The sequence below is a fragment of the Gambusia affinis genome, linkage group LG23, assembly GCF_019740435.1.
Source record: "Gambusia affinis linkage group LG23, SWU_Gaff_1.0, whole genome shotgun sequence".
NCBI classification, from domain to species: Eukaryota; Metazoa; Chordata; class Actinopteri; order Cyprinodontiformes; family Poeciliidae; genus Gambusia; species Gambusia affinis.
In genome coordinates this window covers 1933650-2004009 of record NC_057890.1, presented here as the reverse complement: position 1 = coordinate 2004009, position 70360 = coordinate 1933650, and the positions used below count along the sequence as shown (strand labels likewise).

Genomic DNA, 70360 nt, shown 5'->3' with positions numbered 1-70360 from the left:
AACAAGTGGGTTTTTAGTCGAGATTTAAAGGAAGTCAGTGTTTCAGTTGTTTTACAGTTTTCTGGAAGTTTGTTCCAGATTTTTGGTGCATAGATGCTAAATGCTGCTTCTCCTCGTTTGGTTCTGGTTCTGGGGATGCAGAGCAGAACCAGAACCAGAAGACCTGAGAGTTCTGGACGGTTGATACAACAGCAGCAAATCTTTAATGTATTGTGGTGCTAAACCATTCAGTTATTTATAAACTAACAACAGTATTTTAAACTCTATTCTTTGAGCGACAGGGAGCCAGTGTAGGGACTTTAAAACTGGTGTTATGTCCTCTATCTTCCTGGTTTTAGTGAGAACGCAAGCAGCAGCATTCTGGATCAGCTGCAGCTGTTTGATTGATTTGTTGGACAGACTTGTGAAGACGCCGTTACAATAATCAACACGACTGAAGATAAACGCATGGATGAGTTTCTCTAGATCTGGCAGAGACATTAGTCCTTTAATGGAAGTATTACCGTTAAAAAAGTTGTGTTTTTTTCCCTCATTGCACAAATATTTAAAGCAAAGTTCACTGCGAAGAAACTTTCACCAATATTATTGTTCAACCCCTGAGACCTTCTCTGCTAGGTCACAGCGTTTGCAGTGGGAAAAAGGCAACCTTTGTCATCTAAGACAAAGTAGTGGAGCATTCATCGCACTTAACTGACTCTGTGACTTCTCATAAACAATGAGGGTGGAAGGGAGGTCCTTTGTTGACCCTCATCCACTCTCACACAATGCAGAGGGGCCCAGCAGAGCCAGCTGTGGCCAGAAAGTGACCAAAACTGCAGCTTGACTGGGACATAACAATAAATCTTACCATAAGACTCAAAGAATCAGGATAACAGAAAAAATACAAATCAATTTCTTGTTCACTACTTCTGGGTGAAATACAAATGGTGTAAATTAGTATTACTTTCAGTTTAAATGGCAAGTATTTCTTTCACTTTTCACTTTTTTTAAAAGTAAAATTAGAAAAAAAAATAGTTTAAAAGGGGAAAAAAAGATGGCCGCAAACTTTTAAGAATTAACGACATATTGCAAATGGTTATTTTTTATTCTGAAAGCTCCTTCCTTTCTGAACTCACCACACGGTTCCGTAGGCTCCGGTGCCGACCTGCTTTAAGTCCCGGTACCTCTCCGGCACCTCCCACACGGTTCTGTTCACCTCCTGCCGGTAAAACCCCGTCCGGGACCGCGCAGCTATGGCCATACTGCTGAGGTGAGGATGTGGACCGAATCCCGGAATCTCATGAGCGCAAATACAGGTTTGTTTGCGCAGAAGTTCAGGAGCGCAGTCCGAAACCGAAGCAGAGAGTTAGCGAAATATTCCTCCAGATGGACCAGCTGACAACTGGAGCGCACACACCCCTCCCCCCGGAGCGGGTGGACCCCAACACGGCCACTCGGTCACATTGTCTGCCCGGCTCCTGGTCGCCCTGGGCAGTCTATGGGTGTGTCTACACGGTGGGGGGGAATATATGCCCCTGCGAGGGCAAACAAAACCCCAGAGATCACATAGCCTCTGTCAATAATAACAGTCTGATCTGGCTCAAGAAAATCTAGATTTTTTTTCTGCAGTAGCAGTCAGTATCACAGTGTCTGAAGAAGCCTCTGAAGCGTTCTCCTCCTGGAGGAGCCTCTGTGCTGTTTAGCAGAGAGTGTTGTGGGATTGACTACGCGTTTGTGGTCTTGTGTTTTGCTGAAATGCGCTCTGGCAGCGATGTTGATATTTTACTTCAACTAATCCACAATTTTTACTTTTTCAGTATGCTTATCGCACGCAGTGAGGAATTACAAACATTTGTTTGATTCTTCACCAAACGCCAACGAAGATGATTAAATTCATCTGTACTTGACTGAACTATATGCTTTACCATATTAAACTACAGTCTATTATGCTAAGTTGTGCTATACTAGGTGATTATGCTGTAGTGTTTGAAGCATTTCTGTACTTCAATGGTCATATTTTCTATTTTATGAAATTTAGGAATCTGCCAAGTTTTTGAAAATTCCTTTGCAGCATAATACACTTTATTTTTTTATAAATGCTGTTTTATGGAAGGTTCCCCGCTGTAACAAACTTTCCTGAACCTTTAACTTACATTGACCAACAAGAAATTTAAATCAGGACTTTTAAGAACACATTTTCTTTAATTATACAGCCAGAATACATAAAAATCACTGAAAATATTTGGTGCAAAAAACCCCAACAAAAAACAAGAAAACATTAGTATTTATTCTGTTGAAGCTTAAACTTCCATAACTACCTGTTGATAAAAGAACTGACATTCCTTGCAGTGATCTGAAACCCAAACAACTGAATCACATGCCAACATTATTCAAAAGCCAACACTAACTTTTAACAAACATACATACATACAGTAAACATATACATTCAGTATGCAGCTGTTATTCAAGTCCACCACAGATACATTAACATAAACACATCATGTCTAAACGTTCAGACTTTTAGTATACTCAGACGGAGACCGTTTCGCTTTTCTAGGACAATAGTCTCAATATTTTTCATCCAGCGTTAATGGATGCTGAAAATGCTACATGAAAGCAAAAGAAATAATAATAATAATAAAAAAAAAAAACATTTTTGGACTGTACTTGTAAACATTTGCTCTTTGTGCTGCTGATTTAGCAATATGTAAATGACACCTGGTACATTAAACTTGAGTGAATTTAGCCAAAAGCACAGTTTGATTTTGTGCATTTGAATAAAAAACAAAATGATAAGTTACAGATTACCCTAGATTACAGAAATGCCTGAAAATCTGAAATTGTAATGCTTCTGGTTACATTACAACAGATTCTAACCCAATAAGCTAACAAAGCTAACACTAGAAAAATATTAGCACTTTAGCTAGCCTGTTAAGCTATGTGTTCAGGGCCATTTAAGCAAACTCATTAGCATTAGCTTCCATAAAAATCTTGGGCAAACTTGATCTAAATTAAAAAATGCAATTAACTTTTTACAACAAAAATTTTAATTATTATAGAACTGTTCTAGGCATGGGCCAGTTATTGGCATCAAGGTACATCAAATATTTCATTTCCAAGTTTCTCCCATTCTGATTTAAAGTTCTTTATAAAGTTATGAAGAGTTGGTGTCACTATAAAGTCACTAGTTTTATTCAGATGTGGCGTTATTTCAATCAGCTTATTTCAGCTGGCTGAAATAAAAATACTATATTTTTCATCTAACTCACAAGAAAAACACATTTGGCAATTTGGAAATACTTACGGTTGTGGATAGTTGGGGTAGAGTGGAAAGTAAGGCAGCACCAGCCATCACTCTTTTTAAGACTATTTTAAACAATAGTCATACATTTACAAGCAGGATGTCCGGCTGGTCATCTGATTAATTTACCACATATTTGTTCTACATTTTGAAAATAGTCTGTTTATCAAAAATAAGCATATGCTCTAGTTAACATCATACAAGTGTAATTCTCAATATGCCGTGTTATTTTGTTTGTAGTATTTCGATTGCACTTTGATAGCTGAGATGTAACAACTAGATAATGATATGAATTTTATTTCTAGTGACTACATTTTAGGAATCCACGATATACAGTACAGACCAAAAGTTTGGACACACCTTCTAATTGATTTCAATTAGAAGGTGTGTCCAAACCTTTGGTCTGTACTGTATATCGATAAATATGCTGATGTTGGTCTTTTTTTAACATGTTGGTTTTGGTCTGATAAGTAAAACTGGGTCGATATTAACGACTGATCTTTATTTCCGTCTTGTTTGTGTTTCAGAAGCAGGAGGTTGGTCATGTGGGTTCGGTTTGGTCATGTGACAGTGAATGTGATGCATTGCACGATTAGAGGACGTTTCCATGTCGTTACATCCGTACTAAATATCATTGTTTTTATATGGAAAATTTCAAACAGAGAGACACTGTGGTATTTTTATGATGTTTATGATGTAGAACTGGGTGAATATCATACTAGCCCATGCCTAGCACACTCTAGAAGGACCCTAAAATATTGTTATTGTTATCTGCAACATGAGAAACCTCTCATGTTGCAGTGTAGCCATTTGTTTTTTAGGGAATGGTCCGAACAAAACTCCAGTTTGCAGCAAGACACGGACGACGCGCTGTGACAATGTTCACATGCACCGACTACACGCCTCATGCATTTGCATCAGATGATGTCGGGCAAAAACGTTGCGCTTAGGATGAAAGACAGAAACGGAGCTAAACAAAGTTGACCCTGGTTAGACTCTATCTTCTTTTAATCGCCATCATTAGACCTGGAGAGCACAAACAGAGCTTTATGGTGGCCATAAACAGCCAGAATGTTGCGTTGTTTGATTGACCTCCACATTATATATATGAGACTCCCGTACTTTATTGGATAGATACCGTCTGAGGCTGTCTGCAGAATTGAACGTTAATCAGTGTAAACTCACATACGGGAAAGCAAACGAAGGAGCCTGAAGCAGAGCAGCCAAAGCTAACAGGTGACCAACAATCAGCCGCCAGCAGGATGTGGATGAGAGCGAGGTTCCAGAGTAAACACACACCTGCAGCGCCGTCACACTCTTCCAGCTTTGGCATATATTCATTACCTTGCTAATAACAGCACAGTTGGTGTTCAGGTGTAAATAGGCAGGAGAGACGAAGCAGCAGTTTGTTTGACTGAACAAGTTGAAAATTCTGCTATTGTGCATTATAAACAGAGAGAGATTACAATACAGTTCCAGTTATAAGACACGACTGTAAAATGAGAATAAATCATGCTTCAGTGTAACGCCGGCGACCTTTAACCTTTAGCCTCCTGGGTCCCTCAACTTGTTTTTGTGCTGGCGCTTTTTAAAAATCATTTTGTTTTGGAAAACGCGATTGTTAATGCAGCCTGTGTTAAACATGGCCAGATGAAATCTTTACCATCTTACCTTTAAAGTTTTTAATAAATTAAATATCACAAACTGTGTTCCTTCCAATAGTTGTGTTGCCATTTACTACCATTCGAACGCCATGTTTAGAACACACTACCAATGAAATCTGAGTTTAGTTTTTTCCCCCTGATGTTGAAATTCCTTCATAGTTTTTGCTTGTTGCGTAAATCCATAAATTTCATAAACAGATTGGGGGGAAAAAAAACAACTTTTTATGTTTCTTTGTTTTTCTTAAAAAATTGGGATATTTAATCACTAAAATAGACATTTAAGGAGTTAAAATTGCAAAACATTTGTAACTTTTATTACATGATGAGAGCTGAAGTTATAAATGGCAATAATATTTTTAAAAAACAGTTGATTCATGACATTTCTCTGTCATTTAAACGTAGTCGGTGGCGAACCAAAACAAAGGGACTCCAGAAGGTTAAAGATGAATCCCATAAATGAAAGCACTAGGTTCATGGAACTGATGGGTGATATGTCCCTGACGTTGCTTTGGAAATCCTAGTTTGCGTATTTATACCTTTGTCTTTATCTTTTCTCAGCCTGTAAGGACAGATTTGCCACTGAAAGCCCCCCCCCCCCCTCCCCACCAATCCTTTCGACACCCAAACGGTTCCTCATTTCACCGTCCGTCAGCGGAAATGCAACAGGAAGTGACTTTCTGCTGCAGAGATGTCCTTTTTAACACCGTCCCAAACATGATCCCTGCGCCCGGAATGTTTGTGCATTTGGTCCCCATGGAAACCGCCGTTGCCCTTTTCACGTCAAAAACAATCAAACACAATTAATGTTGCTTTTCTCCACGGTCTGTTTTGCATCCAGTGGGTGTGTGGTTGTTGGTCTGGGTGGCGGTGGAGCAGAGGGGTCCTTACTGCTCCGCCTGGAGGCTGTCCGTCTTACTGCCCGACGCCTTAAAGCTGCTCACCTCTTCGAACACCAGCTCTACAGACAGACAGGAGCCGCGGGGGGGGAGAGAACATGTTAGGAAACAATGGTGAGGGTTTTAGGTACAGACATGTGCGTTTATTTAGTTTGAATGCCAAACATTTTGTCACATTACAGCCACAAACTGCACATGAGACGTCTAACAACTTTCTTTTAGCCATGACTTTCTCCTCGGCCCTCCTCCAGAAATGCCAGAGTGCGACGAACTGCCCACTGACTACTGCTACTCTCATTTAAAGGGGGGCGCCAAAGTCACGTCAGACGACGATCAGATCACAAAGAGAAGAAGAAAATCAAACAGAAACGCTTGTTTGTATGAAACACAGCCTGGATCATTTTCACTGTGTTTTCTTCTGTGACACATAATCGCAATAAAACACGATGGAGGTTGTGGTCTTAACATGACAAAATGTGAAAAACAAGGTGTGTGAAAATATTTGCAAAGAAGTTGCAAAGCTACAGGAGGGATATTATGTATTTTCAAGGCCTGTGAAGCAATTTTAGAGCACAATCACGTTACTGTTACCTTCATCTGTTCTGAAAAGTCAGAAAATATCAAAAACAACTTCAAACACATTTGTCAGAAGTGATGGCTGGAAATTGGTGTCTGTCTCTTTAAGAAGCTCCTAACCTTTCCAACACTCGTCACTACAATGCCTCTCAATAATGCAGTTTATAGCCGTTTGTAGGAGCTCAGCAGCTCAACAGTTCCACCAGCTGTTTGCTAATTGCTGCTGCTGCTAGTCTAGAGGATCTGTGTGGGGGAGGGGAAGGAGCTCGGCTGGGGACTGAGCTCCACGGTGGAGATTTGGGTAAAGAGGCGGTGCATTGCATGAACAGGCGTTAGGGCACACCTGAATGGTTGCCATGGGAGATTCAAGGATTCCTCAAATTGAATGAATGAATCACAGCAACACTCCACGTGTTTGATGATTATTCATAAAAAGCACAAAGCTTTCACCTTTCCACTCCTCCAGAGTCCGGTCCTTGCTCTCCAGTGTTTGGTCATAAGGCGGAGCCTCCGGCTCGTCGTCTGGGTCGTGGTACTGCGAGAAGTAAGGGTGGGCCAGGGCCTCACTGGCCGAGATCCGCTCATCACAGTCCAGAACCAGCATGCGCTTCAGCAGGTCGATGGCTGCCAGGGCGACAGGAACAGGAAGGTAAGTGGAGGCACACTGACGGTATGGACAGAGCAGCTGGCGTCACAGAAATCAGATCAGGCTCTCAATGGTTTTCTAATAAGCTGAGAATGTTGGATAATTGAATCTGAGGTGCATCACCAAGAGGGTTTGCTCCTCTGAAGATCTTTTCCATGTCTTGTTGGGGCATGAAGGGAAGAGACTGGATGTACTTCTGGGCCTGCAAACAGAGAGCAGCATTCAGCACTCCTGCATGCCGACTGGTCAATCAGCGAATCTGTGAACTGAATGTCTGATCACTCAGATCAGACTGCTGTGGATGAAAATAGCAGCACAGACTTTATATTTCCCCATCTGTTCCCAATTGGTTCATACTCACGTGTTCGGAGCAGATCTTCTTCAGCAGGTCCGGTGTCGGGGTGCCAACCACCTCCATGATTCTCTTCAGCTGGTCGATATCTAATGGCAGGAGGAGTTAAAGGGTTTCCTGTTCCTGCTTTCTGTCAACTTACAGGTTCCAGATCAAACAACTTTTATTTATAGACAGAAAAAAATGTTTTCAAATGATGATTCCACATATAAAGGTAAAACAAGGGTTTTAACCAACCTTTGAATAGAAAAATTGGTTCTTCAATCAAAGTCGTGACCCTAACATTCAGAATGGAATTGCTAAAGACTTGCGTCAATTCACTTACAGCACAAATGGCAGGAATATTTCTTAAGACTATCTCAAGAGTCATCCCAATGATCTGGGAATATTTACGATAGTTGAAGTGGAAAATCGGCACAGAAACAGACAAAAGTTCTGCTGTGTGAACTAGGCGCTGAATGTTCTGGGTTTTTGTTTGACCTCCTGTTCTAGAATGTCATCAGATTGGGGGATGATGTGTTGCATTTTCAGATTTTTTAGCCGACATCGGGTTCCCATCTGTTTAAGTGATTTTTTGTGGAAATAGTTTTACACGGCGCAGCCTGAGTCTTTATAGCATATTGACACAAACTCTGAAGACAGCTTTTTTTTTAGGCAATGCAAGTTACCAACACTCAAAGATCAGACAATATAATTAAATTTAGTTTGGTTCTTCGGCTCTGAATAGAAAACTCTAGATAATTCAGCCTTTTGTCATTGCTGCTATTCATTCCACGTAGTAGCAGAGCTTGTGTTTTGAAAGAGCAAGGATTGTAATGCAAATCCGTAAGAGATCTCCGCGCCTCAGAGAGGTGATGGGAGATTCCTGCGAAGTAGAAAGAGGTCTCATGCCAAGACGATAAAGGATACAGTCAGTGCCGGGGAACAAGACTTTTCCTTTCAGCAGTTCTCCCATGATACAGCCCACAGACCAAATATCAACTGGAACAGAAACCAAAGAGCTTCAGTCAAGCCGTCTTCAAAGAGTTCACTTCCTGAATATCCGCTGTGTCAGAGCAGCTCACCATTCTGGTTGTAGTGCATCCAGTTCAGCATGATCTCTGGTGCTCGGTACCAACGTGTCGCCACATACCCTGTCATCTCATCGTCTGTCTGCCTGGCCAATCCAAAGTCAAGTATCTGTTGGGAATGGAAGAAGGTTTCCTTTATGGTTTTCCTTGGAGGCTCCAGTAGAAGTTGTAGCGTTGACATGAATGTGGATCTTACCCTGAGCTCACAGTCTTCGTTCACGGCCACGTTACTTGGCTTGAGGTCCTTGAAGGGACATTAAAACAACAGTAAACATCAGCAAATTGAAAACAAATAAGGTCATAATGGGCTTAAGACGCTGATTTAGATTAAATATAGAGTGTACCCTTAATAACTAGCTTTAGAGAATAGCTAAAATCTAGGAATACGTGAGACCAAAACATGCATAGCTCTTTATTTTAACGATTCAAACACCAAATACACCTTAGCATGGATTATTACGCATATTAATGGATATTAGTATCCATTAATATGCATAATTTGTTAGCCGTCTTGGTGCTACGGCAGAAGCTAACATCTTCAGTTTCCTTGGCACCGCTTTAGGCGGTTCAGCCAATCAGCAGCAAGGAAAACACATGGCACTCTTGGACTGGCTGAATTGTTAACATCAGCCTACAGTGTGTAAGTAGCACTGTGCTCAGGTACTCCTGCTTCTAAAGTTGATGTGTCTTTCTACTGTTTAGGCAAATTTTCCAGGAATAATTTGGAGTTAGGTGTTAATCAGCGAATAGACAGAGGTCCAGTATATCTAACACTCATTCCTTATTATGACTCATAAACTGCTCAGGGTTGAGTTGCAAATTTCTCTTGTCATTTGGTTCCAACATCTCACAAATACCAACATGTATCTAGGCCTGTCACAATAATCAATAAACTAATTAATTGCATGATAAATTCAAACAAACTCAATTATTTCCATTGGCATGATTTATTGTTTATCTCTTTTTTTTCCTCAATCTACCAAAAACTGGAAGATATAAGTCTTCAGTTTGGTGCTTTTTGAAGGACAATTTTGTTTACTAAGACTTCAACATTTATTTTGTTATTTTTGCTTATTTATTTTGGCTATTTAAAATGTCTTCCAGTTCCAATGTTAAATGTTCATTAGAATTTAAAGTTTATTGATCTTTTAGGATGTACTCTAGCATTCTACCACTTAGAAATGGTCTCAAGACAACAATGTTATCGTTTATCGCAATAACGTCTGGAACAATTTATCATCCAGCAGAATTTATTGTGACTGACCTACATGTAGCAGTCTGTTAGTAAAGCACTTCTAATGAATTATGGATTCTATTTCACATCGACTTTAATTTACTTCTTTCTTTTTTGGGGGGGATTTCACCTTCTTTCCATTGATGGGCATTTTGGTTCCTGTTGGACTGATTGATTCTTATAGAAGCTTGACCTCCAGATCTAAAATACGTTCAGAAGCTCATTTTCTATGAAACACGAGGGGGAATAAATACAGACTAAAGTAACTGCATGTTTACACAACCAAACAGATGTGACAATAAAAACAACAGGAAATTTGACTCCTTGAGCTCATTTCTTGTGTCATAAATAGAGCAAATGCTACTGATTAGAAAAGAGGATATGATCATTAAAGTACAGATGAGCCAGGGCGGCATGTTGCCAGGAAACCACAACAAACTAAGTATCTAATTAGGCAGGTTCTCCCAATGCCAGGACAGTTTGGTCTGTGCATGCAGATGCAGGTATTCACTGAGCTTTGCTGAACTTCTTGCAGCCCTTCTTGAAAGTTGTAGATTTATTATTTTAATTGTGAGAATGAAGCAGAATAAAGACGCAACATTACCAGAAGGAAGCCTCAAAGTGAAGAGAGAGAAAAAAGTGCAACAAAAAATAAATCTTTTGGTAGAGTTAAACAGAATCTGATGTGACCAGCTGGTCTAGTCCAAGGCTCTTTCTTCAAACACATTCAGTGGTTTGAACAAAGTCCTGCTACTGATAACAATTTTATGCTGATGTGTTAAAAGATGAAATGTTTACTTTTCTGTAAAACCGATACTGAGGATAACTTTACATATTCAACATTCCTCATTTTAATTTGAAATTACTTTTTTATGGACGATTTCTCATAATATTACTACTTAATTCTTCTAATATCTTGACTTAAATAACGTTATGACTTTATTCTAGCTATATCATGACTACTCTTGTATAATTATGACTTTATTTTCCTATTATTATAACTTAGATCTTGCAATTAACTTTTCTTTAGCCTGGCCCTAATACTCCATCCGTGCATTAGCATTCAACCCCTTTTACTTGGACACCACCAAGGAAGGTTTTTGTGGCTCCTAATCGTTTTCACTCACTTCACTGATACGTTTCCATCACTTAAAATCCTGTCAGAGAAAATCCTGAGGTTTGTGGCTCCTGTGTTTTCAGTTTCCCACCAAACCAGGACAAGAAGCTGGAACTCACCCTGTGGATCAGTCCGGCTGAATGGATGTACTGTTGAGCCGGCGGCGGGGTGGGACAGGAGGGCACGGGAGAGAGGACATAAAGGAAGCAGAGGTCAGAGAGCAGCTCACCACATTAGTTTCTCCTTACAGGCAGACTGCTTTTGTCTTCGCCATGGTAACGGGCTGAGGCTGAATAGAGCGCCTCTCTACAGCTGCCTGTCCGAGCAGCTGGACTCGTTCGGATCCTCTAACCTGCACGTTACCTTCTGAACAGAACTATAACTTCCTTCAACACAGAAACATCAGTCTCTGCTTCACTGCTGATGGACAAGCAGTTAGCATCCTGATGATGTGTGGAGGAAATGTCTTGGTTCTCGGTTACCTTAAGGCCGCGGAGCAGCTGGTAAATTAGGAACTGCACATGCTCGTCCGACAGCCTCTGAAACTTGACGATGTTGTTGAGGTCTGCCCCCATCAAGTTGGTCACCAGGTAGCTGAAAAAGCAAAGATGGATAGGGGTGGGGGAACTGGCGATGCTGCCATAGCAACAGTCAGAGATCTCTGCAAGCCTTCAATCCCCCTCAGGTCAACCCCACGTCCATCCGCATGCATAAAAACTGCTACACCTCAACAGTTTGTCGGAAATACCAAGTCAAAACAGATTTACAGCTCATTGAAGTCTTCTAGTATCGCCGCCGGCGTGAAGACGTCCAGCAGCCCGATGACCTGCAGAGACACAAGCGGAGACGTGAGTCTGTCTATCTGGGTATTTTAATATCTTCTTCTTTTTGTTTTGTTGTTTTCACTAACGTTCTCGTGTTTCATGTGCTTGAGAAGCCGGAGTTCGCGGTACGAGCGGCGGCTGTGGATCAGAGACTGAAAGGGCCTGGAGAGTTTCTTCACCGCCACCTTCTGCCTGGAGACCACGTCATAAGCCGAGCTAGGAGGGAAGACAGACGCAAGAAGCTCTTTATTCAAATGATCGTTTCATTTATTATGGCAGAAAAAAACAGCGGCAGCACTGTTTGAATGGGTGTGCATGAGACGTGACATAAAGATAAACATGACACCTGTTATGAACATGAAGGAGTCTTCATGAATGTTTATGACTGTTGTCATGAAGTGTCGTTCAGTAAATAATGACACTTTAAATGCAAAAACAAAATACGTAATGGACTCTTAATGCAAGTTCTCATGTAATTTTTAAAGTCCCATTATTTAGTGAATAATTCAAACTTGACACTTTTAATGCAACCATTATTGAAACTTTGCATTAAAAATGTCATTACTTACAGAATTATACTTCATGACAACAGTCATAAGTACTCACGAAGACTCCTCCATTCTCATGACAGGAGTCGTGAAACCTGTCTGAACCAACTGGGCCCTGTGTGAAAAAATAATCACACCCCAAACATAATGACTGCTGGAGGAAAGTGGGACAACAAAGCAAAACAGATCTGTAAGGGGATGAAGACTTTTTCACTGGCACAGGATGGCAGAAAGAGCCGGAGCTGAGTGAGTGTGCGCTGGATCAGACGGATAATGGGAGACAGAGAGAGAGAAAGAGGGTGCGGCGCAACAGAGGAAACGAGGATGTAACGCATTATTCGAGTGCCGCTGGTTTATTTTCTTTTCCCCATCTCCCTCTTTTGAAATGAAGATGTCCTGCCATGTAACAACTGCTAAGCCCCGCTGCACCCGCCATTGCTGAGCCGATGTCTGTTCAAGCCTGCCAGCTTCGTTTTGACTCACAGTCAATACAGGCATCAGACGGGCAGGAAGGGAGGGCGAGGGTTGAGAAACGCCAGCGAGCACGGCAGAAACGGAGCGAGAAGAAGTGAAACTTGTAAAATGTGATTATCTAAACAAAACTAAACAGAGACAACAGGGGAAGACTGCTACGCCATTTCCCTTAAGAAACAAAACAAAGGAAACATAAAACAGCTCATATAATTTTCTATAATGTTTGAATAAACGGCTGACTGTGGTCCTGAATCACCTGCAGCCAGGCCTGATGTCCACACAGAGTCCAGCCGGGACGTCCAGCCTGCTCCATCTGACACAGACTCACTTTTTACTCTGCAAGCTTCCATACAAGGGCCTGAGCACTCCACTGTCAACACACACTCACGCACACGCCCACACACACACACACTCCACTAAGAGAAGCCATTGATTTCTGTTCTCCTCTTTTGTTTCAGCTTCATTTCAACATCCTCTGACTTCAAAATGGGACAGGAGGAGCAGGAGGAGCCACTTATGTCTGCTGGAAAGAGAACTATTTTTAACCAGGCCTCCTCATCTGTTAAAATGATTGATTTCAATACACAAGGAAGAAATTTACATTATTGTTTGCTCATTTGGTAAATGAACAAAACGCCGACCTGTTATCTAAAATCCATGACATCACCAAATTTTCCACCTTTAGACATCCGTAAAAAGTTTTAAATTCATGTAGCTGAAATTAAGACCTTAAAAGGTCTTAAATTCATTACGGACAATGTGAGTTGGCCTTAAACACATCATAAAATACGTACATTTACAAATCGTAAATAGTGTTGTGGGAGGAATAGTCTATGCAGGCTTTTTCTCACAGGACTTTTCAATCAGGCATAAGTCTGAGTCGCACGCAGACGTCTTCACTGCATTCTGCCAGGTTAAAAGCTGCCAGTACTAGTTTGCTAGCTAGTGTAACTAGTGCAAACTCATCAACGGTTTCCTGGACGTCTTGCCGCTGTTGCCAACCCCTACAAGGCTAGATGCATTCTGTGCAAAAAAGCTTGGCACTGCGAGGGTTAAGACTGCAGAGAGCCATATGTCGTATGAGAAGCACAAAGCTGCTGCCAAGAGCCACAAACAGCCACAAAAAGATCCCAGAAATCTCCTTGGTATATTTCTGTCATGATATTTGTCTTAACTTTTACTCATAACGGTATTAAAAAGTCTTCAATTTGAAACCTGCATTCATTCTGTTAGCTACCTTCTGTTGTTGGTGACTCCTCTAAATACCAGAAGTAAAGACAATCAAATAAACTGGAAAAAAAAAAAAAAAATATATAAATATATATATATATATATATATTTTTTTTTTTTCCAGTTTATTTGATTATATATATATATATATATATATATATATATATATATATATATATATATATATATATATATTAACACTGTAACAATATCAGGAAAATATGAATGTAATACTATTGCTAAAAATTCTGCTGACAATTTTAATTTCCTGACTTTTTTTTCCTTATCATTACAGATCATATCCTCCATTTATATGAGAATCTCCAGCTACTACAATCTACACCTGCTGTGGATATTAATGACAGCTGCACAATATTCTGTATATACACAGCACGGATGACTGACATATGTCCTATCAAATATTGGATTCTTTGCGATATTGCACACATAAATATATTGACGACTATCATTCAAGATGTCATGCAACTGTAATCATAAATGAGTGGATAGTATATGTGTTTGGAGGCACCAAAGCAGAGTTCTAGCAAAGGCTAAAAGGAAAATGTTTCAGCTAGCTAAAATGATTGAAAAATGTAGCTACTGCTTAAAGAGTTAAATATCATAACTGACTTTGAGACATTTAAAGATGGCTGAAAGAGTTTTTAAAATGCATTTTTGTGATAACACAGAGTACCTAGCTTACTTAAATAAATGGACAACAAGGCTTAAAAAGTACACTAATCAATAAATGAGGCGAGAAAGGGCCAAACTAATAAGGATGTAACTTTGTATTTTACATATTACTCTCTATATTAAAAATGAGGTTAAAATATTGATCTAGTTACAGCAGAGGGAGCAGTTGGAAATGCGCTACAGTGCTAAAGTGGTCGACAGAACTGTACCAAGCCCAGCCTTGCTACTGCTAGTTCAGTTAGCTTAGCATACATGTTAAAACTTAGGAACAACTTCATCTCTTCACCTCTAAACAGATACACAGCATTTCATGACAGCTGTCTAAAGCAGGATGTGACAGTTATTTAAGTAACAAGAGTAACTATTTGTTAGAAATTCAGGGTGAGACCTGGAGTTAGATGTCAAGTTAGAGGGAATAAATATTTTTCGTCCATCCTCCATTTGGTTATCTGAGATTAATAAAGTGGTTGATAAAATTGATAAATTATCCTCCTAAACAAAATTTTATATAAAAAAATATGGAAAGTGTATTGCCTTCTATCTAAACAACCCAGTAAAGGAATTACAAAGATTTCAACATAAAAATGTGAATAAAAAGTTACCTTACAATAGAGCTTCTATCAGCTTGACCTGAAACCCTTTTACTTAGGCTAAATTTGAGCACAAAGTATGTATGAAAAAAGTCACATTCTCTAAATATTCTTATGTGTTTTGCTCAAATATGTTTGCTCAAATGGATATCCATAGATAATTAATATTTGGACAGCTATCATATTGTCTGCATTCTCCAAACAACAGCTTAAAGCATTTATCTTTATGATTGCAACTTTTATGTCTTCTTCACGGCCCTGGTCCACCTGGCAATAAACCTTTACTGCAATTATATTATTAAAACTCCAAACAGGGTCAGAGAAAACTCATTTCTCAAACCAGTTTAGCATATGTTCAATCAATAATTGTGGCAAAACCTAATAAAAACGAAGCAATATATTTAATTAGTAGCTAGTCTGGTTCAAACTCAGTCTCTTTGTGTCTTAATGTCTTATGAGGAAAAGTAAATATTTAGTTTGTTTACAGCTTGATGATATGAAGCTGAAAAGACAAGAAGGCTGAATTAGAAACAGAACAGAACAGCCTGCAGCCCTTTAAAGTTTTTGTCTCGCAGCTAATCCAAATTCAAGAAATGGTGCATATTTAATTATTAAGTGTGCTTTGTATTTATAACTATATTTCCTGTGGCACCCAGGCTCTGTGCTTCTAGACTATCACTACAGCCAATTCTGCATTCTGTCCTTTTACTCCTCAGAGAACAGGGAACATATTCTTCAGCTTTCGTTTTGGCGAGTTTTATGAAATATCCACATCCTTGACCTGAGGTCAGCAGTTTTTAGTGGGTTTCAAGAACTACTTGTTACTTTATTTTGATAAGTAACAAGAGACGTTACTGTGCCCTTTAAGAAGCAGTATTTATGCTAACTCCCATCACTTCTACATTTTGCGCCACCACTCCCATCCCCCTTCCTGTGTCGGTCAGACCCTACCATGAGAAAATTGGTGACAAAGGCTAGAGATCAAAATTAGAAATGCAAAGAAGCTAGGGTATCCCTGACACAATAGTGCTTCCCCCATATTTACTTGGACATGTTGGAAAATTCCACAGCAAGAGCACCACAGCTTCTATCCACTGCAAAAGCATTTACTGAAATATTACTGAAATATTACAATAAATATTAAACAATAACATTATTTAATTTCATGTAAAACTATGCAAACTCTGATGAAGACTCATTTCCCCCTCTGGTTAACAGGCACTTAAAAATAAACGTGAAACTGACAGCATGACCAATTTTCTGATTTATTGGGTTAATCTTGTGACCCTTGAGGTCACTCACAGAGCATTAACATTTCCTTCCCATAGAGTCAGCTGGCCCTTCAAAATGACATGTTAGTCCAGAAACATATGATAGTGAATCTGAGAATAGCAACATTTATTTTAATAATTGAGAACCTTCTGAAGATTGTAATGCAGTCTATTACGTTACGTCATTTGTTCTGATGTCTGATAAAGACTAGAGTCTGTTTTCTTGTTTAACCTTTTGTCACAACCAAATGAGTTTTGCTGCTACATAAATACACAAATTGGTCATACTCTTAAGATAAAGCCATAAAAACAAATTACGTCTTCTATAATTCAAGTGTGTAAATAAAACTAATTACATCCAATTTGATACAGAAATATGCAAACATATCTAATATGGTCTGCTGGTTCCAGTACGGAGAGTCTGCAGTAAAACAAAAATGGTTGAAAATGCTGAACTGACCACTTGACTGTATTATTCTCAGTATTAGTTTCTATATTACTCCTACATTATATTTACGGCACTGTTGCTGGTAAATAAAACACTCTTTGCAACTATAATCGTCCAATTTTGTTACTAGAGAAGAAAAAAACGTTCTATCCCTTGCAATGGGCAGCAGTAGACGTCACATGGTCACATTTTTATCCAGTCTAAAAACATATTTTGGGATTGTGTTCCCTCAATGCTAAACACCCTTTGGCAGCATATTATTTTTGTCCAAGACGATCAGATCCACTTTGAGCAAACCACTTTCATTCTGCAACCTTGAGGACAAACAGTCATGCTTGATGAATTGGTGCTGTGAAAGATATACTTCCAGAGACGGATAAACTGCAGCAGAAGTCGTGACCCAGCTGTACATTTTTTATCTGCTGCACAACTCTGAAAAGCTGCGGGATGCAAAACACCGGAATTACGAAGCAAACAGAGAATTGTGCCAGCAATCAGATATGACAGACGGTACTTTTACTGAAGTCATGCTAGCAGTTTGTGAGCTGTTGGGATCAAAGCTGCTGTCTTAGCATGCAGCCACGGGATTCGTTAGGTGTGGCCAAACAGCCTGAGTTTGTGTGTAATCTGACCCAATCCATCATCCCACACTGCAGAATCGCAGGTCCTGTTACACTAATGAAACTACTCCATGTGCCTCTTTGACAAAAAGATCCCTTATATAGGGACTGACAGGGTGAACCTGAATCACTTCTTGAAAAGAAGAAAGGAGAATCAAGTGCTAATGCCCACATATTTCTTAAATGTTTTCACATTTCTCAAGTTACAAGCACAGATTTACATGTGTTTTATGGATACGTGTTTGCTTTAAAAATCAAAACCTGAAAAGTGTGGCACGCATTCATAGTCAATCTCCAAGACTCAATGCTGAACTTTGATTGGGCCATTCTGACACATTAAAGTAGCCCTAACCCCACCTGGGTTTCAAGACTGTTTTAGCCTCTAACATGTTTTTATCCAGGACAGCCTTGTTACATCCCTCCAAAATTTCTGGGTACACCACTGGCTTTATCACACCTTGGAGTTCTATCATTTTTATGTGTTCCTTCTAAAAAAATGTTTTTGTTGTTTATCTTAACACAAGAATACAAAATCCCCTTTTCTTCCTTTAGGCAGTCTGCTGGTGTAGCTTAATGAACACTGTTCAAGGAGTAACACCGTGACATATTGCCATGGCAACGACATACCACTAGCTAATGAAGTATTTGCCCAAATATGAAGCAGCTGCACGGTTTTACAGGGCAGGAAACAAAGAGTGTGTGCAGGTGGCAAAGCAAAGAAAGTGCTGGATGATGATGATAATGATGATGATGATGATGAAAGTAGCTGGATTCCAGGGTTTCAGCCTGGCTGAGATGCTCAGGCGGGGACCTGCAGGGATGCAGCTGAAAATAAGAGGCTCTATCAGGGCATGTATGGGACGAGGAGGGAACTCCGGTTTCATTCTTTAAATCCCCTTCGTGCACTAATAGCTATTTATCTTTGTTTGTGAGCAGTAATAGTTCACTCTTTCCTGAAATTAAAGGAATAAAAGCAGAAAGTCCAGATCAACGCTCATGTCTGCTGCATGACTTCCAGTAAACATTGTGGCGGCCTCGCCCCTCGCCCCTCCGCCGCCGCACCGCACACCAACACTCACCACACCGTGCCGTAGGCTCCAGAGCCCACCGGCGTCAGGTTCTGATACCGCTCCGGAACCTCCCATACGGTCTTGTTCAGCTCCTGCCGGTAGAATCCCGGTCTGGCTGACATTTTTTTTTTTCCTCAACCGGCTTCAGAAAAGGAAGAAAGGAAAGAAAAGAGAGGTGGAGGAGGAGAGCAGAGCCGAAAATAAGTGGATACGGACGGCCGTCTGCTGCGCGAGCCGAGCCGAACTGCTGCTGCTGCTCCCCGGCCAGTCAGTCAGTCTGTCAGCGCCTCTCTGTCTCACCCCTCCCTTACTTCCTCACTCCCCCAGACACCGCCCCCAACCCCCACCATCCACTGGAGATACTCATTACACAACAACCAGTCACTATATTATATTATATTATATTATATTATATTATATTATATTATATTATATTATATTATATTATATTATATTATATTATATTATATTATATTATATTATATTATATTATATTATATTATATTATATTATATTATATTATATTATAATAAGATGTCGCTGTAAGTCATATTTCATCCAAGTGCTTTCAGATTTTGATTTTTTCCTTTAATTTAGGTCTTTTATTTAATTTTATTGCTTAATTTACATACCCATATCGACCCCCTCAATTACAAAGGATTGCAAGATTGTGATTGCACATGGTTTCAAAAGCTACCACAAATCAAAATCTGAGCAGTCTTGGGTTTATGACGAGCTGTCACAGAGGCCCATGTTGACTCTGGAGGAGCTGGACAGATACTGAGGGAAGACATTTGTCCACAGAACAGTCATACGCTTCCAAGGAAGAGTGGTTAGAAGAAAGCCGGTCAGATGTGTATATATATATATGTATATATATATATATATATATATATATATATATATATATATATATATATATATATATATATATATATATATATATATGTATATTATATCATATTAGATTAGATTAGATTAGATTAGATTGTGCATATTGAATTGAATGAAGATTCGTTTGTGGCCAGTAGGGGCACTAGTAATCAACTCCACCGTTCAATCATCAAATGAAGTAACACAAACAAAAAACATACAAGTTTTCTAAGGTTACACATTCTACAAAACTCACTGATTTGTCTATTTATATAAACTCCCAAAAATCACAAAATAACCAGGTAAATCCTGAAACCTGAACAAATCCGCATGTCTTTACTTTAAGTTTTGTTCTCCAGATGTCTAACATATAAAATTCTAGATTTGCAGCCTGTAGGTTTATATCTGGCCAGCCTGGAAGATCTTTTGGACCTGATTTTAATGAATTGCTGTAGCACCTCATGAAAGATGAATATGGGCCAAAAGTTTATTATACCAAACCATGGCAGAATACAGTTTCTGTCCATGTCTTCTGAAATATTTCATTGTAAGACAAGACAAATAATACCTTAACCCCATAAAAAACAGTCACTGTACTGTGAAATCTGATACTTTTCTGAAATATTTTATTGTAAAAGTATCAGATTTCACAGTACAATGACTGTTTTTTATGGGGTTTAGGTATTATTTGCTTGTGTGTCACTATGCCACATGGGATATGAACCCTGTATTGCTGCTCCAGTGCAGAAAAAAAACAACTCAGCATATCAGCCAAACCCAAAGTAGACCGACTGGACCTTTGCTAAGTCTCAATAACTTTGCTGGTGTGTGTTCTCTAGGAGCTGCTGCAGTGCAGATATTAATGTTGCCCTTAACTCCGCTAAGAAATATCCAGAAATGGAGCAAACAGAACACAATGTATGTTCGTAGTCAGGAAGGTTGAGTTGGAGGACCATCCAGATGGTCCTCCAACCATCTGGATTCTCATTTCAAATTTAAATGTGTACGCCCACCCCACCTTGTTAAAACGTGAATAGCTTTGTGGATTTTTTATTATTATTTTTTTTTTTACAATATTGATTAAAAATGTAATAATTTTTAATGATTACATTAAAAATGTAATAATTTTTAAAATGATTACATTTTAATCATTTTAAAATGTAATCATTTTTAAAATGATTACATTTTAATCATTTTAAAATGTAATCATTTTTAAAATGATTACATTTTAATCATTTTAAAATGATTACATTTTAAAATGTAATCATCCAGATCGCAGTCCAGATCGCAGTCTCCCGTGGCGACCATTTCTGATAAGTTCCGTTTCGTTGCGCATTCTGGGAGAATAAATACCTTTGAAGAATCTATTGTGCAGTCAGAGGTGGTGTTCCTGCAGCTCTGGTATGAGTCATTAAGGAAACTGAAGAGGATGCTGCTGATTGATTTCTGGTATTTTGACCCAGCGTAGCTACAATATTGCATCTCAAAGGGGTTGATTGTAAACTAATCAGGGACAATGACCAGATGTCAAATCAAACTTTCTGGTGGTCTTCGTCAGTTAGGGCAGACTGTGAGCAGAGCCAACTTGACCGGCTGTCTGTCTAAGGAACACCACCAGCTCTTCACTGGAGAGGTTCCAATCCCCCTTCAACGCCTTTGTTTGCATTTGGGAGAACATTGTGATGCACAAAAGGTTCAAATGTAGTGTGAATGGATCTGGTTCAGGAAACATAAGACAACACAGATTCTTGTCAAGTCTTCCAATTAAGTCATTCACAGAAATCCCAAAGACATTGGTATTGGTCTCAGTCACTTGAACTTGAGCTTTTCCTTCAACAGGGACCCTGACATTTGGTAAACCCACCCAGCTAGAGAAGCTTTGGTCTGTATCCTGTGTAAAGTCTTGAAATGTTGGATATTCAATTTCAGAGACATGTGATGGTGTGCCACATTCCCTGTATCACTAGTTGAGGTAAATAGGACATCTCAGGATGCTGGTAACTTTCTGGGTCACATACAGCTGGATGTCAATATCCACACTGTATCATTGGTGGAGCAGTGGGTGGAGAGACCAGCTGAGTAATTCATCATAACAGTGTTAATGGTTTCAGTACATCAGAGGGAATGGTGTGGTCTGCCTGGTTGCTCAACTGGTCTATTTAGTCCAGAAGGAAATACAGCTGGATCGTCGTCACGTGTAGAACAGAACCCGTTTTTTTTGTTTGTTTCTGACCCGTTTCCACTGTGACAACAGCTGAACTGTGTTTCTGGTTTATCAGATTCACTACTACAGAAAATGTCTGAATGCTGCTGGTTTAAGGGTTTAGATGCAGCCAGATTATTGGAGCGTGTTAAAATATTTCTTCCTCTAATAATTTTTGTTTCTGATTTATTAAAACATATCTGTCATTCTAAAAGTGAAAAAAAATTTTTTAAAGGTGTTTTTTTTTTTTTTGAGAGCCACATGTGCCTGATACGCTTTCATGTTTTTTGGACAGCTGGTTGACTAATAATTTATCATAACAAGAATTTAAACTGGAATAATTTTCTTTCATTTCTGGCCTTAGCCAAACATTCCATCATGGAGTTTATGTTTCATTTTTCAGCATTCAGAGCCTCTTAAATGATGGAAATCTAACAGTAGGGGGCGTACTGTTCCCATGTTTTGGATGTGACCGTCTTATCTTTCTTTAGAAATGTCAGGATGAGCCTGACGTATCAAAATAACTTACAGGCCACCTTAGAGCCAGGAAGGATGTTTTCTCAGACAAATAACCAGTTTATTACCACTGACTGGTAATAAACTGATTTAATCAGCTGATGGTCATAATGTTATGGCTGATCAGTGAATATGATAAACATAAATTTTTTTTCTTCTCATTCAGTGAGTCAGATTCAAGGGAAGTTTCTGTGATGTGTTCAAGGACAGCGTGTACAGCAGATGCCATTAAACCATCACATTCAACAGTAGTGAAGGACGAAAGGCCCGCCTCTTTATCACTCACCACAGACAAACAATTTATTAACTGATAACCTTTCCAGCCACGTTGGATCTTTGTTACGTTTGAGCAATCCAATAGACGCGCCTTTTATTGCTTTATCCCATGTGGCAATGTGGAAATTATTGTTTATCATTAATAAATGAAGATGAACATCTTATATGTTCATGTGGACCTAAAGAATATTTCCTTGAAGTGCAATATTTAAAAAAAAACAGATGCATAATGAAAAAACAACTTCAGTTTCATATTCTCAATATCACTTCTCTGGAGTAATGATTGCATTTTATGGACCTAAAACATCTTTGGCTCCTAACGTCACACCGTCACTCCTTTTTCATCACTTTGTCTCATGGTAGCCACACATTCTAATGCATTTAATTGGGAAATAGAAAGAAAATAATAAGAGTTTTTGAAATACTTTACTCATCAACATTTGAAAAGTCAGGCATGTAACTGAATTCAGGCTGCAATGAACGAGGTGCTGTTTGAAATTAACAGCAATAATTTGAATTATCATTGTCTGTCATAAGGGAAGAAGAATGTAGGTTAATTTTTCAGTCATAGGTTAGAGCAAAATATTTCACTTGAAGCTAAATATTTAGCAAAATAGATATTTAGCTAACCTAAATATCTACTTTGGAGCTCAATATTTAGTTTGTAAATTAAATATTTAGCTTGCTACATATGTAGCTTCAAACTGTGACGTTTCTATAAATAAATAAGTAACATTTATTCAACAAATATGACTTTGAAAAGTGAACCCCAATTTTTTACACTCATGACAGGCTAAATAAAATAAATTATTGCTGTTATTTTTTATTTCCACCCCATTTGCATGTAAACAACAAAGCACAACCAATTACATCAATGACCCTTCAGTGCATTTCCCTTTTTTTCCTAACAATATTAATATAGCATGATATAAAATCACAGGCTTTGTTATTTTCTGCATTTCTGTGCCTTTAATTGGATAGTGTGTCATTAGAAACAAAATAGGTTTATAATATGAATACATGGTGGACAAACTTGGGTTTAAATCCTGAACTGCTTTCCTACAACGCCTTTGTTTGGAATAACAATAATAATAAAAAACTCCTTTCCTAATCCTGTTTGACAGGTTTAAAATGTGTTATCATGTTGGGTTTTCCCCTGACCTTAGGATCATCTTGTATTCTCCCTGCGCTCATATTTACAGCACTTGAAACCAGATATAAGTCCTACAGTTTAAAAGACACTTAATCTATTGATCTAAATTGTTAAAAAATGACTTTATTGACTACAAGTCTAATATTTGACAGAGGACATGGAGGAGCTAAGAGTAGCAACACAGACTTTGATGACCAAAGGGAAATTTCCACTGTGGAAAAGTTGAGCTTTTACAACGGCATCATTTGGAAAGTGGGTTAAATATTATTGTGTAGGAGTGTGAGCTGATATCCTGTTCCAGAGCCTGAATCACCTGAATCAGACTAACACAGATAAGACGGAAGGTGGACTTGTCAACAAATGAAAAAATGTACAGAACTAATACAATAATGCAAAAAAACCCAACAAAAAAACCAAAGTTCACGTTTCACTAAAATTACTGTGGGACAGCCTAGAAAAACGTATCTGTTCATTTCTGCTTGCTTCTCGACTATCTTAGAACATTCTTTGACCTTCTAGAACGACGTAGCATTTTATTGAATGTTGCACTCAGTACTATCCTTTTCTAAAATTTCTATGGCTTATGCATTCGCCACAAACTTCTAGAATATTCTATTCCAAGTTAACAACCAGAAGGAAGCTGAAGTTGGTTTCCAATTCTAGCTTCCGATTCGGGAAATGGCTAAAGGGCGATTCCACCTAATTTTTCACTACCTTCAGCATCTTTAATCAACTCTAGTTTAAAATTTACAACACCTAGACTCTTCAAACATGGACTGGATTATTCTGCTCTAGTAGCAGAATATTTATAACCATGTTTGGGATATGTGAAACCTTTTTCTGATTTGTGAAACTGCAATAAAGATTGATTTTGCCACTTCTTTGGATCTCTGTCATACTATAATTGCATGGTCTTACATATTCTGCTATTGGAGGAGGAACACCTCGCCTTGGAGAACTGACTGTTCTGTAAGAGTAAGTGACGTTTAAACAAGGATCCAGTTTAATAGAAGGTTGTTTTGTTTTTTTCTAAATTAATAAGTGAGAATTTGTCTGACATGTGCATTCTGTGAATATAAAAAAAGTTACAAACTTCCATTAGCATTTTATTTGAAATATTTATTTGATTCTTTATTTTTGTTTGGTTTATTGGCTGTAGCTGGTTTAAAAGTTTTTTAAACTGTGAGTGGAGGCGCAGCAGCTTGAAGCTCTGAGACTCTGATTGTTTTTTTGGGTCAGAACATGCTCTTGGATTGGGAAATAGAAGGATCCGTCACTTCCTTTAATTACTACTCAATGTGTGTTTTCCTATCTGAAAACTCTTATCTGAGCGATAACAGCGCGTTTTTACAACTGATGCTGCTTTTCATCAGCTCTTTATGGGTTTAAAGATAAATTTAAAAGACAGAGCTGGATGTTTTGTCTGTCCCTGTCGTAGGTCCTGAAAAATGAATAGAATCTTCAGTTCCAGTTAAGATTTTTATTCTTGCAACAGATTGTTTTATGCTTGTTCTTTTTGTCCCACAAATGTGGCGTATTTGCATTCCTAATCTCTGATGAGTCTGTGTTAAAATCTGAAAGATACCATCTGAAAAAACCACTCGGATCAACTCAGTGTTTCCCCAAAGTGTGGGGCGCGCCCCTTGGGATGGGGGCAGAGGGGGGAGGAGTAGCCATAGCACGGGGGAGGCGGGAAGCAGTATGGATGAAAAAAAACAAACAAACAGTTACACAAAAGTGTGTCATTGTAAAGATGTTTGGTGTTTTTTGTTGTAACATGAAGTGTGAAATAAACTTCAGCGGAGTTTGGAAACAAAATATGTGTGTATGTTTATGTCTGGTTGAACCATGTCTGTGCCCAGTTGATTTTTTTTTCTTTCTTTTTTGGGGGGAATTTTATTGTAATCCATAGGGGGGCACGGAAAAAAAATCTTTGGGAACCACAACCAATAAACCAGCTTAGTACTTAGTAAGTCTGAGCAGAAATAATGACATTTATGTAAGTTGTTTACATTTTTCATCTTCTGGCTCATTTTACCTCCATTTCTTTAGGATCAGTTAAATTCTGTTTTATCTTGTTAGATATTAACTGTTTCACAAGTGAAACTGAATGGACCATCAACAGTTCATTGAACTCCAGGAGTATCAGTATGTAAATGTATTAATACACAATAATTTTCCTTTATGTTGACATTTTGGTGTTTTTTTTTTCTCTGTACTGACTGACGCCTCTTGAAAGTAAACCTGAAACCGTTTGAAAGTCAGATTACTGTTCATTTAAAAGTTGCTGCATTTGCCAGGAAAAGGTTTTGATGGAGAGGAGCATGTTGGCTGTGCCTGTCGGAAACATGCCAAATCTTTTCAGCCAGTGCCAAACAGCTTTTGGTGGAGGCGGTGTGATGATGTGGGGTGGAGTCTCCCTTTAGTGGAAAAAACATGACGTACAACTATTCAACCGGAAGAACCTGAAGTATGGCTGTGGCTGAAAGATGAACATAAGCAAATGCTGAAGAAGTCTGGCTGAATTTTATTAACGTCTAGTCACATTTTCTACAACTAAAACTAAGTCAGAAAATGCTCCAAAAAAGTATCAGTCTGATGGCGTGCAGAGTTACGGGAACCACATGTTGCAGCTCTTGCACAACACACAAAATCTGGCATTTTAACAGGGCTATGTAAACTCTTCAGATCCACTCTGTCAGTCATCTTCAGAATTTCAAATCGCTGATGAGAAGAGCAATAAAATCCTAATCCCACTGTAAATATCGTGGTCCTGTTGTGGAGCTGGATTGGAATTTCCAGGCACCACGTTGTAAAATTCAACAAAGACTCTCCTCTGATAACAGCAGCCCTCTTTTGAGCATTTTGGCTTCAAAGTAAAGATACCAGCCGAAATGTTGGGTCGTTACTGTTTCTTGATCAGTGCCGTGTGTTTGAATGTAGCATTCACACCGTCTGCCCAGATAACCTTGCAACATCTTTTCATTTCTGTCTCACTCTCTGGCTCACAGTCACTTTGTTACATTTGTTTATCAGAGGTTTGTAATTTAGCCCTTGCTAGATGCTTTTGCCTTTATTGTATCTGTTTGTCTTGTAATCGTGGAATGCTTGAACTCACTCACCTTTATCCAGATCAGGTAAATCCTCTGATACCCATTGACGTCACTGTTGTGGCGTTCATTGAAATCTATCAGAGCTGAGACCCTTTTATTGTTGCGGTTATCAGTTTGATAGCACCGTGCCTTGTTTCTTAAGCACAGAACTCCTCTGTGTGTCTCACTGCTTTCTGGTCACACCTCCAGGACAGCCGGGGTCAGTCTCTGTGGCACATTTCAACTTCTTGTTCTCGTTCCTTAGTATCCGTGAGACTGAAGAGTGTCCAGCTTCGGCCATGTTTCTGTCTGCTGAAGACTCTTACTTGAGTACGACTCGGCCTGCCTAGATAGAGCCGTCGAGGCAGTTTATAATTTTTTTAAAGTCTTATCTTATGCTTTATAAACATCTCCAGAGGTTTCTGCATCCCAGGGTGTGTGTGGGTTCTCTCCAGGTACTCCAGCTTCCTCCCACAGTCCAAAAACATGACTGGTATGTTAACTGGTACTTTAAGGTGTGTTTCTGTTGCCCTATAACGGACTGGCCTCCTGTCTACAGTCAACCCCAGCTCTTGTCCAATGACTGCTACCTACTTGAATATAGTGTTTTTTTAAACGTACATATGCTTGTTAATATTAATTGATTAGGATACTTTTCACTTCTATTTTTGCAGACATTTTGGAGTAATTCTACTTTTACCCGAGAACACCTTTTGGCTACGCTGTCCTCTTCTGCGTATTAGCAGCATTCTTTGTTAGTTGATGAGTGATGTTAGTGGATTCAGTTTATTTCTGTAGCACCAATTTCATCAGAAATGTCACCTTGAGGCACTTTACAAAATAAACTCCGTACACATACGTACCATTCAATACTAGTTATTGAACAGTGCATTAAGCTCCAGTTATTTATTCAAAACTTTTCAGTTTAGTTTATATCTTTTGGGAACGTCAGGACCAATCAGATCTCTGATGTATTATGGAGATGATTATTAACAGCTTCACATGTGAGAAGGAGAATCGTAAATTCCATTCTAGATTTAACACGGAGCCAATGAAGAGAAGCTAAAATAGGAGAAATGTGGTCTCTCTTTTTAAATGTTCATCAGGATTTGGGTGAGGAGGAACCAGGTTGTTGTAGTTGTATGCCGTTCGCTCAAGTGTTGCCGTGGCCTCTGTTTGTGGAAAGAATAGATTCTTAAACTGTGAGTATGTCTTGTTTCATCATTTCAATCATCAAATTTAATAAACACATCAAACAAACTGAATGAACTGCTGGGCATTCCCTGAGAGGATTTGGGATTTTTTTTTTTTTTTTCGTGTGCAGCCCGAACACTCAACTCCACAGACCTGCTGTGGTTAGAGTCAGCTCAGAGCTGTAAGTAAATAAACCTGACATGACACGACACATATCTTAATTTACTGCTTCTTGTCTTTGATTTTATCAGAAAATCTAAGTTTTTCTGCAGATGTTGAGTCACGGTGACATGGCAAGAAAAACATGACACAGTGAACATCCTGTTTTAAAGGTTCTAGGTTGGTGGATCGGCTTTCTCCTCTTTGTACAATATTTCTGTAAATTACATAATGTCATGGTATTCATTGATTCATTTCTCAGTCACATTTTAATGGTGATCATAAGCTTATATGACATAATATGTCACACCAACCGCACTCGCTAAAAACAAAGATATCAGGGTTTTATCACGTGTTTCACTTTTCACATGCTTTAATTTTTCGACGCAACTTCAGTACGGCAGAACAGTGGAGATCTACATCCCAAACTGGAACAATAATATGAAGTGAACTCTCATATCATCTACTTTATATTCTGGATTCATAGGTTAATGAATGTCTCGCACTGTAGAAGACTTCAGTGACACACTGCTGCAGAAGGTCCTATTGATGGTTCTAACCAGCTGAAATTCTCAATGTGGAAAGTCACATATGGTGCACAAAAAACCTGAGAATAGGTATTTCACAAGCAAGAAGCGCTTTGACTCTATTGACATTACGCAGTTCTTATCAGACCATAAAGGGCAGTGAAAAAGTATTTGTCCTCTTGTTATACCATGGTGTACTGTTATGAACTACATGTTTTGTACAGCTGAGTTCAATTTCATCTAGACTTGATTCCTGTAGAGTCTGTAGATTAAAAATTACAACAACAACAAAAAAAAAAATCCTAAAATAGAACCTGCCCAATAACTTGAAGTAGGCCAAGGGATCTCAAAAAGTCACACACTGTGACCTGACGTAAAGAAAAAAAAAATATATATATATCCAAGAACAGATGAGAAGCAACATGCCAGGGTGAATGGTTTGCAAAACCATTTTTACTACTCTGGTCCTCCAGCCAATCATAATGAGAAACATTGACCACATTTGTTTTATCAGCTGATTTGGGGAATCAGCAGATGAAGGATTCACCAAGATCCTGTTAGAACAACTCTGAAACCTGGAAAGCACAAGAAATAGCACAAATTCAAAAGTTCACTCTGTTCACAGCCACACAGTGCTTGTTAAAATTTCAAAAAATTCCACTTAACTCCGGGCACACACAGCTGCTAATTGCAGGCTCAAGTTTACTCTGTTGTGCTATCACATCAGTTCAAGTTTATGCGGGTGTTACTGTTATGTACAGAAGGTGCGGGAATTTATAGCTGACACCAGTAGGCTATTACAAAAATACGGATTCATTCCGTATTTTGGCGGTTACAAATGCTAAGGCAACCAAACCCGTCGTGAAAAACCTCCTGCTGCCTGCAGGGGGTGCTGTCACGGTTGCTTAGAGACAGACTGCCCCCGGTGCGTTGCTCACTGTCTGCGCGCTTTTTAAACGGCCTCACCGGGGCCTCACCACGTCGTCGGAAGCGAAAACTTGCAAAAATACAGACGTGAGTAGGAAGATGCACATCCCTGGCTGAACAGCGTCAGTGAGCATAAATACCAGGCAAATTTGAAAATGTAACATAATGTTATGATTCAGCTTCCTGTTGTGCTTTCAGCAGAATATTCTGGGTTGATTGTCTTGGATGTTGAGTTTAAATTATTACTAATTAACTCTTAGCCAATTTTATGTTTAATAGATTAACTGTTATTTTGTATGGTTATATATGGTATTTATTTCTGATTTAGAGTAAAAAGATTTTAAACAAGGAATACAATATGCAGTGCCACCATTGCATGTTTTTTTTAAACCAGGCCAACTGGTTAAAAAAAAAGTTGCCTAATTGACTCAATATTTTACTTTACTTAAATTTTATTTGAATTAGTTGACTAAAAATAAAACCATTCTGATGACTAAATTATGTCTACAACTAAATGGTATTTTAGTCAACAGGCTAAGGCTAAAACTAAATAAAAATTTGCTGTCAAAGTGAACACTGCATTAGTATCAGTGGTGTTTTGGGTTGGACCAAATTTTACACAACCTGTAGCCATTGGTCTTCATGGTCTTCACTTATTCATAAAAGCATACAATGTGGAAAAGGGTTAATATTGTTCCAACAGCTATCAAAAATTAATCTCCACACTGTAATTTATCTCTCAGCATCATGTCACATAAAAAAAGATACTATCTCGCGACAAACACAATCAGCCCATACTCATTTATTAGGGTTGTTCGTGTGTGATAAGAAACATGAACAGTCCAAATCGTGCAGAATCACTGTCTTATTAAAACTATTACACAACCGATTGATCAGAAAATCACACGAAGGAAAACAGATTTGACTCCTAAACCCCCCCCCCCAAAAAAAAACCCCAAATCAAAACAAAAACAACAAGGAAGATAAAAAAGGTTACGTTTCCCACGAAGCAGAGTCCAGCCTGTGCCGGATGCTCAGCAGAGCCGTGACAGATGCTGCCACCGCTTCCTTCAGCTGAGGTCATTCACACACCGTAATGTTTGCATTTCAGCCTGAATACAGTAAATGAACCATCCACAGGACGTCTGACCAATCTCAACACTTTGATTCTTCATTCATCTTTGTAGTCATAGAATTTTTTTTACTTTTATTTTTTTATTTTTTGCTATTTCAGGATGACTCGGATTGAATATGTTTAGTCTTTTCTGACATTCTTTTTCTCTTTTGTTTTTCTTCATTTCTAGTAGTGTCTGAACAATTCCCTGGAAGTTCACGTGTCTGCTCCTTCCTGTAAAAAAGCTACTTTACTTCCACTCTATAAAAACAATAATGTGTCCTGACCACATCCTCCAATGCACTGAAAGTCGCGCCCACAGATATCAGTGGGAACAATGATCAAAGGGTAAGGCAGGCGTCCAGCAGTTTCATGAAACAAGGACCTCATCATAATTACTGTTAATAATTACAGTTGTGATAAGCAGCTGAGGGGGCATTTATTGATGGCAGAAGAGTCTGAGGTCCCAGTTGATCCCTGGCTGCTGGAACGAGAGCAACAGAGCAAGGAAGCTTACAACTGAGGAGTGTATGAGGTATGTGGAATAATAAATCACTATGTATTTAATGGGAATATATATATATATATATATATATATATATATAGCTAAAAGTAATAATATAAAATTCTTTGGCAGTTTTTTGAATGATTTATGCATGAAATTCAAAATTTGTTCTATTCTAACATATTTTTTTATTGCTGAAATGTGTGTGTTTTTTGTTAGTAAAAATATTTTTTATCATTTTTTTTGGATTAAAAGGTAAAGAAAATGTCATGCAGCGTGACTGACAAAAAGAACAATGATTATTTAAAAACAAGATGAAAGCCTCAGCAGGAATTTAAATCTAATTAGATCTAATTTTAGTAATACTGAAAGAGCAAAAAGTCAGATTTCTAGTAAATAAGATTTTTTTTTTTTTGGCTTTATAACAGTAAGAGTGACTGATGGCATGAGGTAAAGTCCAGTTATTCTAGGGAAGATTTCGCATTTTAGTCTAAAAAAATTTACTGTGAATTTCATCGGCTATATTCTACATTTAATCAACTAAAATGACAGAAACTAAAATGACCCATTTGTAACTAGAACTACATGGTTCTGCCCCCCCCCCCCCAAAAAAAAAAGAAGAAGAAGCTGACTCAGACTAGACTCAGACTAAATACAAAGTTGCTGTAATAAGTGAGCATCGGTTACAATTCCAGGCGCTCCTCTCTGATTGGGAGCTAAAACAGAGGCTGTCAAATCACATCGCCTGGTTTTGGTGTTCTGTCTGAATCTGAGGATCTGGAGCTTCTGCTGCTCGCTGTTACTCATCTTTGAAAAGTGACGTTCAAAGGTAGCGCATGTTTTCTCCTCCTGACCTAATGTGATTATTAGGCCTTAGAGTCACATAGCGGGCAGCAGCGGTCCTCCAAACAGCAAAGGCAGCATGATGCGAGCAGGAGCCAGGGATTATGTGGTGGCCAGGCCGCTGTACTCTGAGGACTCATTCAACGAGGAGCATAAGAAGGTTTACAGGCATCACAAGACGGTTCTGGACCACGTCAAGCAGTACTTCAGGTACGGAATACACACACCTTTGGTCTGAAAGAAACTTCTTTTTTTTTTTAAACCATCAAATGTAGACAGTCAACAAAGGCACAGCTGGGTTCTGCACTATGAATTTCCACTTCAGGAGTTCACAAACTGTCACGTTTTTAAAAATCTCAAACTTAGTAAATGGCTAATCCAGCTTTTTTTTGTACATTTGAGTTGATGACATCACAAAAGGCGGAAACATTTGTCCAATTGGCTCTATCACAGAGCCAATTATCCGCCATTAGTAAATAACCTGGACAGAACACAAGTTAGCAACCTTGAAGGACGGATTTAATTAAAAACATGCAGCAAAGAACAAGAAGAAAAACAAACAAGAGTGAGAACTTCAAAGAGCTCTAATCAGGCCCCTTGTGTGATGTCATCAAAGATTGCAACTTTAACATTGAATTTTGGTCATTTCTGACTCACCCGTTCGGGTGCATTTTTTTGCGATGTTTAAGTGCCAAACCCCCTGAAGTACATAGAGCCTTTAAACCTTGTTTGGCTTCTAAAAAGCAAACAAGTTAAAGTTGAGTTTCTTACTTCAACCATCCAGCCAGGCTCCATATTCTAAACATCACACATTTTATATTCGATCAGGGTTCGCTGTCTGATATCAATTTCCCCGCTGTGGGACAATAAAGCGCATTTCTGTTCTATATTGGAAATGTAGGAAAAGTAAATGTTTAATCACAAAGTCACAGGTCAGAAGATTAACAAACTTGTCCCAGTTTATTGTCTTGTAGGAGGAATTTTCCACTAACATACCCTAATATTAATTCTCAAAACTAATTCTAAAAGATCAAAATTGTTCAGAATAGATTTAAATCTAAAGACGTTTTGGCAATTAAAAAACCCCCCAACATATTTCATATAAGTCAATATTTACTAAAAATGTTTTTACTTTCTTTCACTCTAGTCATATAATATGTCGTTTACCATTATTTGGATTTAGGACAAATAACACATCATACCCATTAATGAATGTTCAATAAATTCACATGAGATTCTGAAAACTTTCAGCTGTTGAAATGTTCATCTTCTATAGATGAGAAAGTAATCACATCTTTATTTTTGCCATATTAATGTAACAGACTTAATCTAAAACCAATTAAATTGCAATTTTGTCCAAAATATTCCATCATAACATGAAAAAATGCATTCACTTTGACATTTTTTTGTAATTTTACATAAAAAAAAAAACCTTCTGTGGTATTTAAAAGTACCTAGGTTGTCTGGGATGTGTCTCTACAAGCATGAGCCAAGTTTTTAGGACATTTTCTGCCTTTCTTTTCCATCCACAAGGTCAACCATTGCTCTCATTAATCAGGCCTTTACAGATGACTGAATTGAACCAGAGAGTTTCTTATCACACCAGGAGAAACAAAAATCTGTGGTCTAATTGACATTTAAAACTCCAAGCATGTTTTCTTGGCTAATAGCAATCCAAGTAGGTAAAGACAATGAGTGTAGGGATGAATTATGTTGTATACAGACTTATTTTCCTGATAACTGGACATTATTAAAAAACACAGAAAGTGGATTATGGCGCAAATGACGGAATATTGTTTCTGAAGTGATTGTACCTCCCTTAACTCAGCAAACCCCCGCCCACAACACAGCTGCAGACGTTTTTGCCAGCATTACTCAAAAATGCAAGTAAAAAGATTTGATTATGGCTGGTAAATACTGTAGTGTGTTTTAGCCACTTAAACATTCATCGAACCCGTCCAGGCAGTGACCGTCTTGCCTGCGTTTCTGTTTCGTCCGGCCTCAGATGTGACGCCAAACGGGCCAAGAACGCGGCTCTCTCCCTGCTGCCGATCATCGGCTGGATGAAAATCTACAGAATCAAAGAGTGGCTGGTCAGTGACATCGTGTCTGGTGTCAGCACAGGACTGGTGGCTGTCCTGCAAGGTAAGACTCAACGGCGCGTTCAGCGAGTCCCAAACAAACGCAGCAAAAGAAGACTTCATCCTGATTGGATAGCAGCAGGTTAAACGGTCCAGACGACTAGCAGGCTAGACTAAGGGCTGATGTGATTTGGTTACTCATTAATGTAAAATGTGAAGTGAAAACACTTCCTGTGGCAATTAGTTTTCCTCTGAATGTGCACATGCAACAAACATACCCAGAAGTGGATTGGTAAATGTTCAGCCACTCTGCTTACCCACATCTCTGAGTGGACAATGGCTGGTTGTCTTAATTTAAGGAATGTTGATGATCCTGATGTCATGCTGTTGTAATACACACAGCTGTTTGTCTCTTTTCAAACAAAGGTGTCCTCATTGGTTCATTCCCACCTAATATTTAGCCCAAATTTATGACTGATGCCTGCCGAGTTCAGGAATAACTTGGTAATTTTTGACCTTAAACAGCATTGCAAAATAGACTTTAGTGATAATATGACTATAAAAAGAGCAATGGTATTAATATCAATAAACATAACTATTCAGACGTGATTTGGATGTGTTGGATGCTGTGAAGCAAGCTATAAAAGTCCAAAGGTTTTTAATGATCCTTTGATAAGCTACAGATTGGGTTGGTTTTAATTGGTGTTGTGTTTGGAACGCTGCTTTGGCAGTAAAGGTTCTGATGGAATAGAGATAGAATAAAGGTTTCACCACACACCTCAGTGAGTGTTCACTCTTCTGGCCCCCTCTCTTGAGGAGTACCTCAAGGCTCTGCTGACGGGTCCATACTTTTCTGTCTGCATGCTGTTGTATAGCTGTATGTAAAGGAAGCACTACAGCTACACAGATGACACCCATATTTATATATAATTAGTGTTATGCAAAATCCAACGTAGGGTAGCTTTGATCTTTCTCAGTATTAATGATTACAAAAAATAAATAATTATTTTTAATGGTTCTCATAAAGCTCCTAAATTGAAACTGGGTCATCTAGAGACATTCATAAAATCCCGTCTCAAAACCTTTCGGGTAATATTCAACTGTGATGAACAAAAATGGTCAAATAAAATTAAAAATAAAAACTAAAAAAAGCGAAAAATATTTCTTTAAACTTCGGTTTGTATCGAAGAAAAAAAAAGTTTCTCAATGACATTCAAAAGTCATTAAATTATTTGTGTGGGGTTGACAGGCCTCGTTGTCATGGCCTCATCGGATCCAGGATGCAGAAACTTATTTCCTTAGCGTATGGCTCGCTGACCTCACTTCCTTTAAAATTTCATTTCCAAAAAATAAATAAATAAATAAAACAACCATATTTTCCTCTCAGTATTTTATCATATTACAAATTAGTAAGGGTTTTATTACCTTTCCTATTTAATATAATGTGTAATCAAAGCTTTTTCTTTTGCCATCTAATGTACTCTTCTGGTCATCAGCTGTCGTTTCTAATGAGCCTTTAAAATAAACGGAACCTGCTTTGGCTAAAAGACATTACCAACGTACTGTAACTCTGTTAACGTTTGTCATTGTTGTGTTGCAGGTCTTGCCTACTGCCTGCTGGCCTCTCTGCCTCCCTGGTATGGACTCTTTGCTGCCTTCTTTCCAATCATCACCTACTTTTTCTTGGGCACCTCTCGACACATCTCAGTAGGTAAGGCTGACATTCAGCAAACAATTTGTCTGTGAAAAACTGAGTTCTCTACTTTGTACTCTCAAAGAAACCATTCCATTTATTTCTCCCATTAGTTAAGTATTTTTGATGAGTTGTGAAAATAATTAAATATTTCACTGTACATAATTTTCTAGAATGCCATAGTGTTCTAATAGCATTAAAAGATCTAAAAACTCCATCCAAAAACCAATTAGTTGAGCTGGCACAGAGTAAAATGCAGTGGTCTCCATCAGACGTCCCTAGAGGTCACCTGATGAAGACCACAGGATCTCAGATTTATCTCCCACAGCCTGGGAGTTTGAAAAGGTTTCATAATCTGATGTTGTGCAGCAGCTGATCCTCTAGCTCAGGGGTGTCAAACTCCAGTCCTCGAGGGCCGCAGTCCTGCAACTTTTAGATGTGCCTCTGCTGCAGCACACCTGAATAGAATAATTAAGGCTCTGGAGAACTGGTCTACACAAGGTGGAGGTAATTAAACCATTTCATTCCAGTGTTTTGTACCTGTGGCACATCTAAAAACTGCAGGACACCGGCCCTCGAGGACTGGAGTTTGACACCCCTGCTCTAGCTTCTGATCAATGGAAGACTTCCCTGAAATGGGACGTCATACTCAAAAGACAAGTCTCTTTTTATTGCTGCTCTGTTTAAGGTTCCATTCATACCAGCCCTGTTTAGTCTGCTTTAATCCATCTCTAGTTTGTTTGCCCAGTTTGTGAACTTTTGTGAACGTGCAATCGAGCTCTCATGCAACCCAAAAGATGTGGACTCTGGTCCAGCTAAAAACTTGTTTTTAGATTTTGGTTTCGTTGAAGTGAATTCCAGTGCTGTTCGAACGCCAAGCACACCAGAGAGCGCTCTAAAAACAGGAAGTGAAATCCAACGCAGAGCATTCTACGATCTAAACAAACGTGTGAGTTTAATCGCTAGCAGAAGAAATGGTTTGTGGTCAATGTGTAGACAAAAGAGAAATGCTACAACCTGTAAAATCTGACGCCACTCCCTTTATTTTTTATATTTTGTGAAGAAATAATTTGCGCCCAGTTTCTTCTTCAGAGGTTTTTGTATCATTTCCTTCAGTGGTTGTTGGTGCAGCACCACCACAGGCGAGGGGTGAAACAGGTTTTCCAAAGGGTTTGGTTCATTTGACAGGGAACAACGTCAGCTGAAAATGTAACAAAGATTGCAATTTTGACCCCAAGCAAATCGAATCTGCACTCTCATTTCTGCACAATCTACACACTCTTGGTGTGGCAGGAAACATGGAGAACAGGCAGAGATGATTAAAATATGTGAGACTTAAGCACCCAAAGTTCCAGTCCTTCAGGATGACGAGTCTTTACCTTCTTCCCGTTGCTAGTTGATGGAGCAGTTGATGTCTGGTAAAATGTTGACAGGAAGAAAAAAAAAAGGAATCAAGATCATCTACAAACCTATCAGTTTCAATCTAGGTACTGCCTAAAGCAGCTACAACAAAAGAACCAAGCTTCAGAAGCATAAAGAGAGAAACAGAAAGGTTAGGATGTAGCAGGAGCTGATGAACAGACCAGGCCAACTACAAATAAGTCTTTATACGTCATATCAAGGCGAACACTCAAGCAATTGAACTATACGCTCCACTACATTTCTATTCTGCAGGTCCTTTTCCAGTCTTGTGTCTGATGATTGGCTCGGTGGTGACTAGGCTCATCCCAGACGAAGGGCCAGCTGCCAACATCACTGGGTTCACAGGTCTGACGGTAGACGAGCAGAGAGTGTTGGTGGCCTCCTCTGTGACCTTCCTCGTTGGCATCATGCAGGTCGGAAAGCTTTTTACCCTTTTAGTTCATTACGTCAGTATCTACTGTACATGGAAAATAACAGACAGAAAAGATCCAATGTTCTACATCCACGTTTTAGTCAGTGAATACATCCAAACCAAGGTTGTTGTTTTATTTCCCAACACTTTTATGGCACCAGAAACGACATGTCATTCAGACTTGGCAAGAGGACTTGTCTCTGCCGAAAGGAGCTACTGAGCTGATCTTGATAGGAGCTGTTAATGGGAAGCCACAGTGGCAAATGAAAGTTAAATGTTCATGTGACAGTGGCTTAGTGGACTTAACAGGTCAAGTTAAGTTTATTTGTGTGGCACATTTCAGCAACAAGGCAGTAGAAAGTGCTTCACACCTTCAAGTCGAACCTTGAAGCAGATGGGATGTAGAATCAGAACATCACACACCGGGGCTGCAATTTCTATGAGTTGTTCAAAATTGGACTATAACATATTCCAAAATGTATTTCTGGTCCAAAGAATCTTGGCTTTCACTAAGAGGCTCATTGTCTCTTAATGAACCATCAGTCTCTTTTTCCTGTTGTTTGTTTGACATAAACAACATGAAAACATCTCTTACACAGTACTAACAAGTGCCCAGTTAGAGTATTTTTCTTATAGCAGACAATGAAATGAAAATGACTTTAAATTATTGGTGAAATTGGGTACAAAGCATTCCTCTCAGAATTCCCTCACTCAGCTCCTTCAGACTAGCCAGCAGCAATTAGCCAACACCTAATAGAACTGCACAACTATTGAGCTCATTCTAGGAGCTACTACTCAATTCAACACTGATAAAAACCTTTCTAAAGGGTTAACAGAGGAGCCATGTTGTGATGACATCCTGAAGGTGGAGCTTCAGAAAAGAGCAGGATATTTTAAAGAGACAGAGACAAAATTTCCTAAACTGCCACCATGTGTCTGGAAAATATACAATACTGCCCTTTTAAGGTTCCATGCACTATGAACACTTCAGTAACTGTATGAGCAAGTAAACATGAACTCGTTTAATTTTTTAACAGAATTAATTTGTGTATGTGACACCATTCGTTCTGTACAGAGACATGCCTTAAAATTAAAGTTGTGTGGTGAAATGTGGAAAATGACTCATTCAGAATATTTCGAACATCTTTAATGTTCTAAGAAAATTCAGTTGGATTTCTGTTTGTTTTCCAGCTGGCAATGGGGGTCCTACAGGTGGGCTTCGTGGTCATGTACCTGTCTGACACCCTGGTCTCTGGGTTCACCACAGCTGCTGCCATCCATATCCTTGTATCTCAGTTAAAGTTTGTGTTGGGGCTCCAGGTTCCTGGCATCAGTGGACCCCTCTCCATTATATATGTAATTACAAATTGTTCCGTCGTTTTCTCACCCTAACGTTGGAAAGGGAGCGACGAGGCAGTGTATCCCTTGAACTCCTGTTGTGTTTTTCAGACTCTGGAGATCATCTTCAACAAGATCACGTCCAGCAACGTGTGTGACATTGTGATCTCCCTCGTGATCATGGTGGCGGTGTTTCTTGTGAAAGAGCTAAATGACAGATACAAATCTAAACTGCCCGTTCCCATCCCGATAGAGGTTATCATGGTGAGCAAACGTTGTGAAACATCTTCCACAGTTATAACCGTTTTCTTATCTGACAGATGCAGTGATAGAACAGGTTTAGGTGTGGATTCATTTTATAACTGTAAATACCTTTTAAAGTGACAGAAGGTCACAAGGTTTCTGATGAGGTATTACAACTGGACATAGAAAACTAAAACAAAAGCACATAATTAGACATCTTTATTTTTCCCTTAGTGGGGGAACAAATGAAGGATTATTAACTATATTACTCTAAATGTAATAAGACCAGTTATGCGTATCGTTTAGTTTTGACCCCCATGTTCCCTGTGTTCTCCCTAGACTGTTATTACTTGTGGAGTTTCTTATGCATTTGACTTCAAGAGCAGATATGGCATTGACGTTGTTGGAAAAATTCCCCTAGGGTGAGTAGAAATTGTTCTATCTTGCATTTACTTTGATTGGCTAAAAAATGGGCAGAATACTTTGCAGGCACGTGTTTTTGTTTTAATACTAATAGTATATGGATTACATTTGTCTGATGGATTGTGTGCTGCTTCAGATACGAGCCTCCAGTCGCCCCAAACCTTCAGGTCTTCCAGCACACGGCGATGGAAGCTTTCCCAATGGCTATAGTGGGTTTTGCTGTGGCCTTCTCTGTGGCAAAAGTCTATTCCATAAAACATGATTACACAATAGATGGAAACCAGGTATGCTGCAACAGTGACTAGATTAACGGTTTGGTATGCTTGTGATGTATACCTCTGTACCAAGACACGTTTTCTCTCGGACCTGGCTGCAGGAGCTGATCGCCTTCGGAGTTAGCAATATCTTTGGAGCGTCCTTCAAGGCCTTCGCAGCAAGTACAGCGCTTTCCAGGAGTGCGGTGCAAGAAAGTACAGGAGGAAAAACTCAAGTAAAGTACAACCCTCTAGCATCTCCAAAACAGAACTCTGTGAAATCATAGAGTGATTGCGAAAGTTTTTCCACATAAAATCCGTGCATGTTTTACTCTTAGGGCTTTAACTACAATCTAGTAATCTAGTTGTATAAACACTATTCCAAGGACACTCTACAAGTCCATCTGCATTTACTTCTCTTACAATATAAGGTATTATTTAGCCCTTCAAAGTAACATTTGATAGAGGAAAAATATTTCTTCTCTAGCTAATTGTCAGTAAAAGAATACATTTCAACATTTCCACACTCTCTCGTGGTCTCACTGCTGACTCTGTTGTTGCCATGACATCACCAGTGTTGTCACCTAATCTATTAGTTTACGATTGTTTTTTCCGTTACATATAATAATCCAATTGTTTCATAATCCGGGTGACATATTTCAATTAAAAGTGGTGACAGGCTTCAAGACAATGTCAATATGGACAAAATGTAAACATATGGTAGTCATGGTTACGCGTTTTAGAATTGCCATATTCACGTTGATAATCAATGCAAACACCTGCTGGGATTAATATCCTTTGCATTCTTTCAAAGCTTTTTGTTTCTCTGTTGCTAGATTATAATATTTTCTCCTTTTAAAAAATATTTTTAGTCACTTGAAATCATTTACAAATCCTTACAAATATGCTTCTGATTGTTTTAGTTGTGTGGATTTCCCAGTCTGATGCTTTTTCTGTATTTTTTCAGATCGCTGGTTTACTATCAGCTATTATAGTGATGATTGTCACTTTGGCTATTGGATATCTTCTCGAGCCTTTACCAAAGGTAAGAGCACTACAGTCTGCTAAAGCTGCGACACTGCCAAAGAATCAGGTCTCTGAAAGGAACTGTTGTCCCGGCGTTTTGACAGTCTGTGCTGGGGGCCGTGGTCATCATCAACCTGAAGGGCATGCTGATGCAGTTCAATGAAATTCCTTACCTGTGGAGGAGAGACAGGCCAGATTGTGTAAGACATCAGACAATTGAGTTATTTTAGGAAAAATGTTCACAGTTTTACCAACTGAGTTAATAAAGATCATTTAACAAAAACAAGTACTTCTTCTTGGCATGTATAGGTGGTGTGGATGGTCACCTGTGGAGCAGCCACCCTCCTGGGGCTGGATCTTGGATTGGCTGTTGGTCTTGGTGTAGAGTTGATCTGCGTCGTCCTCCGGATTCAGTTGTTAGTATCTTGCTATGGTCTACTTCCTGATGCAACAAAAAATCTAAATTACAACTGATAAATAAATACTACGATGCTCTAATATAATGCCACTAAATTAGCCTGTTGTAGAAATTTCAGCTGTTAATCCCAGCGGTCTGTGGATTTCCAAGAGTTTCTTTTATGTTACCATGCTAGCACAAAGCATGCTAACATACGGGTAGTGAGATGGCAGTTTTGGCAGACTTGAGCCCAGTGTTTCCCAATCATGTCAAAATTGGTATAAGCGTGAACAAATAAGCTTTTGAGTCTGTAACATAGCAAGTGAAGCAGTTATGCTAGCAACTGATAAACACAGTTGCTAGCAAGCAGATTTAGGAAGTAAAACTTTTATTGCGTTTCTGTTTTTCAGCCCTCGCTGCAGTGTGCTAGCCAACATTGAGGGGACAGAAATTTACAAAGACAGGAAGGACTACATCTGTGTAAGTTAGCCACATTTAGCCTTCCTTATATCTACCAGGCAGCAATCATGAGAAGTTGCATGAGATTTTGATACAAAACTTTAAACTTTAGCTACATTGTCACATTTAGACAGTTTACAACCAAGAAAACATTATATGTATCATTTTCTTTCTACGTTAGAATTAAACGCAACTTTGTGTCTGTCATATAAAATCCATGTGAGCTACATTGCTTTGTGGTTTTGATGCAACAAAATGCATTAAATTTCAAAGGGCATGGAAGCTATTGCACAACGCTGCTCCTCTTCTGTATACTCTACCACACATATACAATAACTTGTGCTTGGTGATCCTGATGTTCCACAGATAAATGAACCAGAGGGGGTGAAGATCTTCAGAATCCCGTCCCCAATCTTCTTCGCCAACATGGACTTCTTTAGGAACAAGCTAGTGGAAGCCGTAAGTTTCACCACGGCGTCCACGCGTTTCTTAAAAATATACACATTTATCTTGTATCCTTGTGTTTTCAGCTTGGCTTCAATCCTCTGAGAGTGTTGAAAAAAAGGAACAAAGCTCTGAGTAAGATCCGGAAACTTCTGAAGAAAGGCGACCTGCAGTGGACGTCAGTGAGTATAATTTGTTCAGCGACAACAACAGCACGAGACTTTCACTCGGATAAACCGTTCCACAGCACAATAAAAGGTTGAGCAACTCAGCCTCTGCACTGATATCGCCACCTTGTCTTGCTTTGACATAACACTGTGAATTTTTAACTGTGAAACATATCCAGCCTGTCGCTTTGGTGCCATTTTCAAATTCTCATCGTCATTTGAAAAATAGGAAGTGCATCTTGACATAGTTTGTACAAATAGCATAAAGAAAAAAGAAACACTGATTTGTTGACAGACCATGTCATTGCGTTGCAGAAAGGAAAAGACGGCACTGTAGAACTTCTACAGGATGGTTTATTGCTATCCTAAACTGGCAATAAACCAGTTTACGATGATATATTGCCATCCTAAACTGGTTTATTGCCAGTTTAGGATGTCAATATGTCATCCTAAACTGGCAATAAACCTGTTTAGGATGGTATATTGCCATCCTTTTTTTTTTTTTTTTTTTTACAAAAAAGTCTAATTGGAATGTATAGAATATGTTTGACATGTTATGACAACTTGTTCAAGCATCTTAAAATTTATTCAACAAACTGATTGATTTTATTTAAATGCAACAGTGCATATTAGATGTAGATAAATGTTCATTTCCATCTGTAGTGCCATAAAATAAACAACACAAGGTACAAACATTCATCCAATTTCATACATAAAAATAAGAAACACAGTTAAAACAAATGAGAACTATATATAGCATAGCATAACTTATGTGTAAATGTTGTGGCAGTAGACAAGTCAACAGAAACCAATACAGTTCAATCAATATGACATAAGCAACTGATAATGTAGGAAAAAGCAGATAATTATTCATAATCACTATCATGTAAACAAATCTAACGTCCGTATAAATCGAGTCATCCTCATTTGGAAAAGCCTCAATGGAACCGAGTGCTGATATGCTTTCTAGTAAACAGTGATAGATTTATTTCCTATTCAAGATCAAACAGTGTGAATGGGACACATCCTGACAGTACTCTTGCTTTTGTGATGTGCAGATAAAGATTTACAATGCTCTGATTGGGATTATCTTCCTCTATCTGTGCCAGTAATCCATAAAAAAAAAACAACACATGATCCCTTGTTACTTTGCTCTTCCAGAACATCCAAGACCAGGATGTAGTTTTCCCTCTGTGATTACAGTCAAGTTAAGAATACTTAACTTTAATAATGAATTAAATATGCAGAAAGAACCATGAGTCAAACAGATATCATTCCTCATATTGACATAAACTAAAACAATGTTTCTGTAATAACATTCTGATTGTTGAATCCAGCACTGAACGGTCATTAACAGACTCGTTGGTTACATTTCAAACTATTCATATTATTCACATTTTACAGTCGTGAAAAATGAGGAGATTATTGGTGTGTCTGACATGGACATTTAATATCACTTTGAACGATACTTTGTTTTACGTGGGTTTGTAGTTTGCACTGTAAAAAAAAAATCAGGCAGACAGACTAACAATTATTGAAAATGCAGTCAGTCTACTACAACTTGAGAACTTTCAACATAACATCCCAAAAACATTTCAAACATTCCATCCTTCATTTGCATGTAATAACGTCTCAAGTTGCATTTTTTTCCAGATATACTACAAAAAGTCTTCATTTTGGCAGGTTTCCCCATGAATGAATTAATTACATTCCACAAAAAAAAAAAAAAAATCCATGAATACTGAACTGTGAATAGATGGAGGAAAAACCCTGGTGTCATTTGAACTGTTGTTTTGTTACAAAATACAAAGTACAAAATGCCTTAAAAGCATCGCAGGTTTTGCATTTGGCGCCATAGCTGCAAGTAAAGACCCAGTAAGAAGGAATCTTTCTGCTGTTTTTCTCAATGTTTAAAATCTCCCTAATTAAAAATAAATCTGTTTTCCTGCTGCAGAAAGGGTTCATGAACACAACAAACAACTCCCTCGTGGACCCATTAGAAGACAGCGACAATGAGGAGCTGGACAAGCCCGTCGACTTCAAGGACCTTCCCATCCGCATCGACTGGAACGCCGAGCTTCCTGGCAACATTGTGGTTCCCAGGGTGGCCATCCACAGCCTGGTGCTGGACTTTGCTGCCGTCTCCTTTCTGGACATATCTGGACTGAAGGGACTCAAAACCGTGAGGGAATCTGTTTCCACTGATCCGATTGTCTTCTTTTTGCTCCCACCTTTTCCCCTACCACCTTCATGTCCTCTGTTTCCTCTGCAGTTGCTGAAAGAACTGGTCCGTGTTGAAGTTGAGGTCTACATCGTAGCTTGTGATCGTAAGTGTGAAACTCCGGTTGCGACAAGTTACAACCCCGTTAGCAGCATCGTCTTTAAAAAGTCCGTTTTCTCTGGTTCATCAATCGAAGAAACACAAGAAAAGAGACAGTAAAAGAGTTGATATCGGGTCAAAGTTCAGCTTTCAGCTGAACAATGACCCCAACAGACTGCCAGAGCTAAAACAGAATGGTTTAGATGTGTTAGAATGGCCCAGTCAAAGTCCAGATGTAAATCTGAATGAGAATGTGTAGCAAGTTCTTATTTCTGCAGATTCTCTCCATCCAATCTGACTGAGTCGAGTTGTTTTACCAAGAAGAATGAGCAAAAATTGTAGACTTCCAGTGCCGTCTTTCATTTGGATTTAAGTTGATAGTCTGATACGAATGTTGGAAGTTGAGTTTAAAGCATCACACCAAAACTAAAACCAGCTGATTTTGAAAAAGACAAAAACTGAAGCTCTCACGTCAAGAGAACGAGGACGTTTTGATGTAACTCTCCTTTCCTCTGAACCGCAGCGTACATCCTGGAGAAACTCCACAACTGTTGCTTCTTTGACGAGGAAGTTCAGCCCTCCATGTTCTTCCTAACGCTGCACGACGCCATGCTGCACATTTTGGAGAAACATCCAGAGACGACAGTGAGGAAAACAAACCAGGATAAGGTAAAAAAAATACCTTCTCATCAGATCACATCACGGTATGAAAGCTTGACAACCGTTTTCTAGATGTCTGACGTTAAATCAGACTAAACGCTTCCTGTTTTAGCTCAGTTAGGATTACCAACAGCACTCTGCATGCTAAACAAATGTTGCAGTTTTTCTTCTCTTTTTCTTTCTTACATTCTTCAAAAACTCTGAATTTTAGTATTTAGGTTGAATTGCATTAACTGTATGCTTTAGATTCAATGTTTCAGGAATGAATCCATAAACTTTTCTGGATTTGATTTTAAGTTCTGGAACTAAAATCTACACTCTGTGATGGTGACTGATGTTGCTGTTCTCATAACTAATCTGCTGCTATACTTAGGCTCATTGTCTATTTGGAAGACCAACTTTCACACACAGCTGATGTTTGAATTATTGCATCAGTATTCAGTCATCAGACAGAAATCTTTAATCTGGCTCTTTATACTGAAACTGGTTTTGGAGTGATGGCTTCTTCTTCTCTTTGTAGCCTTTAAGCCCGTTTTAGTCCAGGACTCCGATGTGGATTCTGAGGCTGTTTCTTTTACACCCAAACACGTTCACCTCTGGGTCACAGAACCCGTCTCCTTCCTGACCGGCTCAATGCTGGACGTTCTGTAACTATTTCAACGCGCAACCTCCTAACCTGTGGGAGGAAGCACACAATTCTCTTCCTGGTTTCTTCCCACGTCCCTGTGATGTCACACAAGGAAGCAGGACGCTCACAGGACGCTCAGGACGTTCGTAGTTTGTCCACAGGACAAACTACGAACGTCTAATTTGAAGGCAGAATTTAGCTGATAAAACGAACTGCAGTAATCCTAAGTGACCAAAAACTGGAAACGTCTTATGTCTTATGTTTGTATTTTTTTATTTTTATACAGCATGATTCAATCAAAATGTACAAATCTTGAATGTGTTCATGTTTCCCTACAGATACTAACAACAGTGACAGTCCACCATGGGAGCCTCAGTCTCAGGAGCAGAGATAAAAATGTAAGCTGACTTTGTTTTTTTCCAGCTGAAGCTTCCTGCTGTTGTAATCGTCCTGTACAGTCGGGTCATTGTCACTCAGTGTTTGAGTTTTGGGAAATATTTAACTTGTTTCATTTCATTCAGCTGTATGTAGGTCAAGGACAAAACACATAAAGCGCCACTCCAAAGAAATAAAACATGCCGACTTTATAAGCTCATGCTTCATTCAGTCTGTAAACAGAACACGAGTCTCTTTCTAGTAGCAGCACATCATCTAAATGTAAAAGCAAAGTAATAATCTGTTAGGTTAGTTTTTACATAGAAACTTTAAAAAGTTGTCATCTCTGTTTATATGTTTGTCACATAAAACCTTTATAAAGGTTTTATGTGACACAAAATGTCACATATTGTGAACAAAATGTGAACAATACATGTGCAACTCTTGTCTTGCAGGGTCCAGTGCCAGCTGCAGAGACCAGGTTCTAACCGGGACAAAAGACGAAATCAATAAACGAAACGGCAAAAAGAAAAGAAGACTATATATTTTATACATTGCTTTATTTATCACGCCTAATTAATATACGTTTTAGAGATTACGGTTTAAATGATTGTAAGATCATTGCGAAAAGGTAAATCCATATTGCATTGGGTGATAAAGAAATGTAAATACAATCCCAGATTAACAGCACATGATGAATTCTGAAAAACTAAACGCAAGCGTGAGAAGACGGAATCCACCTCATGGTGGCGCTAGCAGGAACAACACCTACTGTCTTCGTCCCACATCATTCTGAATGTCTGCAGGAACCGATTGATGCACATTTCTCCTAACACCACATCAGTTAATATCAGTCAGGTTTAGATTTGAACTTTGACTGGGCCGTTCTGTTGTCTTTCAGCCATTTGAGCCGATTTAAGTGAAACTTTAGCTCCTGGCTTCACGTTTTGTTTGTTTTCTGCCAAACAGAAAACAAACTGTCTGTGTGTTACAGTCAAGCAACAACAAACAGACCCAATTCCAGTTCAGGTCCATGGAGTCCAGATTCACCTTGGGAGAGAATTTACAGTTTTTAGACATCTTTCAAACAAAGACGTTTGCACATGGCTCTATAACTCTTCCCAGACTGATGGGCAGCAGCAGTTGTTTCCCTGAGGTCATCGACGACGTCTTGGCATCGTGTTAACACACACCTGGATGCTCCAGGACTGCAAACATCCACGACTCAAACTGAAATTTAAAAACACTTTATTGATCCCAAGGGGAATATAGATGTCATATCAATTAGAAATTTGTGGGTGTTATTGTAGAGTGATGGCTGTGGGCAGGACTCCTGCTTTTATCAGGTTGTGACACTGATGATGATCAGTTACACAATGAATTCCTGTAAAACATTTTATGTATCATGTCTGTTGTTTATCTAAGCTTGTATTTACCAAATTTTAAGGTTGTTTTTTTTATATAAGAAAATGTTTTGTGTGATTGTTTCTGTGTGAGAAACATTATAGGACCTAGATGAGGTGCAGATATAAATATATCCATTCCATGTAGATCATGAATTTAAGAGTTTGTTTTTAGTTTTTTTTATATATATTGTTGTACATAGAAAATATTGTTATACCATTCAAGTAAGTGTACTGTTTTATTACAAAAACCATATACTGTTTTTTATACTGTAAACACTTAATTTGTCGATCATTTTTGTTGTAATAATGAATCTAAAAACATGAATAATTTTGCCAAACTTTTGTTACAGCTCTGTTCTGTGATCAAAATTAAAAAGAATCTTTATATAATTTACTTTTATTGGCCTTTTTTGTGCTCATGAATATTTTACAATATGATAAGGAATGAGAGACATACTATAAAAACTTCTATGGTAGTATATTTAACTCTTAACTCTGCTACAGCAGGGCAACTTTGTCAAAGTGATTATATAAAATTCATTATTCCTCACAAACTGCGACAACATAAAACAATCTACTTTTTCTTTTTTCCACACTAAAGCACCACAAAGCCATGACAAAAATGTACACATAAAAAAATAAAATGTCAGAGAAAAGTTATTGTTTCCAATGAAGAAAAAAAATTCAGCAAATTCTTTGGGGGAGAATATGCAGTGGACTTCCAGCTATTCACAGATTCTCCAAATTTGTGGGTTATTTTTGTGGAACTTAACTCCAAAACTTCACTTTCTTTCTACCATGACATTCTAGAAAAAAAGTGGTCCCAAAAATAACTCCCTGTGGAATCCCACATAGGATTGTAGCACCATCAAATGTAAATCCTTTAATCTTGTTATCAATTAATATGTTTCTAAAACCACTAGAAATTTGTTCCTGACAAGCCTTAGTTCAGGTTTTTGTCTGTGGTTATCAACATCATAAGCCTAAAACCAATCTCAAAAACGTTCCTACGATATTAACGATTATGACATGGACTGTTCTTGAAGTCCAGCAGGTTTATCACTCCCACTCATTCCCAGGTTCAGTAACAGAAAAAGAACAAAGAGATGGCACACGCCGACTCAATGAACTATAAATCTATGTTTGTTAATTATTGAACAGAACACAGACAAAGACCGCATCATGATGGGACGGATGTCAGATTTCAGATTAGAGGCTTTGGCCAAAGGTTCTTCGAGGGATCTTTTGTGTTTTGCCGGAGTTGGACTTTTCAGAAACGTTCACTGGGATGATGGTGACTTTGAGAAAACAGTACGTGGTTTCCAGACCTGTGTACTCTGAAGACAGCCTCGCTGAAGACCATGAGAAAATCCACAGGAAACACAAAGCGCTCATGGAGCATGTTAAGGAATACTTGACGTAAGTGTTCCTGGGCTCAATCAACGCCAGAGAGGCGATCAGCTGCAGCGGCGTCCCTGCTCTCATTTTTTTTACCTTTCTGCAGAATCGGTAAGAGAGAGAATCAGACAAACTGATCTTTTTTGTTTTCTTTGTGTTTGTTCGACTGAAGCAGCTGCGATGCAAATCGTGCCAAAAAAGCGGTGGTCTCTGTTCTGCCTGTGATTGGCTGGATGAGGATGTACAGAGTCAGAGAGTGGTTGCTGGGCGATGTGGTGTCTGGGGTCAGCACCGGACTGGTGGCCATCATGCAAGGTGAGAACACCGGCACGACTGTTTGGAAGGGAAAAACAGTTTTAGCTGTTTTTTTTTCTCTTTTTAAAAAAAATAAACCTTCATTTATTTCAGAACTTCAATTCACAAACTAAAACTCATTATATAAAAATCTTTATGAATTTTGACTTATGCACTTTTACCTTCCACCTAACTTTTCATCATTAAACTTGGATGCAGATACACAACAGATCAGTAAATTTAATATGTGAAACCAAAGTCAACTTCCTGTTTAGATGTAAATGCTCCATCAGTCTTCTTCCTGTTCTAATCACATTTTAATAATTGATCTCTGTTTCTTGTCTCAACAGTCACTAAGTGATTAATTACAGTCTAATTAAGCAATCGGAGTAACAGCAGGAAATTAGATTAAAGAGAGAAAAATGGGCTAAAAAGGCGAAATCCTCCTCCACACTTTTGCAACATTTCACACACAGACTGGGAGCTTTGACTTTAAACAATCTCTAAATCCTCCAGACATCCTGCGTTCTGTATAATCCACTGTTAGCATTTGATGCATTTTTTTTTTTTTGACTGACAGACTTTTATTAAAGTGTCTTCCAAGTTGAAGTTTTCTATTAGACACACTTTGAAACTTCCTGCGTTTCAAAGAGGTCATGATGCCACATGACCTTTGGCCTTGACAGAGAAACAGTCCCAGAGCACCACAGATCCTCCATCGTGCTTTTCCCCACACATGTTCCTGTATGTAAAATCTTTGTAAAACTTGCACATTTTAAAACCTGCCCCACCTGGAGCATGTCAGCGAAAGGCTGACTTCATGTTTGTGTGATGATTATGTCGGATTTTTCCTCATTCACTTTTACTTGTCACTTGTTACTTTTTATTCCAATAAAATAAAGGTTTTAAAAACTCGATTCAATACTTTTAAAAAGTGTTGCTGTAACTCATATTATCCAAGGTTTTTCAAAGAGTTGTATAATCCTGTGAGCAGGAAGGATCTCCTGTAGCAGTCTGTATTCCAACGAATCTGAAAAAGCCTTTTACTGAAGACATTGACTGTTGCTCTGATGAAGTTGCGATGAATATTTGCCTGACACAAACGTGTCCCCATGTTGAATGGAAGGTTTTCTTGTTCATTCTTATTTTGGGAAATGTCTAAAAAAAAACAAAAAAAACGGTTTGAGCCAAATTCTGCAATTTAAAAGATAAATATCCCTGATGAAGACCAAACTTAAAGGCCTCTGAATTTGAAGTTAGCTGCAAAAAAAAAAAAAAAAAACATCTATAAAAAAAACGTTTTTGCAAAGTTTTCTGGTCTTTATCAAATAGAAATACTTTTGGTAGTTCTAAGTGACCCAAATCTTTAACTTTAACTTTAACTTCAGATAGTGAAGAAAAAAAAACAACTTTTTATTTGGTATATGTAAACTTCTGGTTTCTATTGTGTACAAATTTACTTTGGAAATTTCCCTGCTTGATAAATGTACATACTGTAAAGGTGGCTTTTTTTAAAAACTGAAATTATACTGATGGAATAAAATGCTGAAGTGATTTTAAGGCTTGTTACACAAGATTACAAGCAGTGTTGATAAATGTGGACCACCGGTAATTGCATAATTACACTTATAACAACCCACAGTAATAAAAATGTGACTACCCTTTTAATTTACTTAAACAAAAGTGTCAAATACTTAGACTTTGTAAGGATACTGGGCTTTTCTGATTCCGATTTTCGCTTTATTAATCGCTAATATTCTTGTCCTTTCCCAGACGTAATAAAAATATTTAACTTATCAGCTTCACTCAGATCAAACATCTGCAAATACTGTGGGCCATTTTACCATGAAATGTACAAAAGAGAGTACAGGCAGGAACTGTCTCCTTTAAATGTTTACGGTGAGGATAAAAGGTTCAAACTACAGAAGGAAAGGAAAGTCTCTTCACAACAACCTCTCCTGAAACTAACGAACATCATCTGTAAACTCATTTCAATGGGATTTTCTCTGTCTTCCTGTAGGACTGGCCTTCTCCCTGCTGGCCTCGTTGCCTCCCAGCTACGGCCTCTACACAGCTTTCTTCCCAATGCTAACATACTTTTTCTTTGGCACTTCCAGACATATATCTGTAGGTATGTTTCATTACCAGGGCCTGTGGTTTACTCTTTCAATCCAAATTTTTCCCAAGAAATAAAACAGTTGTTTGAGCTGCTTGCATAATATCCGTGTTGCTGCGTAGATCTTATCATTTTGATCAGATTAGATAAGATTTAACTTGGCTTGATCTGTTCCTTCCTCTCTGAAGGCTCCTTCCCTGTGCTGAGCCTCATGGTGGGAGCCGTAGTGACCCGCCTGGTCCCTGAAGATGGACCGCATGCTAATATCACGGACTTTGAAGGCCTGACCCAGGACCAGCAGCGAGTCCTGGTGGCCTCCTCTGTGACCTTCCTCATGGGTATTTTCCAGGTGAATTGGATTCTTTATCCCTGGATCGTGTAATTATTTTTCTAACCAGACTTACATCTGAAACCAGAAGTTCACATGCACCAAATAAAAAGACGGATACATTTTGTTTCTTTCTCACTATCTGAAGTTAAGTCAGACCAAGCGTCTCTTGTTTTAGGTCAGAGTTACCAGAATTGTTTCTATTTGCTAAAAGCCACAATAATGAGAGAAAAAAATTACAGATCTATTTAACAATTTATTTATTTTAATTTATGGGACTCATTACTGTGGCATTTTGCAAATAGAAATAATTTTGGTAATTCTAACGGCCCTTAAACAGGAAAGATCTGATCTGTCTTAACATCAATCGATCAATCGATCAATCAATCAATCGATCAATCAATCAATCAATCAATCAATCAATCAATCAATCAATCAATCAATCAATCAATCAATCAATCAATCAATCAATCAATCAAATTTATATGTACAGCACATTTTAGCAACATGGCACACAAACAAAACTACAAAGTTGTAGAACAGTCGACAATTATCAAGTGCCATCGTTACACATCAAAATCTTGACTAATGTTTCATTTACAATGTTTCAAAAGCAACTCTAGACAGCTGAGTTTTAGTGTTGATTTAAAGGCGCTCAGTATTTTGGATATTTTACAATTTTCTGGAAGTTTGTGCCAGATTTGTGGTGCAACTTTTTTATTCGGTGCATGTGAACTTCTGCTCTCAACTGCTCGTTCTCTGCTTTTTTGTTTTGTTTTGTTTTGTCTTGCTCCGATGCAGCTCGCCATGGGGGTTCTGCAGGTGGGCTTTATTGTCGTCTACCTTTCAGACACTCTGGTGTCTGGATTTACCACAGCAGCTGCTGTTCACATCTTGGTGTCGCAGCTCAAGTTCGTGTTGGGGCTGAGTGTTCCAGGAATCAACGGCCCACTCTCCATGATATATGTAAGTCCAAAATTGGTGCAATCCGCTGACAAAATTAATCAAATGTTGTTCCTAGAGATGAAACCCCAGCCTGACCAGATTGTACAAATCATTGCCAGTAGCCCCCGCAAACCCCTTGGGGCATAACACTGGGCAGTCTGTGCCCCTTACTTTAACCCTCGCTACCCTCCAACCAATGCCCATGGTGTCCACAATCAATGAGGAATCTAACCAGTGTGTTATGGGAGATACAGCCACCCTTGAAATCATCCACTACAAGCTGAAGTGTTTCTCTGGTTGTCTAGGTTTCCTTTCTGGTCCTGCTACCCTTAAATCTTGATCTTAGACAAGTCTTGAGGTCTGAGGTGTTGAGGATGAGGATCTCAACTTATATACTGTCAGTTAGTCGGGTGTACTTGAGTTATTGGGCCAAGTTTTAAAAGGGGATTGGAAGCAATTAGCTACTTGAATACAGACTCTTCAAAATTGGGATTCTGAGCTGATACTTAGGATTATCTGAGGACAACCCTACTAACTAAGTATCTTACCATTTTAGGTTAGAGTGACAAAACATAGAGTTCTAGGTCTTATTGAACTGTAAGCCAAACATCCTAGGTGGAAAATGTGTTAGTTTTACCCAAAAAAGTGGAGGTTTGTTATATAGCCATAGAGGCTGTTGCCCATGGTGACAACAGAAAAGAGGGTGCACAAGAAAAAAAAAAAAAAACATAATTTATCAGTCATTTGCAAATTAAGGATTAAGGAAATGATGCTTGGTGCTGAGAAAAGCAAGATTATTTTGAGTATTTTCTCCCACCCCAAAATTCAGAAGATTTCCTGGAGTGTGATTGGTAGGAAGTGGCAGAAGGAGAGCCTCGCCCGGGGAAACAAGGAAGGGTTACCAAATAGCTGCATTTAAACTGGGTTCTGTTGTCATGGTGAGGGTCAGGGGTGGTTAAGGGTCACGATGGCAAACCCTGAGTCACTCCAATCACCAAAACAGTTTAGTGTAGTGAGTCAAAGGCAAGGCACAGAATATGACTCAAGCTTCTCTCTTTATATGTTCAGCCCAGACAGAAGGAACAGAAATATTTATACAACATAAACATATTCCAGTAATGGCAGGGAATTATTTAGATTGGAATATTACATTTTGGAACACATTGCTCAGAATGAAACAAAGATCCAAACATCTACCAAAAAGTTGATCAAACCTTGATATGTGTTCCATAGTCAGTTGGTTTTAGTTGTGAGTTTTTTTTCAGAATTCTCAGTTAAAAATGTTTGCTGCCACCAAATCAAGACAGGTCTATCTTTGATTTTAAGGTTAGTCATAACTTTAATGGGCAAGATGATTCTAAGTGGGATTGTTCAGCATTAAGACCGTTGATAGAATTCAAGAAATGGGTTAGAAGTCGCAAAAGAATGTCCATGTATAATAAGGATATTTATTGGGAATATGATTTGATCATTTGATGAGTTGATTATCCTTAGAGTCAACTCCAAACAGTTTAATTGAATGCATATTCACTGCTTTGGTGTATTTCTTTGAACAAAATCTCCATCTTCAATAAAGAATGCTTTTAAAGACGTTGACATGCAGATGTGCTCCTGCTTGACAGACCTTGGAAAAGATCTTTGTCCAGATCACCTCCACTAACATATGTGACCTAGTGATGTCCATAGTGATCATGGTGGTGGTGTTCATTGTAAAGGAGCTTAATGACAGATACAGAGCCAAGCTGCCTGTTCCCATTCCCATAGAAGTTATAGTGGTGAGTTCTTCTGATTATCCTCATTTGTCTTTCTTACATGACTTATTGTGGAACTCCAAGGTATCCTCTGCCAAATAAGACTTGTACACCGTATTTCATTTTAACTACTCATGAAAAATGTGTGTTCTCATTTACACAGACTGTTATAGCTTGCGGGGTGTCCTATGGCTTCAACTTTGAGAAGAGGTATGATGTTGAAGTTGTTGGCACAATGGTTAAGGGGTAAGTTTGAAGTGCTTCATATATGCTTTCCTCTTGATATTTTATCAGATATGTTATTAAAAATACAAAATAACCACTTTCACATTCTAGGTATGAGCCTCCAATTGTGCCTAGCGTCCAAGTCTTCCAGGAGAGTGCAGCAGAGGCCTTTCCTGTAGCCATTGTAGGATTCACTGTGGCCTTTTCTGTGGCCAAAGTGTACGCTAACAAACATGATTACCCCATTGACGGTAACCAGGTGCGCTCTTTGCCTATGCTAGATTGACAGTTTGGCTCTGCTCTAACAAAATGGAGTTAACTGATCACTGATGGTCAACAATGAGAGTCTAAATCCTCATAACTTTAGGGTTGAATATTGCTTTTATATGATTGGTTGCATGAATCAAGCATGCAGTAAAGGATCCTTTGACTTAAAGCAATTATACTTTTTTGCTGGCAAGGGCACTGCCTTACCTGTTGGGGTTTTATCTTAGGAGCTTGTTGCATTCGGGGTTAGCAACATGTTCGGAGCAACCTTCAGATCTTTCGCAGCCAGCACGGCCCTTTCCAGGACCGCAGTGCAGGAGAGCTCTGGAGGCAAAACGCAGGTCAGATGTGTCCTGAATTGTGCACACTCTGTTCTATATCCCCATCTTCCACTTGTACTCAAAGTTTACTCACTTCACAAAAACAGGTTGCCGGGCTGATCTCAGCGATGATGGCAATGATTGTAACAGTGGCTCTTGGCTTCCTGCTGGAGCCACTTCCAAGGGTGAGGTAGCCATTTTCTATTTTAAATAAAAAAACAGGTAATAACTCACATCCTACATGCTAGTTGCTCAACATGCTACTGAGAGCCCTCATGTTGACATTAGTCTTGCTAAAATAAGCATATTAGCTATTTTCCGTATTTATTACCTGTCTTTATTATACTGAGTGGAGTAAGCTACTGTTTGTCAACAGACTAGTGATATCCCACATTTGATAGCATCAACATGCTAGTTGCTCTACATGTTAGTGTGTAACGTATAACGCTAACATTATACGTTACACATTTTAGTAAATTTTTTATATATTAGTCACATTTAGAATACTGAATGGAGTAACTCAGTGTAAATCCACATGCTAGTGATACCTCACAGGCTACAGACAGAATTTAAGCTAACCGTAGCATTTTAGCTCATTTTCAGCATCATAACATTGGATTCCAACCGACACACACACTTTGGCAGGCCCCTAGTTTGATTCCTGTGTGTGATAGTAACTGTAACTATTTTTTATGTGATGGCAGTCTGTTCTGGGTGCCTTGGTAATCGTCAACCTAAAGGGGATGCTGATGCAATTCAGAGAAATACTGTACCTTTGGAGGAGAGACAAACCAGAATGTGTAGGTGCAAATAGACTTTTAAAAATAACAATTATATATAATGCTTTGAAAAAGTACTTGCCTCCCTGCAAATTTTCTATTTCTTTCCTCATCTTTTTTTTGTACATCTTTGCAGGGCTTTAATGAGGAAAAAAAGTACCCAAATTTCTGGCCAGTAATGCTAAAGTAGCTCCACAAAAATCTGGGGAAAAAAAAAAATTACTGAAAAAAATTACAAAAACAATTGCAAAATCCTGGAGGATGCAATGTTCTGCTGCATAACTCAGGAGTTCTTCACTTAAGGCAGTGGTTTCCCAAAGATTTTATAGGCCCCCTATGGATTACAATAAAATACCCCCCAAAAAGGAAAAAAAAATCAACTGGGGACAGACATCGTTCAACCATAAACCTATACACATACTTTGTTTTTAAACTCCACTGAAGTTTATTTCAAACTTCAGGTTGCAACAAAACAAACTACAAACCATCTTTACCTTATAACACTTTTGAGTAACTGTTTTATTTTTTTTTCATCCTTATCGCTTCCTGCGCCCCCCTGCAATGGCTCTGCGTCCCGTCTAGGGGGTGCGCCCCACACTTTGGTAACCACTGACTTAAGGTCAGGAAAAGTTAGATTCTACTTCAGATTTTTCTGCTTGAGACTAAAATGTATGGTTTCATTAACTACAGTAAATTGTCCAGGTTTTGTAGCAGCAGAGATTAAGGCCTTCAAACTATCACCACTATGTTTGACTCAAAGTACTTTTTCTGAAAGGCTAGGTTAGTGTTATGAAAAATGAAGAGAGACATTCAGTGGGCCTATGGTGTTCATGAGGGACAGCTACAGCTAACTGTGGATAGCTAAAATCCATGAATACTTATAAGTGCCTATTAAAATAGGCACTTATAAATGTATTTAGAAGATGTATCCATGAATACTTGACACATCTTCTAAATACATTTATAAGTGCCTATTTTAATAGTTCAAAATATCAAATATATTTTACCGTACATTAATAGTGATAATTCCTTAGTGCGACAGCAAGAGCTAACATTCATGGTCTTCCTTATTTTTGCTGTTTCGGGCTTCAGCCAATCAGCATTAAGGAAAACGGATGATGCTTCCGCATTGGCTGTTTTACAAATGCCAGCCAAAAGTGTTTGAATCTCTTTCAAAGCTTCAAAGCTACTAGTAGTATAAGGTGCATGGTCTACTTTAAATTATCAGAGCCTTCCTACTCTGATTTTTCTTAATGTACAGGCCTGACAGTAGTCAAGCCTGATCTGTCTAGTAAAACTGAACTCAGCATTCCAAAAGAAAAAAAATGCTAATCACAACTAATTTATCTTCTAAGAATTGAGCATTTACTTTTTTACATCAAGTCTGGTTGAATTGTATTGGGTTGCTTTCTCCCCCCAATATGTATTTGTACACAACTTTTTGTTATCTGTGTCTCATATAAAAAAAAATAAAAAAATCTAATGACCTGATTCATTAAATTGTGACAGAAAACAAAATCGGAATCTGTGAGTGGGGCATGTACATTTTCATCGTACTGTATTTGAATTTTTCATGCTGTCATTCTGGTACTGACTTGTTTGGTGTGTGTGCAGGTGGTGTGGGTCGGAACGTGTCTGGGTGCCATCCTGCTTGGACTGGATTTTGGTCTGGCTGTGGGTTTGGGCATCGAACTTCTGACTGTCGTCTTCAGGACTCAGTTGTAATAATAAAATTTATTACATCTGACATAAACAAAAAAAGGAAACTTTCAGTTGTACTGAATCAGATAGACAGACGTAAATGACATAAAAACATGTGACTTCAAAGCTAATATGAGTACTGTAATAACTTGGCAGGACTGCATTGCTATTTCTTGTGTAATTCCATTTTATGGCATTGACATGTTGCTTAAGTTTATCACAGCCTTATCAACATGATGCTACCCATTGTTGCAATCCGGAGCGCCACCAGGAATCTTGGGCCCCATGACACAAAAAATGTAGCTTTACTTCTGCGACAGTAGCCTGCCCCCTGCTGGTGACGCAGTGAGACATGCATTGATATTTCACCAGAATCCAGCGATACGCAACTCAGGACATGTCTATTCAAATTATGATTTAACGTTTTTGTCAATTTTGTAATACTTCCTAAAATGTAAGTTTTGAATCTTAGCTATTAGTCTAAGTAATCTAACCAGCTATCAACATACTACATGTACAGGTAACAACATACATTTCTAAATCAAGAGTGTTCCAAAAGATCATTTCTGTAAAAATTGAAAGTTAAATGGCCTAATACTGATCCTTGTGGAACCCCTGCTGTAAACTTCATATAACTGAACCCAACATCGGTCGCAGCTGAGTGCACTAGACAAAACGTTTATTCTAATTTTAAGCAGCTAACTATATTGTACCTAAGGAAGAAAGTTCTAAGAATGGAAGTTGAGATTTTTTAAAATTTTATTTCTGTCCTGTAGAATAATGCCCCAATTTAAGGAAAGGTTTTTGGTTTGTTCTCCACTTTCAAAAACAAGTGCCTCCTCTCATTAGTGACTATAGAATCAGGTTGTAATGTTTGGCTGAAAAACCAAAGCAAAGTTTCTGTTGAGTCAAAAGTGGAGAACAGATCCAGCGTAATGGATAAAAACTCAACAACATAGGATTAAAATTCATTATTTCTATGTGGATCTCAAATTTTGAACTTTCAGTCATGTACTTACCAAATGTATCACAGTCAGGGTCTGAAAGATGGAAAAACTATTAGCTAACCCGACATCTTGTTGGTAATCTAGAGGTGACAGATTCACTTGATGGATGTGGAGCAAAAAAACGGACATAAACTGCTTTCATTAGATCAAGATGTGATTAAAAATTAAAGCTCATCAGCAGATTTGAATAGTGGAGGCAATTTATTAATTATATTATTAGTATGTCTACTAAGGGCTGTCTTTTGAACAACTGCTGTTTCTCTTTAGCCCCCGCTGTTCCATTTTGGCCAACCTCCCAGGTACAGACCTGTACAGAGATCAGAAGGATTATCCTCTGGTGAGTCGGTGAAATAAAGTAAAACACACTATGTCCATACAATCACATCACGTCCATCATCCGTTCTTCCTCAGGTATGTGAACCAAAAGGAGTAAAAATCTTCCGGATACCTTCGCCCATCTTCTTTGCCAACATCGAATTCTTCAGGAACAAGCTTGTAGAAGCTGTACGTGTGAAATGATCCTGCTTTCATCTCTTTTTGTCTTAAATAAGGGAGCACAAAATGATCAGACTGTGTTCCAGGTCGGGTTCAACCCTCTCAGAGTTTTACGGAAGAGGAACAAAGCGCTCCGAAAAATCAAGAAGCTCCTACAGAAACGGGATCCTGGCATCACAGAGGTGGGAACTTATTCTAGTTAGAGAGTATGTCAAAAAAAATGATGATAATAATAATAATAATAATAATAATAATAATAATAATAATAATAATAATAATAATAATAATAATAATAATAATAATAATAATAATAATAATAATAATAATAATAATAACCCTGCTGGTGTTTTCTTGTATATTTGCCCACAGCTTTACACAGTTGAACAGAGTCCAACTACAAAGTTCAATGTATTTTATTAGGATTTTATGTGGCAGATCAACACAAAGTAGTGCTTAAATCTGAAGTAGACGGGTAATCATACATAAAGTTAAAAGTTTACTCCTTTTTTTTAAATAAATATCTGAAAAGTGGAACATTGATTCAGGCCACTTTACTCTCACACCTCTGAATAAAATTCGGAGTAATCAACTCCTTCAGACGTTGGCACATTTGCAAACCTACTAACGTAACCGGACAGATCAGGGAAGGAGACCATTAATCAAGAGGACCATGGTAACAATGGAGGAGCTGCAGAGAGTCACAGCTCAGGTGTCAGACTCTCCACTAAGGTCGCAATGTCTGCTGGCGTTTACATATCCCTGACTTCTTTACTTTCACTTTAGTTCAGTGTTTAATACCATCACCCAGCAGAGACTTGGATTGAACACCACTTTATGTCTCTGAAGCCTGAACTTTCTGACAAAGATACTTCAGTATGTTCATGTTGGAAAATACACCCCCACCAGTGGAGCTCCTCAAGGTCGTGTTCTCAGTCCTCCGACATTTTCTCTGTTGACACATGACTGAGTTTTCAGATATGAGGGGAATCTAAGGTTTGCAGAATGCACCACATTTTAATAAAACACCTCTACTGGCTCTGAACACACAGCCAGAGCTTCAAAGGAATAGTTAGATCAAAACATTTCTGTTAGAATGGTCCAGTCAAAGTCCAGACCTAAACCTGATTGAGATTCTGTGGCAAACTGATTCCCACGGTCGCATTCTATCCAATCTGAGCTTGAGCTGGTTAGTAAAGAAGAATGAGCAAATATTTACATCTCTAGATGTGCAGGCATGGTAGAGAAGCTGGGAGTGAACAATATGATTTTACTTTCACTGGAATAAAACGTGATAATTCGCTCTGATCGGTTACATAAAATCCCAATGAAAATGCATAGAACTTTGCTTTAACATGCCAAAATGTGGCAGAGTGAACATTGTGTCTTTAATCTACTTTCTACTTCGTGCAACAGAACGGCTTAGAGGATTTGTTCTGGACTGCAACCAACGACCCTGAAGAGAACACGGAGGTTCTGGAGCTGCCAGCCGATCTGAAGGAGCTTCCATTTCAGATGAACTGGAGCGCCGAGCTACCGTCAGAGTTCAGCGTTCCCACCGTGAACCTCCACAGTCTGATCTTGGACTTCTCTGCTGTTTCCTTCTTGGACATTTCTGCGATGAAAGGACTCAAAATGGTAAAACAGCAAATCCACATAAATCCACATGAGGGCCTTCAGTCACAGAATGATCTTGTGTGATTGTGACTCAGATTTTTCCTCTGTTTTTAAAGAGCTTGTTTATCCACCTGCTTTTAGAGAACTGACTGCAGGGAACTAAAAGGAGTCTGGGGAGTTTTGCATGTGATTTTTTTTTTCTGATTTTGAGCTACTTGTTAGCAGCCTGCAGCTCAGGCTCCATCATGCTAGAAAATACTCAGATCATCCTAAGTTGTTGCTGAATTTTTGGAAGACGTTGCACTGAGGGACTGGTTTGATGTTTTCTTTATGGTGGTGAACATTGAACATGCTCTGCTCAGGTAACATGATACTGTGGTAACCTACCAAACCAGAGGCTGCCCTATATCTGCAATCTATTCAGCCATTTCTCTCCCGGATGACCAGTTTGATGAAAAACGATGATGACTTCATGCTTTTATTTGGGTGTAAACACAACTAACAGAAGACAACAACAATATCAAGCACATCTGTCCTTTCACAGTCGTTATATTGTAAAGCTTTGCATATTAAAGCGGTATGTTATTCTCTCTTCAGGCGCTTAAGGAGTTTACACGAGTTGACGTGGACGTTTACATAGTTTCATGTGATGGTGAGTCTAATTCAATCCCTTTGAGGATTTTTCTCAGTCAAAAAAAAAAAAAAAAAAAAAGACTACCAGGCAGACGTGAAGACAGCTGAAAGTTGCTGAAGTTATACTCCAAACCTGAAAGTGATGCATAACACAATGGCTACTGGAAACAAAAGTAAGAATCGCAACACCTGCGTCTTAAGTTGGAGTTCTTAAAGTGGCGACTTAAGTGGTGAGTTATGCAGTTTAGAGGCGGAGAGCCACAGCTTAGAGATCCAACAAACCAGAACCCTATGGAGGAACTTACAAGCACTTTACCACAGTGGTGAATTACAAGAGGAACTGTAGTTTATAACACAACAAGGCTACAGATGGACAGAAGCTCTGCTCCAATTCTGACCAGCTTTGGTCAGAATTGACCACGCCTGTAAACATCAGATGATCAGAATGTTTCTAACGATTAGTGAATTATCAGCATACTCCACATTAACCATCCATGTAAAGCAAGTCTCACTTTTAGCCTTGAGTGTTTAAATAAGTTAATGTAGCTGGTTAAATATTATTCCCAGAACATTGTCTGTGGTTAGTTTTCTAGCATCTTGTTTGACCCAAAAAACTTGAAAAGTGAAATCTGTAAATACTTCTTAATCACAGCAAGTCCTGATGACGTATTATTATCCTTACATGGCATTTACTTCCTGTTTTTACGAAAGAGGTATCTGCAAAGGGTCATTTGTTGCCATAAAGTGCCCTTAACGTTACTTATCTAGTTCGAAGAACAAGAGAGAAGCTGCTGAGGGTTTGGTAAAATTGTCTGAAAACTTCAGACATATCCATGTATTTATTGTTTAATTGTATCAACAGCCCTCATCATGGAGAAACTGCACAGCTGCATGTTCTTTGATGATGAGATTCGGACGTCCATGTTCTTCCCAACTCTACATGATGCCATGCTGGATGTGCTAGAAAAACATCAAGACAACAGCACTGGCAGTGTGGTGAGAAAGAAATAAATGCACTTTGCTGAAAATGAGTGATATCTGCCAACTTAAAAAGAAAGTACGGGTGAAAGCATTTGGTCCACATGGGGTCAAGCAATGTGTTGGAGGAAGTTGCCAAATCATCCAACAGTCAACAGGGACATGGATGCTGCGTCTGGTACCAGCATACGTCCAAACAGAACCATGGTGGACATATTCTGGTTAGGATGCATAGCATGATGCAACTTGAAATTTCCTCCCATAGGAAATGCGTTATTTTAAAGTACCGTTCAATCTCTTTTTGTTTGAAAATTAAGAAAAACTTAAACATTTCCTATTGGTTGTTTATATTTCCAGAAATTGTTAAAAAAAACAAAAAACAAAGAGAACATACAATTCTTAAAAAAACAAAACAAAACTCACACCTCATAATAATTCACAGCTTTGTTTTGCCATATAAACTCCCCAACCAGCTGTGAGCTTTTGGTTGAACCTGTATGGAACTGGAAACTTTTCATTTTCTGTTGTCTTTGCAGTTGAAAGACACCAAACTGTAGAGGAACGACCTGGAAAATCAACTCATGGAAAAACTACCCAGGAATTGTTCAAGCAACATGTTAATATTTCAGTCCGGTTATCGACTGTGTTACTGCTGTACATTTGGAATTTCACTGGCCATTATAAGTAGTTTGATTTCATCCCACAAGTGTTTGTTTTCTATAATTCACTGCAATAAAGTTTGAGTTTTAGGTATCAGATGATACCTGTAAATATTTGAATCATTTTGTTATTTATCTTTTATTATCCCAGGGAAAAATTTCATAAGAATCTAACAAAAAATACAGTCATGTTCATATCAACTAAATATGCTGAATACACACAACTGTTTTTTAAAACAGGTGCATTTATCACAAAATATGGATCTTATTGATTCAATAAAAGTTGATATTGAAGTTTTGAATGTACTGAGTTTTATTTTTTCCAATTTGTTCCAGCAAAACAAAAGCTAATTTATTAATTTATTCATTGAGTGTTGGTGGAAATAGAATGAGCCAAGATAGGAAGGAGTTTTGTCAATGATATTTTTATGAATTTGTATCCGTTTATTCATCTATCAATGGCTACAAGTTCACAAATATCACAAATTAGTTATGGAGTAATTGTGTTAAAATAGGGCAAGATTAAAAAAATCTCCCGTTTCATTTTTTTATTTCACTTTTTCTTTAGTTACAAATGAAAAACAAGATGGCTGCCCTGGGTGTGGTGGCATCATCCAACTATGAAAACTGAATGTATTATGAAAAACAAAATCCAGATTTTCTTAAAACCAAATCTTCAAAAAGAATTATCAATAAAATGTATTTATTGCCCAGCACTATGTTTAAATATTAAAATATGAACCTAATACAGGAGACGATTTCATTACATGACCAAACAAACAGGAGAAAACATCTGCTGTTATAAATTTATTGAATTGCTTTAACATATGTTAATGTAGGTGACATCAATCAACATATATACAGATTTTTAGCATGTCATTAAAAAAACTGGAATCCATCTTTTCTCAGGGTCTGTAATCTGTTCAGTGTGGAGCCGAGCTCAGTGTGTGGAACAGATTCCTCCCAGAGCCTCACTAACACTCACACTAGCTATGAAAATGAAATGACACTGACTGTTACCCTGGCAACCAGCTGGCAGCTTACTGGTAGTATGGCCTGTAGCGGTTCTGGTCTGGGTGGTGCGGCCCTGGCATCTGACCCTGGGGCGGGGGCCCCTGCATCCGGGGCGGCGGCCCTCTGGGGGCGGGCCACATGCCGGGGCTCATACCCCCCGGCTGGCTGAAGGGGGGGCTCAGGGTGCCCTGGTCCTCAGAGAACTGCTGCATGGAGGAGGGGTTATAGTGATGTGGTGGGGGGGCGTTAACAGGGGGTCCGCTGTGCTGCGGTGGAGGTCCTGGGGGCGGGTGGTTGATATAGGGGGGGATCTGGCCCATGATGTGCCCAGGTGGGGGGGTGATGGGTGGGGGAGCTGTTGACATTGGGGGTGGGGGCGCCTGGTTGTACACCATGTGTGGGGTCCCAGAGGCCTGGGCGGGATGCTGCATGGGGTGGCTGATGGGCGGAGGGGGAGGAGGAGGGCCAAAGTTATGCTGAGGTGGCGCCATCATGTGGTGGGAGTGCGACACCACAGGTGGCTGACCAGGGTAGTCCCCGGGGTGGTGGTGGGGGGGCTGGCCGGGGCCGGGCCCCGCGGGGTGGGGTTCCCGGGACGACGAGTCATCGTGGATGGGCACCGTGATGAGGTTGCTGTGTTTGCGGGTGGTTACCGTGGAGATGCGGAAGGTTTCGGGCCCCAGCGGGGACGGCGGCGGCGGGCCGTCGTGGGGACTGGGCGGTGGTGGCTGGCTGTAGGGCGGCAGCGGCGCCGGTAGGTGGACGTGGCTCTTCGGGATGTGCGGCGGAGGCACGCGGAAGCGCTCCGGCACCTCGGGCGGCGGCAGGTGAACGGGTTCCTGGCGAGACGACTTGGACGCCCTCAGGTGGCGGTGGTTGACGTGCGCCTGCAGGTCGCGCTGGGACAGGTAGGTGCGCTTACATCCCGACACGATGCTGCACATGAAGAGCGAGCCACGCTGGCACTGCTCGATGCGCTGCACCGGCTCCGTGCAGCTGTACATGTTCAACCTGGGAACAGACACACACACACACACAGTAGAAGTGAGCAACGTCACTCAGGCCAGGGACTCGACTCATCAGTCAGGAAATGGCGCCTCACCCTGGACACATCTTCTCTCCTTTCTTCTCGTGCAGCAGAGCACAGTCGTAGCAGAAGACATGCTTACAGGGAATCTGAGACGTTAGAGAGGAGAGTCGCTCATTCATTTCAATCTATTCAAAAAAATTTAACTATTATTATTATTATTAACCCCAGAGTGGTCGATTTTAAATAGTTTTTACTATTCAGATTCCTGCTACCAAGCCTAACAATAAAATGTTGCCTGGACAATACGGCTGAAAAACTTACACCAGCGTTCCACATCGGTCGATGTTATTGTTTGTTTTCTTTTGGTTTTATATAGTTGAAATACTGACCATCCTCTTCATGAGACTGTCTTCAGTCAGAGGCTTCTTCAACTGTAATGAAGAAGCCTCCAGACTGCTGCAGGAGACATTACCTGCCCACAACTGTTACTATCTACAGTGACTGAAGAATCTAGAATTAATATGAATTACGATGACATTTATCTTCCCTTTGGGATTAATAAACTAACATTGAATTTGAATGGTGTCTCCAGGTTCTGTTTTTTATTGTCAAGCAGCTATGAGGCAGTGGTGAAACCTTAAACTGCTACTGCGTTACTCACTCAACTGGTTGTTGCTAGGCAACCAAAGATAGAGTTAGTTGATGCCGCTCACCTTGCTAAGCTCACTGTGAAAATAAGGGAAAAGGACCATAGACCATTTATCTAGGCAGAAATGTGGGAACTGTATCACTTTGTGTAAATAACGGACGTATGAATCTGACTTTTCAATGAAACGACTGAAATGAAATGACTTTCTGATCCCATTCTCATCTTTATATTGCATACCATCCGTCCATACAGCTGAATGGGGAGACCGCATTTGTCACAGAAGTGAATCGGGACTCCATCTCTTTCACCGATCAAGTTCAACTGTTGGCAAAGTGACAAACATGTGAAAACGAGCTTTAGTACCAAATAACAGGATCCATGCTATAACTGGTCTACAGGCAACGCACCTTATAGTCCCAAAAAAGCGGCTGTGGAAATCTCCTCTGACTCCCGAACACATCGCCAGCTTTAGTGCAACAGTCAAAGCGCTCCTCTTGCTTGAAGTTGAATTTATCTGGCAGATTTTAGAATGAGAGAGAGAGAGAGAAAATGAAGCAGACTGGGAGAGCTTTAGAGTTGCAGATCAGGAGCAAAAATCCTCCACAGCAGATGTACAAATATTCACATGGACTTGAACAACATTCAAAAACAATGAGAAAAAGTTAATGATTCCTGAGAACACAAAAAAGAAAAAAAGAATCTATCTTGACATTAAAATTATTGAAGTATCAGCTACACTCTGTTTTTCAAATAGGTACAAGGTCGTTCATGACTCTCCAACAAGCCATCCAATCAGAAGGCCGGCAACTACAAAACTCTCCACCCAATAAAGTGTTGTAATTTTGCTCCACATAACGTAAATCGGAACGGCAAGAATGATCAACAAGTGATATCAAAACCGAGGAGAAGTGAGCCAATTTTAGCCTAGCATCTCAGCCAACAGCTGGTACCAACAGTCCAACCTCCAAGCTCTGTCACGTTAAAGGCAATCTACACAGCTTTTACAATCAGATATTGTTAGATTAGGATAAGTTTGGAAATATTATCCAAAGAGGGTTCCTACTCAGTTTTGCAAGCAAAACTTCCATCCTTTTCCAGACTGAAATTTCCACAGGAAGGAATGTAGGAAGACACAACATTGAATTATTGAAATAGATTAGAAAGTCTCTAAAATCATCTATCTTTCAATCATTCATATTTATCCTTGCATTGCAAATATAGAATTAAAATTGTGCATTTTTTTCAGACCTCTCCAGAATACATAGAAACCTTTATCACACATGAAACATTTTTATGTGTGATAAAGGTTTCTTAAAAGGTTTTTATGTGTAACCCCAGGTCACTAATGGCATTGGGAAGTCCAGCATGGAGCATGTAGCTCACCAATAGACGACTGGTAGGAGAAACAACTTTTTATTCATCTCAACTGAACCTATTAAATCAGACCTAATAGCATTCTCAATAAACAAATATTACAATTCTCGACCTGTGGTCTGTCATAAAACTCAACGGTTTACAGGGTGCCCAGTGCGGCTGCGGATTATGCCTGGGGCCGGCTCTGCTCACCGTCCTCTCCAGGTTCGGGTTTACAGGGCCTGATGCCGGGTCTCTGGATGCGGGGTGGAGGTTTGCTCCTGAGGGGCGGCTTGGACAGCAGCTTAATGGGAATCCGTCTGCGAACGTCCAGGTCACTCAGACTCCCCGAGCCGTCGCCGCCTGGGAGGTCATTTTCTGCTGATGATGAAGGAAAGGAAGATGAACAGAAAGAAGCAGAAACTCGTACAAAAGAGATTCTATCATACTGTAAAATTCAAACAAAAACATAGAGGTTTTGGCTATACAACATGAGAAGGAGAGAAGGAAGAAAATAAGCAAATATCACAACTGATTGTCATGGCAACATTTTTATATATTATTACTACTATGTCAATTTTTTCTGTGACAGACTGGCGACCTGTCCAGGGTTTATATTAAAGGTAGTTTGTTTATATATTACCACTGTAATAAAAGTGGACAATTACAACGGTAGTGCAAAAATATTAGAATTATTTCTATACAACTGTTTCCGAATAGTAACACTACAAGCAAAATGTTACCAATAGATTACCAATTTTAATTGAGACAATAATAATGGTTAAAATTAAAACAAACATGCAAGACCACAACAGTTCATAATTGTACAGTGGATTAATACGCTTGAGAGCTGTGTTAGGTCCATCTTATTTATGTCAAAATTCATTTTAAAAGCCCTTTATCATTGTTTTTTATCGGGCATCAATGTAACTACGCCGGCGGCTTGAAACAACTACCGTAAAGATTACTAACTGATGTCAAACACCGACAGGCTCACATTTAGCGTTAGAATATAACCACAGAAAACGGACCACTCGAAATAATTTTACTGTGTAATACGAATAACACGACTCAACAATAGCGCAGGGGACAAGTTAACTTAGCGTGGACGATTAGCCGCACGAGCTATCATTGGCCAGGTAGCATTAGCGGCCTAACTCTGTCGTAACCAATTTAACTCCAACTATCGTGTGAACACAACTCACCAATGTGAAGGATGGTAATTAAACAAGGCGTTGTCTAATATAACACAAAACTATATAGGCTATCAGTCTGAACGCCAACTGTGTGTCAGTATAATGATGCACTTTGCATGACTGTCTCTAAGCAGTTTTAGCTTCATGTAACCATGCAACAGAGCACTAAGAGGCAACGATACGTCTCAGGACAGCCATTTATTAAATGGTGGTTTGTTTTAGCCCAAAAGATGCACTACAAAGAAATAAAACGGTTAAAATAAAGACAAAAAACAAACTTTGTTAACAGCGGCTCAGGCTAGCAGTTTGCTTACCGCCTTGGTCCATGATCCAACGAGAGAACGCAATGCATTATGGGATATAGACGACTGGCGGAAAGGAAATGGAGTGAAAGGAAGAACACAAAAAATATATAAAAGTCATTTTTATTCAGATGCAAAATATGTAACAATATGTGGTAAATAACACTGCAAGTTTACGGGAATGCTTTTTAAAGAAAAGGTACGGTCAATAAAACATACAGACTGAGATAGAAGTAAAACAATAAATAAAAAACGAATCAAAACAAATAAAAGTACGGGGAACAAAATAATATATCAAGACATCAATAATGAAGCTGAAGTTTGCTACACAGAACCATATTAGGGATATCCACACCTACATATTTTGACGAATTAATGGGAATATCGTATGCTGCCACAAGATGGCAGTCATGCATAGCAAACCACCCACAGTTCCACAGGTTTGATGTAAACCTATATCTTTTTAGAAAGCCAAACATTGACCTGGGTGGCTTTTTAACCTCGTCAGCATATTGAAAATTAAAACTATAGCATCACCTCTTTTTTGGCAGATAATTGTAAAGCTGCAGTTCATAATCACTAACGGAACCTTTTTTAAAGAACACAAAGCAAGAAGAGAAAAGACATGATGCAGCTGTGGCTTGTCTTGCTTGTTGGGGGTTGTGCTCCAACACAGAGCTGCTTGTGTTGTGAACCAGTGTTTTTCTGAGCTTTTGGTTGTGTAAAATTTATTGGTTCGAGGGATGAATGCAGGCAACATTTTCCGGAGTCTCTTTCCTGGCATGAAACAAACAATCTGGATTTCAAAGCAGGGGAGATAGGTCAGAAAGCGGATACGATTTGATCGCTGGTGAGATCTCTGTAGAATCAGCAACGAGCAGAAAGTCTGACTTAAACCTGCTTGAATTTGTAAATCATCAAAGTTTTGATGGTTATGGAGATTTTAAGAAATATAAATATAAATATTTATATATATAAACAAAATCGTTAGATGAGATTATAAGACGTTATTGTTTATTGAAATTTTACAGAATGATGTAGACGTAAAACAAGAATCTAAGCAAAACACTGAAGGGCATATAAAATGGCTAAGATGTGTACTCACAAGAACGTTTGATTAGAATATATAAACAGTAAAATTCTTCTGAAATAGTAGGAACTACCTTATTAAAAAATAAATGGAGGTATGGCTGGTCTTCAGACAAGTTGGCCATCAGCTGAGGAAGCAGGCTGAGAATCTTTTTTGGTCAGAATATTTTCTGTCCTAGTTTTTAGTGGTGAAAATAAATTGTTATGAAAGTGAAATTCACACAGAACAGAAATTTGCATACCAAATCAATTAACTGTTCTGATCAAAAGGTGGAATGTTTGTCAAAGATTATTTATTGAATGTTCTTCAAGAACAATATGAAGCATTACTTTTCACAGGCTTCATTGTTAGTTACTTTTCAGCAAAACATAGTGCGTTGTTTAGAGTCAATAATTCTTGAATATTGATAAAACATACTAATTCCATTGGTTTTCACTTAACTAGGAAAAATGTCTTTTTTCTATATTTCTTTTTAACTTGAAG

At 38.9% G+C, this 70360-nt stretch overlaps 5 protein-coding genes across 15 annotated transcripts in view; 2 read left to right on the top strand and 3 right to left on the bottom strand.

The window, feature by feature from the left end:
* LOC122826510 (mitogen-activated protein kinase 12-like) overlaps positions 1-1457 on the bottom strand; it is a 5777-nt gene extending 4320 nt beyond the window's left edge. The window contains exon 1 of the mRNA XM_044108473.1: positions 1116-1457. Coding sequence (XP_043964408.1) covers positions 1116-1240 — 125 coding nt within the window. The 5' untranslated portion in view covers positions 1241-1457. The remainder of the gene's footprint in view (positions 1-1115) is intronic.
* A 714-nt stretch (positions 1458-2171) lies between these two features.
* Positions 2172-18863, bottom strand: mapk11 (mitogen-activated protein kinase 11). Its single transcript, XM_044108471.1, has 12 exons — positions 18613-18863; positions 11746-11875; positions 11603-11661; positions 11318-11429; positions 10955-10984; positions 8681-8728; positions 8479-8593; positions 8324-8395; positions 7424-7503; positions 7186-7264; positions 6867-7040; positions 2172-5902 (listed from the first exon to the last, which is right to left on the bottom strand). Exons 1-12 carry the CDS (start codon positions 18723-18725, stop codon positions 5829-5831), a joined length of 1086 nt encoding a protein of 361 aa, XP_043964406.1. The 5' UTR covers positions 18726-18863; the 3' UTR covers positions 2172-5828.
* A 10645-nt stretch (positions 18864-29508) lies between these two features.
* On the top strand, positions 29509-47979 carry LOC122826507 (chloride anion exchanger-like). 7 transcript variants are annotated; one of them, XM_044108464.1, is made up of 23 exons: positions 29509-29610; positions 30831-30985; positions 31052-31172; positions 32013-32195; positions 33991-34130; positions 35667-35777; positions 37434-37594; positions 38785-38949; positions 39043-39195; positions 39514-39596; positions 39734-39881; positions 39974-40087; positions 40819-40896; positions 40982-41077; positions 41187-41293; positions 41685-41754; positions 42100-42192; positions 42264-42359; positions 44299-44526; positions 44617-44671; positions 45188-45333; positions 46291-46350; positions 46783-47978. In XM_044108464.1, exons 4-23 carry the CDS (start codon positions 32065-32067, stop codon positions 46813-46815), a joined length of 2268 nt encoding a protein of 755 aa, XP_043964399.1. In that variant the 5' UTR covers positions 29509-29610; positions 30831-30985; positions 31052-31172; positions 32013-32064; the 3' UTR covers positions 46816-47978. The 7 variants fall into 7 exon arrangements, with proteins under 7 accessions (XP_043964399.1, XP_043964404.1, XP_043964398.1 ...); XM_044108469.1 differs by having other exon boundaries at positions 30828-30985; positions 31065-31172; XM_044108463.1 differs by having other exon boundaries at positions 30828-30985.
* A 925-nt stretch (positions 47980-48904) lies between these two features.
* LOC122826505 (chloride anion exchanger-like) lies at positions 48905-63796 on the top strand. Of its 3 annotated transcripts, none has more exons than XM_044108457.1 (19): positions 48905-49152; positions 49304-49446; positions 51446-51556; positions 51730-51890; positions 52671-52835; positions 54437-54589; positions 54729-54811; positions 54902-55049; positions 55285-55398; positions 55485-55562; positions 56082-56177; positions 57771-57877; positions 59132-59201; positions 59276-59368; positions 59446-59541; positions 60773-60994; positions 61571-61625; positions 62469-62602; positions 63121-63796. In XM_044108457.1, the coding sequence occupies exons 1-19, from the start codon at positions 49022-49024 to the stop codon at positions 63139-63141; spliced, it is 2181 nt and encodes a 726-aa protein (XP_043964392.1). In that variant the 5' UTR covers positions 48905-49021; the 3' UTR covers positions 63142-63796. The 3 variants fall into 3 exon arrangements, with proteins under 3 accessions (XP_043964392.1, XP_043964394.1, XP_043964393.1); XM_044108458.1 differs by having other exon boundaries at positions 48907-49152; positions 49307-49446; XM_044108459.1 differs by lacking the exon at positions 51446-51556.
* Positions 63797-64035: 239 nt separating this feature from the next.
* cbll1 (Cbl proto-oncogene-like 1, E3 ubiquitin protein ligase) lies at positions 64036-68881 on the bottom strand. 3 transcript variants are annotated; one of them, XM_044108460.1, is made up of 6 exons: positions 68800-68881; positions 67503-67670; positions 66344-66450; positions 66174-66257; positions 65360-65433; positions 64036-65268 (listed from the first exon to the last, which is right to left on the bottom strand). In XM_044108460.1, the coding sequence occupies exons 1-6, from the start codon at positions 68810-68812 to the stop codon at positions 64284-64286; spliced, it is 1431 nt and encodes a 476-aa protein (XP_043964395.1). In that variant the 5' UTR covers positions 68813-68881; the 3' UTR covers positions 64036-64283. The 3 variants fall into 3 exon arrangements, with proteins under 3 accessions (XP_043964395.1, XP_043964396.1, XP_043964397.1); XM_044108461.1 differs by having other exon boundaries at positions 67503-67667; positions 68800-68876; XM_044108462.1 differs by lacking the exon at positions 68800-68881 and adding an exon at positions 68495-68605 and having other exon boundaries at positions 67503-67667.
* Positions 68882-70360: the final 1479 nt, after the last annotated feature.

Excerpts from the sequence above, each read along its gene's own strand:
- mapk11 (XM_044108471.1), bottom strand. The coding sequence starts at position 18,725 with ATGTCAGCCAGACCGGGATTCTACCGGCAGGAGCTGAACAAGACCGTA. Across the intron at positions 11,430-11,602 it reads CTAGAAGACTTCAATGAGCT|CTACCTGGTGACCAACTTGA; the intron begins GTAAATCTGTTT and ends TTGCTTTTTCAG. Across the intron at positions 7,504-8,323 it reads CTTGTTCCCCGGCACTGACT|ATATCGACCAGCTGAAGAGA; the intron begins GTATCCTTTATC and ends TCCTGCCATTAG.
- LOC122826507 (XM_044108464.1), top strand. The coding sequence starts at position 32,065 with ATGATGCGAGCAGGAGCCAGGGATTATGTGGTGGCCAGGCCGCTGTAC. Across the intron at positions 39,196-39,513 it reads TCCCGATAGAGGTTATCATG|ACTGTTATTACTTGTGGAGT; the intron begins GTGAGCAAACGT and ends TGTTCTCCCTAG. Across the intron at positions 39,882-39,973 it reads ACACAATAGATGGAAACCAG|GAGCTGATCGCCTTCGGAGT; the intron begins GTATGCTGCAAC and ends ACCTGGCTGCAG.
- LOC122826505 (XM_044108457.1), top strand. The coding sequence starts at position 49,022 with ATGATGGTGACTTTGAGAAAACAGTACGTGGTTTCCAGACCTGTGTAC. Across the intron at positions 49,153-49,303 it reads CATGTTAAGGAATACTTGAC|CAGCTGCGATGCAAATCGTG; the intron begins GTAAGTGTTCCT and ends GTTCGACTGAAG. Across the intron at positions 54,812-54,901 it reads GTTGGCACAATGGTTAAGGG|GTATGAGCCTCCAATTGTGC; the intron begins GTAAGTTTGAAG and ends TTCACATTCTAG.
- cbll1 (XM_044108460.1), bottom strand. Across the intron at positions 66,451-67,502 it reads ACCCGAACCTGGAGAGGACG|ATAAATTCAACTTCAAGCAA; the intron begins GTGAGCAGAGCC and ends AAAATCTGCCAG. Across the intron at positions 65,434-66,173 it reads TTCAGCTGTATGGACGGATG|ATTCCCTGTAAGCATGTCTT; the intron begins GTATGCAATATA and ends CTAACGTCTCAG.